Raw genomic sequence first — 71,120 nt, 5'->3', positions numbered from 1 at the left:
AACATGATGAATAGATAAATAAACCACATCTCTTGTCATATTGAAAGAATATTCCAAAAATGATATATGAAAAATGAATATAGTAGAAAACGAAGAGCATGCACACCCTGACTGTTAACCAGTCAGATGAGACAAATCAACCCAAATATTAATCTCGTTCCATGCCATATTAGCCAAAAGATCATACAAATAAATCCTAGCAAAAAAGTGATCATGTATATTCAGATTTGATTAATTCAAATAAACTTAGCCTAAAAAAGAAATGAAATCAATTATTTAGTTATCCCTCACAGAAATGGACTTTTCACTTGCAACTTAAAAGTGATCAGATCAGATAAGAAATCCTAAATTTCAGGCATATTCTTCATTATCGATTTAAGATCATTATCACGATTAACAGATTAGTAATACTGAACAAAATAAACTGAGTTTCCTACTTGAAATTTCAGTTTATTCAAGCTAGTTATCATATCTTAAGAAAAAACTGCACTGAATCTATGCACCCTTATAAGAATTCTTTGCACACGCCAAGATGCAGGCAACCAGAAATTTAGTTGAACTTTTGCAGAAAGAATTTGCCAATCTTGGTGGTTATTATTTTATTGTATGATTATTCATGTAATGAGCTGATAAGGAAAGTTTGCTCGCTCTGACTTGCACCACAGTTCAATGGTGTTAATATCATAACATTAGAAGAACATCACAACATATTTTTTTAACAAAGAAGATAGTACAGGTAGTGTAAAACATAGACAATAGCTATCAGTAGGAGATGTGAATCAGATCACAAGCATCGCCATAAAACATACCAGCACATAAACATTGTAACAGAAACACTACAGAAGAAACGCTATATGTTGAAGGAGGTCACAAAGCAGGAAAAGAAACAAGTGAGCAGGATTCCAGATCAACTTCGTTTTTTCATACATGAAGTGGCAAGTCATGACATTACCTGCAGGGTAAACACTTTCAAATGGATGATAGTTCAAAGAGGCACAGGTTTTGGAAAGTTTCTTGAACTCCAATGACTGAAGCTGGACCATGAAGAGTCCAGTAGGTGCACACAGGAGCACCATATTATTGTACTCAGCAAACCCAACTACACATATGCGGCACATCTTCTTCTCTGGATCCAGGCAAAGTAGCTTGTCAAGTTCAAAAGTTCTTCCCATGATCCATGAAGCAGCGCCATCAGAATTGGTCTCTCTCTTCCATAATTGGGCATGATAGCCTGACAGAGTGAGTAAACCAAGCCCACCACCCTCTGCCCCCATAATCGAGATGTCGGTGTAGCTTTCGACACGCATATCCTCTCGCACAGATATCATAGCTAGCCTCTGCTTATCTAGATCCAACTCAAGGATGCCACTGGAAAGCAGCCAATAAAGGGAATCCCCAACCAGCGCAGCTGTCCTACCAGTAAAAAACACAGGAGATGAGGCAAGAAAACTCCATAGGCCGGTCACCTTGTCCGACAAGAGAATGGAATCCTCAGGCTTGTACGGAAGCGGCGTCTCTAAGAGATCGCTCCATATGCCGGTGTCCGATGAGTAAACGTAGGTGATCGCTCGTGCACCATCAATGGCTACTAGGACGATTTGGAAGTGGTGATCGACTCGGGCGGCGCGGAGCACCGCCCCCTTGGTTGGGGTCTCCTCCATGTCAAGCCATAAGGGAGCGGCAATGCGGTGCTTGTCTCCCGTGGCAGGGTCCCACACCAGGACCTGGTCCGGCTCCCGGTCCCGGGGGAAGATGAGCACGAGGCCATGGTGGCAGTTGGCGATCTGGTCGCCCTCGTCGTACTTGATGGAGAATCGGTCCGTGGGGACACGATTGGGGGCATCCAGGGCGTGTTCGAAGGAGAGACGGGACAGGCCCTCTTCCATGAGGAGGAAACCGATGAGGGGAGGGTTGCGGCGGTGGCGGAAGCGGTAGCGGCGGAAGAATTCGGGGTCGGAGACAAGTAGTCCCGGCCCTGTTCCAAGCCGGGACCAAAGGTGCTCCACGTGGGCGCCTCGGAGCGTCCTCAGGGGCAGGCCCTTTAGTCTCGGTTCTTAACACGGACCGGGACTAAAGAGTTTCAGATTTTGTTTATTTTTGGGTTTTAGGGTTTTAGGGTTTAGGTGTTCGGAAGATTAACGTGATGCCTCGTTTGGTGTTCGGGAATTAGTTTTCATATAATTCTAAATAAAAATAATTATGCATATATATATAAGATTAACTTATCTTACAAGCGAGCATATATATACAATTATATGGAGATTTGAATTATCGGGACTACAGCCCGTCTATTCGATTACATGGACCAACATCAGTAATGGCCCCTAGCTACACTAAATCGTCATTTGTCATCTATAGCTTCCGTCCTCAGAAAGGTCGCAAGCTCCTCTGCAACAGCAATCGCGCGTTGCTCTGGTAGGGACTTCTCCCTCATGGCTCTATCGCCCAGCTGTGGGACATCCATCGCGAGGCCATCGTCGCTGCTACTTTTGCTGTCGCCAGAGTCGCTGCTACTTTTGCTGCCATCGTCGCTGCTACTTTTGCTGTCGCCAGAGTCGCTGCTACTTTTGCTGCCAGAGTCGCTGCTGCCGTAGACATAGCACCTGTCGCGGTACTCGCTGCTCCTGCTCCCATTGCCTTGTCAAATGCAAAAAAGTTTTTTTAAAAATGGATGTGAGAGATAGCCTAATGGAGAGGAAGAAGAGACAGAGCGTACCGGCATCGTCGTCGTCCTGGTAGCGCCTCCGACACATAGTCGTGTCGAACACCTTCATAGCGAGCGTGGCATTGTCGTCGTACCTGAAGACAAGGAAGTACCCGATCCCCAGGTCATAGGCACGGACGAACTGCTTCTAGCCACGATCTAGGTACATGCGGCCATCGGCGTCGAACACCACCTCCACATCCCACAGCCTGCGAAGCCCGTTGCCGGCCTGCCTCAGCTTCATGTTTTGTGGCCGATGGCCGTCCAGCATCTTCACAAAATTGTGCGGCAGCAACAGCCTTGAGGATTTCTCAAGTATAACCGTGAAGAACTCCATCTCTGAAAAGCAGCAGAAGAGACCAATTACTACCCTTTACAACATTGTCATACAACATTTACAGCAACATGATCATTAGTATTAGGGAGGACCTAATTAAATACCCTATTTAAGGTAAAATAGCATAAAACAATATAGACCCTGACTCGTGGTCGGAGGGGGGTCGGTGACGGGGACGACGGCGCGGATGATGGAGGGGGGCTCCTAGATTTATGCATAGTGCTCTCTAATTTTAACATTCAAAGTAGGAGTACTTTTCCAATTTGAACATTCAATAAGCAAAAACAAATCGTAAAATAAAGTAGTATTCAAATTAGCATGCATTCAATTATAAGCAAGACTACATCATCGATCTCTTGTGTCCATACATCGTCGAATATTATCACTAATTAATACTCCTCGAATACTATCATACATAAAGCATCATTAATACAGCTAGAACCGTAGCGCCCGACGGGTATCATCGCGGGCGGTGGACACCCAAAGAGAAGGAACCATCACAGGATCATAGCTCCAGTGAGATCCCTGAAGAACCTGTCAGGTATTGGAGAACCTGCCCTCCAATGCAACCATGTAGCGACAGACGTGCTCGTCCTCCTCACTGACACTGTGACGTAGCACCTCCGCAGTGTCCGGAAGCCTCGGCACCGTCACTGGCCCACCCGACCGCCACCAAACAAGGATCGGGTCAACAACGGGCTGCCTCCTCACCAATGTCAGTCACGGGCCAGGTGTTGTGATTGCTGCTCTGCTCCCCGAAAGGATTAATGCCATCCGCGCTTAAACCAAACCATACGTTCCTTGGGTCACGTGCAAACTCAGCTCAGTACTCTCTTGATTTTTCTCCACTGCGACCCGTCAGCGGGTGCTCTCAACTTCCCGTCTTTCTTACGGTCCTCACTGTGCCATCGCATCAACTTGGCATGCTCTTTGTTTCTGAACAGTCGTTTCAACCATGGTATTATAGGAGCATACCACATCACCTTCACAGGAACTCTCTTCATGCGGGGCTCGCCGTCAACATCACCAGGGTCATCTCGTCTGATCTTATACCGCAATGCACCGCATACCGGGCATGCGTTCAAATCCTCGTACGCACCGCGGTAGAGGATGCAGTCATTAGGGCATGCATGTATCTTCTGCACCTCCAATCCTAGAGGGCATACGACCTTCTTTGTTGTGTACGTACTGTCAGGCAATTCATTATCCTTTGGAAGCTTCTTCTTCAATATTTTCAGTAGCTTCTCAAATCCTTTGCCAGGCACAGCATTCTCTTCCTTCCACTGCAGCAATTCCAGTACGGTACCCAGCTTTGTGTTGCCATCTTCACAATTGGGGTACAACTTTTTTTTGTGATCCTCTAACATGCGATCAAACTTCAGCTTCTCCTTTTGACTTTCGCATTGCGTCCTTGCATCGACAATGACCGGGCACATCGTCTGGTTTCTCTTGATCTTCAGCAGCTTCCGCCGTTGCAGCATCATCAGGCACATCGTCTGGTTTCTCTTGATCTTCAGCCGCTCCCCCCGTTGCAGCATCACCGTATTAAGGGGGCACATAGTTGTCATCGTCCTCTTCTTCTTCGCCGTCTTCAATTGTAGTGCCCCAAGTGTAGAACTTTCCCTTCTTGTAACCTTCCATGTGGGGCCACCTTGTCAGATATCTTGATGCTATCATTTTGTGCCATGAATCCATGTGTGATCCCTAGTGCTTACTTCCCTTGCATGCATGAATCACATATCATTCCTTGCCATACTTAGGATTGCATGCCATGATCATGTTGCATTTGAGTCTAATGGGAGTAGCGTTGTGGTGTTGTGAGTGCATGTGATCTTGCTAGGATTAAGTGGTGGTTTTGCACTACCTTGTGAGCATGTGATAATGGTGCGTGTGATGCAAGAGTGAGTGCTAGTCTTTTAAGCTCTTGCTTTCAAACTCCTTTTCCCCTCCTATTTTTATTCTTGTCAAAATTCCTTTTTCTCAAAGATGTTTCTAAAATGTCTAGTGGGTAGATAAAAATTGCTTATGAAGGGGTGCAATTTTTCTGATTTGATTCTTTGGTTTTGGTGGTGCAAATAAATACAAAACAGTAGGTTAATTACTGTTTTGCATTTATTTCGAACATCTCCAAATATTGCATTCCTATTTTTCCCTATTGGGCTATTATTTTTTTGTGTCTAGCAGGATTTTCCTTTTAATTTTTATCCCAGTATTTTTCTTGGGTAATATTTTTTCTTCCCTGAAAGCATTCCTTCCTCTGTTGTTATATTTGGTTAAACTACCTGGGTGTCTAATGCTTTCCCTGGCCCATCAAGCCTTCTCCCGTGCTGGCCCAGTTGGACTTCCCTGGCGATAGAGCCCACCGGCGAGCTCTCCTTCTTCCTCCCGACGTCACCTCCTGTACGACGCGCGCTCAACCTCCCGATCGCCCTCTTCTCGATCCAGCGGCTCGAGCTCGCCTCCCGAGGCGTTAAAAGGAGCCCGAGACCTCCTCCTCCGCCCTAGGGTTCCCTCTCCTTTCCTCCCCAGCGCCGCCAGTTTCCCTCGTGCCCTCGTTCTTCCCTGGTAAGTTCTGAGAGAAAGCAGAGAGAGAGGGTGCAGCGCCTCCTCCGTCTAACCGCCGATCCGTCGTCTCCGGCACTGGGCGCCATGTCCGGGGGCTCGGGGCGGCTCCCCGCGTCCCATTCCCGGCGCTTGGACCCCGAGGCGCCCCCCCCCCCCCCCCCGTCGAGCTCGTCCCCGTCTTCTGGGCGAACCGGGCGAACTGCGCGGCTCCTCTTCTTCGCCTCCGGCGTCCTCCGCCCCGTGCAGCGCCCCCTCTTCGCCCCAAGGTGAGGCCCGTCGCCCAGTGCTTCCTCCTCCTCAGTCCGGTCCCGATCCGCGGCGAGGTCGTCGTCTTCCCTGCCGGCGTTCGTCAAGGGGCTGTTGTTGCGTGTACGTGCAGAGTACGAGTGTTAGTTGTTGCTGTTAGAGGTAGGGGTGGTAACAGGGGCTTCCTCCTTCCCTCGACGGTAGCGCGTGACCAGAGGGACCCCCCCCCTCGTCGTCGGTAGTGCAGCGCGGCAGCGCTAGCAGGGAGGCCCGTCAAGCTCTCTGTCCCGTGCTCCCAGGCGAACTGCAGCGTAGCAGGAACGCCGCTGCAGTTCAAGGCAGCCAAGGGTGCTCCTTCTCCCGTGCTCAGGGAAAAAATGGATCCCCCGGGAGTCCCGCGGGCCCCGCCGACGGTTTCCCCTGCCGGTGGTGGCCGGGAGTGGCGCCGCCAGCGTCCTCGGCTCCGGCCGCCGGCGGGATACTTCTCGCGAGAGGGGTGTTTTACTATTTTTACCTGCTGCTCTAACCAGTTCCCGATCCGTAGCCCGATGGTAGTGTAGTGCTGGCTTATTCTAGCGCCTGTAGGAGGGCGTGGGTTCGAGTCGCCCCCTCGGCGCCTTTTGGTGGTTGTTTTTGATTTTATTCGTATCAGGGCATGCAGTCAACTTACCTTGCTATTCCCTCCTCTCTTGTTAACAACCGTAGCAGCAGCGTAGTGGTGGGTTGTGGTATTGTTGTATCAGGGGGCTGGGGTTCGAATCCCAGTCAGCCCAGATTTCTTTTTCTTTTGTTCTTTTTTTTTCCTGTTTTGCAGTCTTTTTTTTCCCTTGCTATGTGAGCAACCCCATGTCCAGCTCAGAGTATATTTTGACCTATGTATTTCTCCCTTCCATGTTAATTGTAGGAGGTGTAGGAGTAGTTTGTGATGATAGTAGTGGTGTGAATCCATGCCTATGTTCCTCCCTTCCATGTCACTTGTTGAGGAAGTAGGAGAAGTATTGTGATGGTAGTAGTGGTGTGGGCCTAGGTGCTCGTAAATGGTGCTTGAGGTGTGATGTGTGTGAGAGTGTGTTTATATTGGTGCTCTCACTTGGGTGCCTTGCTAGTCTAGTGCATGTGGGTGCTAGTTGCCCTCATGAGGGTGGCCTTGTGCAAGTGTGTGGATGAAGGGGTGCCCTCCCCACCACATATAATTGTGTGTGAGAGCTTATCCTAGTGTTCATTGCCATCATAACATGTGTAGGAATGGAGATGATGTTGTTGTGAGTGCACACCACTTGTGGTACCTACTAAAAGTGTTTGAGAGTTGATGCTACCAAGTTACTTGCTTAGTTTCTTACCCCCCCTCTAGTTTTCCTTAGGTTTAAGGGCATGATGTTGTTGTAAAAGAAGTGGAATACATGTGAGAGTGTGCACCATCACATGTCCATATGTGGAGGTGTGCATACTCTCTTGTTAGCTTAGAATCCTATTGTATTGTGCTTGAATCTAGTAGTATTGTGATATGGGTGTTGGTGTTGTTGATGTGCATGACACAAACATGGGGTTCAAACCCCCATGTCACTTTGTCATTGTGCACATGAAACTCTCCTATTTACTTGTCATCTTAGGAGCATACCTTATGGATTGCATATGCACTTTGTTGAAAGTTTGGGCCTTGTTCCCATGGTATAGAAGGAGCCCTAAGGCATGGGTCTTGGTGTGCTAGTTGTAGGGGTTTGTGCTCAACACCATAGTGGTGTCAAACACCTCTTGGGGACATGGGTGTGCAAACTATGCCTAGACAAAGTGGGCATGTGGCTGGAAAAATTCCAGATTTTTGAACTCTGAAAATTTCACTAAGTCTGGAGTGCTGGAAACATTTTCTTCCCCTGTAAATAAGGTTGTGCTGGTCATTATGTTGGGAACTGGACTTAGTTCAGTGCTAGTGTTTTGAACCTGGTATGGTTGTGAAGCTTCCTGTCAATTTTCAAGTCATTTGGAGTCCAGTAGATTGTGTTTTGATTGCTGTCAAAAAGCTTCAGAACAGAAACAGAAACTCAGGTGCAGGAATTTTCACTAAGTCCCTGAGAACTGATGGTTTTGGGAAAGTTTGTGGCCTTGTATCTTCTAGAGTTTAATTCCTTTTGCTGTGATTCTTGCTGGAGATGGTAGTATTCTTGGTTGGCAACATCCACATATATTATTTGTCTTGTTTGAAGACCTGTAGCTATGTTGCATGTTGCTCTCAAACAGCTAAGATGCAGAAGCTGGCAGATTGCGTAGTTTTGACATTTTGTTCAAAGTTTGCGTTTAATTGTTGTTGGAGTGTTCTACCTTGCTCCATTTCATTCATGTTGGGTTCATATATGTCTTGGTAACCTGGGAACACCAGATTTATGCCAATTGTGTGTGTGGTGATGAATCTTTCATGTAGGGCTTCATAACGGTTTCGTTGATTCCCGTTGATCCGTAGCTCCGTTTGCAAAGTTATTTAAATGGTTTTGCACCGTTTTTACGAGATGCATCTGTTCATATCATTCCCATGCATGTCCAAATATTTTAGTGCAAAGTTCTGTCCAGGAACTTGTTGTAGTTATTCGTGCTTGTGCTAGTGTTAGAAACAGTGGTGCATGCTCAACTTTCATCTCATGCATCATGTGAATGTTGCATTTCTTGGTGCTGCTGTTCATTGGCTGTCATTCTTGTGTTGGGTAGCACCGGGAGCGGAGACCGATTACGTGGAGTCAGGAGAGTACGTGCAGGACGATCCAGAACCATTCCAAGCTGAGGATATCACAGGCAAGATGACATGACCTTGATCCCATATCTAGACTTGTTATGTTAGTTTCGATTCCACGTCATATTGCTCGCTGCCTACCACTGATGATATGTAGCCTCTTCATATGCCATGAGCCCAAACACCTTACTCTTTCCTAGCAAATTTGCATGGCTAGGTAGGCTTGCTCAGCTACTAATGTTAGCATTGTTAGTTGCAGGTGTTTATAACTCATGAGTTGCCATGAGCTTGATATCATTATATTAATTTCTGTTATTTATTTAATGTACCTATATATTTGGTAAATGACGGGAGTCCTAGCCTTTTTCCGGGTGTCTTGTTCCGTTATTGCTGCCTTAGTTACCGGTTACCGGTGTTTGATTCCATATTGATCGCTCCTAACACGTTCGGGGTTGTTATGGGGACCCCCTTGATAAATCGCGTAGTGTTAAGGCTTGTCCAGCAGGACCCAACATTGGTACTATTTGCTAATCACTTAATAATAAACTGCATAGGGAATAGCTACCCCGAGGTTTCTTAATCAACAACCCGGGCCAGTGCTCCTCATGAGTGTTGGTCCAAACCAGAGCAGCTTATTACGCTCCCCGGGGCAACTCGGAGTTTTGGCGTGGTAACCATCGCTCATCCGGCGTGTCCTGAGACTGAGATACGCGGCTCTTATCAGGGTCGTCGACACGTCGGGAGGTCCTGCTAGTCTTGTCTTGCCTTAGCGGTGTATCTTGCGCACGGAATCCCGGTGAAGCTTTGGTTTCCCCCAGAGTTGAGGTTTTCCTCTAAGGAATCCGACGAGATCACGAGATTCGTGATAGAGGATGCCTTTGCGGCCTGTGTTCGTTTGTGATGGACTAGTTGGAGCACCCCTGCAGGGTTTAATCTTTTCGGAAAGCCGTGCCCGCGGTTATGTGGCAACTTGGAATATTTGTTTACATCCGGTATTAGAGAACTTGAACATAAACTAATAAACATGCCAACTGAGTGCGTAACCGTGACTGTCCCTTCGAAGATCTCTCTTCGATCGGGAACACGGAGGGGTTATGTATGACGTAGGTAGGTGTTCAGGATCACTTTCTGATCAAGTGTTCTCGATCGTTAGCATATACCATTGTCATTTTTCCCTTTGCGTAAGCTAGCCACTTATTCAATCTTAGGATGCAGCAGCCGGAAACACTTCATCCCTTCCTTACCCATTAACATGACTAGGTCTGGCACCAAGGTCTTAGATTGCTGAGTCCCCGTGACTCACGGATTCCTCCGAAACTCCCAGCAGGTACAGGTACCCCAGAGGCAGATGATCCCGACGGCACCCAGCTGGCGTGGCAGTACGACGAGGAGACAGATCGCCTTTACGTGAACTATCCAGAGGACTGAGCCGTGGTCGTGATCGTGGGCCTGCAGCGGGTAGCATAGCATTTTCCTTGTTTTGTAGTCCGTACCGGAACTACATTGATTGTATCTGCGTTGTACTCTGTATCATTAATAAGAAGACAGTTGAACCCAGATTGTCTACTTTATTTACTATTATGTGTTATGTTTACTTGCTTGCAAAACACTTAGATGCGCTTCTTTCCTATTCGGGGGCCTCGACCCCCAGATCGGAAAGGACCGCATCTTGGTCGTTACATCAATCATAACCCCTATTTCTCCGTGCCTCGTCCAAACATTATAGTGTGGCATGAAACCCTTGTAAAGCAGGTGGGCATGAAGGATTTTCCGGTCAGAGTAAGACTTCGTATTCCCACATTTACTGCATGGACGACACATAAAACCATTTTGCTTGTTTGCCTCAGCCACTTGGAGAAAAATATGCACGCCCTTAATGTACTCGGAGGTGTGTCTGTCACCATACATCCATTGCCGGTTCATCTGCGTGCATTACATATAATTATGTGTGTCAAAATTAAGAAAATCAGACAAATATCTATCTAAAGTAAGAAAATCAGGCAAGTATCATAAAGAAGATAAGAACAAGAGGCTCATCACGGTGGTGCCGGCGACGAGATCGACGCGAGCGATCAACGGCGGTGAAAACGAGGACGGGGCGTGACGGACCCCTAAATCTAGACAAATCTCGGGAAAAATGAAGCTCCTAGGTCGAGCTTCGAGAGGAGAAAGCTTAACTAGTGTGGCTCGGGCATTTCATCGAACACCTCATGTGCATAGAAGGTGAGCTAGAGCACCAAAATGCCCTCCCCTCGCCGGCCAAAAATAACAGAGTGTTCTGCCGCAGCGATGGGTATATATAGCCAACTTATTTGTTCCGGTTCATGGCATGAACCGGAACCAATGGTTGTGGGCCAGCAGCGAGGACCATTGGTCCCGGTTCGTGGCTCGAACCGGGACAAATGGTTCTACACGAACCGGGACCAATGCCCAGGAGGCCCCGGCCGGCCCGCTGGGCTCACGAACCGGGTCTAATAACCCCATTGGTCCCGGTTCTTGAAGAACCGGGACTAATGGGCTGGCGAGGGCCGAACGATAGCCCTGTTTTCTACTAGTGACATGCACCATACACTTTCGAATGGATAATAGTAAGAAACAATCCTAGATCTAGGAAGCTTCTTGAACTGCAACGACTTAAGATGGATCGCGACGATGCCGATAAGATGTGATTAGTTGGCAGAGAGAAATAGTAGAAAGAATAAAGAAATAAAAATGATGTTCCATGGTCTCCTCCAGTGACCGTCTTGCATCTCCATGTGGTGCCCATCTTGATGTTCACTAGAGGTTGGGGCGCCACCTGGCGGCGCCACCTGAGGTGGGCCTGTGCGCTTTCAGCCTGGTTATGCACATGACTTTACCACTATGTACATCAACATTAAATTATCTTGCAATTTTGTTTATGCAATCACCAACCGTAAATCACACAAAGAAATGCCGCAAATGAATTTGGTCTCATTTTCTTTTTTAGAACGAAGGCTCGAGAGAGAGACCGGCTTTAAATTAACAAAGCCATCAGCCGGCCAAGATTACAACCAAACCCCAACTAAAGAAAAAGAAACAGCAAAAGAGATTACAACACAAGATTACAACCAAAACCCAACTAAAGAAAAAGAAACAGCAAAAGATGCACAGGCGTCGGGGAGGAGTTCCCAATGCTCGCATACAACAAGCTAGAAATAGGACATTGAGCACAAGCTGCAAGCGATGAGAAGTATTCTTGTCTACAAGTTGACTAATATCATACACATGCATTTCGACATTGTCCCCTGATCTACCAGTGGCCTCTGTTCCACTATTGTCCACTGATCCGCTAGTGGCCCCTGTTCCGTTAGGGTCAAATTTGAACTACAGCTCCCTCATAGTTTACTCATGATTTTTTCCAAAAATAATTTCTAGGTACATAGGTATCTATTTAATCAGAGAAACACCAAAAGTTTTCCAATATTCAACCACTAGAGAGGAACGGTCATACCCACCGTTTTGACCGCATTTTGAAACAGGCATCAAAAATTCAAAAAAAAATCAAAAAATTGGAAAACATTCGCATTGTGCAATTAAATATGATCAAGTAACGAGGAAAAATAATAAACTTGTAATAAGACAATTATTGTAAAAAATTGTTCTCAGAAATGATCTATCATGTTTGAAGATTTATGACTTTCAAGCCAAATGATCAATCTTATGGCCACTTTCATGGCATAGTTTGTTCAAATTATCTAATATTGTGCTAAAGGGTACATATTATAATGGCAAACAATGTTGATTAAGGAATGTTTTGATTTTCCTTGGATGAAAATTTCATTTTCCATTTTTCGAGTGCCCAAAATGAGTATTTTTGTGAAGGACCTACCATATATTTGTTGCAAATTTGAACCAAATCATTTTTATAAAATAGTTGTCCATATTTTATGCACAATTGACCAAATAGTTGGGTGTTAAAAGCTTTTATCCACCTCTCGTAAAAAACACAATTTTCTGTCGATTCAATAGGAAGCGGGTCAAATTTGAACTACAGCTCCCTCATAGTTTTTGTTCATGAGTTTTTCAAAAAAAAATCTTGGTACATATGTATCTATTTAATCAGAAAAACACCAAAAGTTTTCCAAGATTCAACCACTAGATAGGAACGGTCATACCCATCGTTTTGACCGCATTTTGAAACAAGCATGAAAAAAATCAAAAAAATTGGAAACCTTTTCATTGTTCAATTAAATGTGACCAAGTTACGAGTAAAAATAATAAACTTGTAATACGACAATTATTTTAAAAAAGTGTTCTAAAAAATGAGCTATCATGTTTGAAGATTCATGGCTTTCAAGCCAAATGAGCAATCTTATGGCCACTTTCATGGCATAGTTTGTTTAAATGATCTAATATTGTGCTAAGGGGTACATATTATAATGTAAAACAATGTTGATTAAGGAAGTTTTCATTTTCCTAAATGAAAAATTCATTTTTCATTTTTCGAGTGCCCAAAATGAGTTTTTTTCGTGAAGGACCTACAATATATTTGTTGCAAAATTGGACCAAATCATTTTTAGAAACCACTAGGACATATTTAATGTACAATTGACCAAATGGTTCAGTGTCAAAAGCTTTTATCCACCGCTCGTGAAAAAGACAAATTTCTGCCGATTGAGTTGGAAGCGGGTCAAATTTGAGCTGCAGCTGCATTATACGTTGCTCTTTATTTCCCCAAAAATCATTTTTAGGTACATAAGTATCCATTTAATCATAGATACATGGTGTGGTGGCAATACATCGAGGTTTGGATGGTGTTTGAGGGGGGCAACTCCAGAGCGTGTAAACGAGCATGCCAATAGCATGGTCACCGTGTGACTGTGGTATTGCCGCGCGTTCTGGACAGTCTAGGCATGTCTGGTGGGTTTATCACTCCCCCGTTAGGTGTTAGTAACAATAATACAACACAAGAATCTCACGAGGAGACTGAAATAAGCTCAAACATGAATTAGCAGCCAAGTGTTTGATTAGCGGTGGGGGAAATTCACATGGACAATGGGCCTGATTTTCGGGTGAGGACGATCATCTACTAAGAAGACTGTCTTGGCAAAATTTCAGGTCAAATGAAGGATCCTAGATGGCACTTGCTTTGCAAACTACCACACCGGGCAGAAATATGGATGTTGAAGTTGGGCTCAAATGAATGAATGGATTGACCTACAATTTGGTGGAGGATGGTGATTTGGGCATAGGAAAGTATTGTAAATTTTTTTATACCATTTGGACATGCCAAAGTGGCACTTCCTTCACAATGCTCTTTTGTGGAAAGAAACTTGTAGAAATTATTGAGAGCAATTGGATAAAATGAAATGAGCTCACATTTGGTGTAGATAAGTTATACAGGTAGGAACATGCCCTGGTAAATTTTAGCAGTAATTAAGAAATCTAAAATATATTTGCTTCACAAACTAAAAATATGACCATAATAAAAGATTGGATGATGAGCTCACATGGATTACTTGATAGAGCTCAAATTTTGTAGAGAGTGATCATTTGGGCATATAGAATATTTGAAAAAATCTTTGATCATTTGGATATTCCTAGCTAGTACTTCCTTACAAAGCTTCTCTCTGGGTAGAAAATTTGGAAGTATTTTGAAATATTTGATCATTTGGAAGCTTCCTTCACAAACTAAAAATACTAGGGAAGGAAGGGTTTTGACATATTTGAGGAGTATATGATCCAAAGTATATTTATGAGATTTTTTGGAGAATTTTGGGAATGACAGAATAGTAGGTTGCTTCACAAACTAGGGCACAAATTGACACATAGGCAAAACTGATGATGTGGCGTCTAGTCATAGCTATGACCATCTATATTGGTCATAATTAGCAAGAAATTAGGCAGCGGACGAGTGCTATATGCTTTACGACCATTTCCCGTAAGGAAATTATGACCTTTTTTGACCAAATTGGACGTTATGGTTTGGGGTTGGAGCCTCCCGAACAAGTTACGACCAATTGATCTCAAATGGTCGTAGATTTACGACCATTTCTGCCACAGACACTACCAGAAGGTTACTAGTTGACATATTTCTTGTAGTGGATCTACACCAACAACTTCGCCGCCGTCAACACCAACTCTCTCCCACTCTATGCAGCGGTGTAACACCCCTTCTCCCCGCTGTAATCTCTACTTAAACATGGTGCTCAACGCTATATATTATTTCCCAATGATGTATGGCTATCCTATGATGTTTGAGTAGATCCTTTTTGTCCTATGGGTTGATTGATGATCATTATTGGTTTGAGTTGCATGTTTTATTATTGGTGTTGCCCTATGGTGCTCTCTGTGTCGCGCAAGCATGAGGGATCCCCGCTATAGGGTGTTGCAGTGTGTTCATGATTTGCCTATGGTGAGTTGCTTGAGTGACAGAAGCATAAACCCGAGTAGGTGGGTTGTTGCATATGGGAGTAAAGAGGACTTGATACCTTATAATGCTATGGTTGGGTTCTACCTTAATGATCTTTAGTAGTTGCCGATGCTTGCTAGAGTTCCAAACATAAGTGCATATGATCCAAGTAGAGAAAGTATGTTAGCTTATGACTCACCCTCATATAAAATTACAATAATGATTACCGGTCTAGTTATCGATTGCTTAGGGACAAATAACCTTCTTATGACAAAAATATCTCTACTAAGACCAACTTAGTTGTTTCTTTATCTTAGCTGCCCCTAGTACGTGTTCTTTATTTTCTTGCAACCTTTCCTATCACGCCTACAAAGTACTTCTGGTTTCATACTTGTTCTAGGTAAAGCGAACGTTAAGCGTTCATAGAGTTGTATCGGTGGTCGATAGAACTTGAGGGAATATTTGTTCTACCTTTAGCTCCTCATTGGGTTCGACATTCTTACTTATCGAGAAAGGCTACAATTGATCCCCTATACTTGTGGGTTATCAGACGCCACCGACAGAATAGCTAAATGGGCCATCAAACTCCTGTCATTCGAGATCACCTACAAGCCACGACGAGCCATCAAATCTCAAGTGCTGGCCGACTTTGTCGCCGAATGGATAGAGGCACAGCTCCCCAGGGAGTATAGCACTTATGCTCATTGGACCATGTACTTCGACGGGTCCAAAACTCTCGCTGGACTGGGGGCTGGTGTAATCCTCACATCCTCTACCGGGGATAATGTCTGCTACGTGCTACAGATCATGTCTGCCGATTCGAATAATGCAGCAGAATACGAAGCACTACTACACGATCTTCGGATGACAGACTCAACGGGGATACAATGGCTCAAGGTACGGGGGGGGGGGGAGGGGGGGCTCCAACGTCGCCATCTCACAAATCAACGGCGAACTTGAAGCAAAAAATCCAAGAATGCCAACATATAGAAACACCGTCCTCAAGATATCAGCACGGTTTGAGGTATTGGAGTTCCATCACGTCTCAAGGGACAACAACCAAGCCGCACACATCCTCGCTTGCTTAGGTGCAAAGCGTGACCCCATCCCCCACAACACTTTCCTAGAGAGGCTCTTCAAGCCATCCGTGGTATGGCAAGACAAGGATGCTAGCATGACAACTGATGATGCAGTACAGGTCACACCCCCCATACCCGAGCCAGATAATCAGATCATCGGCGGATCCATAATCGAAGAAACACCTTTGGCCCACGAGGTCATGGCAGTGATCGTGCCATGGACCGAGCCATTCCTTGCTTACCTTCTTCGCAAAGAGCTCCCCAACGACCAGACCAAGGCGAGATGTATCATCCGCCGATCAAAGGCTTACAAGGTCTATGAGGGTGAGCTATATAAGAAAAGTACCACGGGAGTCCTCCAGCGATGCATCTCCGAGGAAGAAGGGAGGCAACACTTGGCCAAAGTACGCGCAGGTATGGGCAAAGCCATCATGTAGCCGCACGACCCCTCAACAGCAAGGCTTTTAGAGGTGGTTTTTTCTGGCCCACAACCTGAGTAGACGCCCACACACTCGTTCAACATTATGTAGGGTGTCAACTTTTTGTAAATCGAAGCCACATGCTTGTGAATTTCAGAAATTGTTCCCAAATTTAAAAAAAAAGATCATTGATTAATAAAACGTTTGATGATTCAAGTCTTTCACGAATTTAAAAAATGATCGGTGATTCTGAAAATGTTTGCAGATTCTAAAAGGTGTCACCGAGTTTCAAAAAATATCCTTGATCTAACAAATGTTGATGAATTTTCAGAAATGTTCGTGAATCTATTCATAAAAAAGCTCAATTTTGGAAAATGTTCATGATTTCATAAATTGTTACAAAATTTGAAATATGTTCACGAAAACAAAAGGCAACAAAAAAACAAAAAATGGATGAAAAATTAAAATCTAAAAATTAAAAATATAACTTCTATTAAGATTCTATACCCTTCGCAAAACCGAAAAGGAGCTAGTTGGGCCAACCTAAGTGTATGCAACTTGGAGCGGGCTGTATGGGCCAAATAAGATCTGCCGTGAGAAATAGCTCTCGCGCAATAATACCGTTATAGTTTATTTTTTATTTTTTGAGGGAAGCACAATATGGTACAATACTATTTTTCTGAGGGGCGCGCAACAATAACTAGAGGATACCTTGCAGGTCGATGCGGGAATTAGTTGATGGAAATTCGGGTTCATAAAATGAGAAGCAGAATTATAGATATTTGATTATGCGTAGCCGTAATAATATTCATTGAGTATAAGCAGAATAATTAAATGGAAAAAAGCATGCATAATTGCGTGTTGATGCGGGATTTATCTCATTCATGGTTGTATGATGAGGTGGCATATGCTTGCATCTTGAGATAAATACATGATTTTGACGGATCTTTTCTCCCTGTGAGTGACGGCGTTTTGGGTTACGTGGTTGGGCCAGGCCCACTATCTCAAGAGTCGCCGAGGAAACCTAGAACCCGCAGCATCTTCTTCGTCATCATCCAAAGAAAAAAAGGAAGAATCTTTGTCCAGCCGCCGCACCAATCCATTCCCCCGCTCCCCACGGAGCTCTGCGCGCGCGCGCGCGCGTGCGTGCCTGAATCTACTGCGGGTGCGTAGCCATGGCCTGGCTGCCTTCCGGCGCGGCGGCCGGCCCGGCGCTGCGGGGAGCGCGAGCCTCTCCGGCGCTCTCCTCGGGGGTGGCGGCCGCCGTCATGCTCTACAAGCGCGCCCTGCCCCCGTCTTCTCCGCTGCACTCCGCCCGCCCGTCCGCCACGGCTCAGAGGTCAGCCCCTGATTTCTCCGGAGCGGTATGCGTTCCTGCCCCCTGAGCTAGATTTTCGCCATTGGGTCCGGCGGCGCCTTCTGTATGCAGGTTGGGGAAAAAAATGACTCTTTGGACTATGAGATGAGGTTTTCATTATATACAGGAGCGAATTTACCAGTAATTTGACTCTCCTTTTGGTAGACCAGCCAGCGGTGTTCTCGTGTTGGGCTTCATTGTTAAATCTTGTTGTTGGTCAAGTACATTTCATTTCATTGAGCAGCACATGTAAATAACATAGTTTTAAATAGCCCGCTATAGCCTCGCTATAGCCTTTTCAGGAGGGTGCCGCTAAATGGTATCATGTACAAATATGCCGCTATAGCCCGCTATAGCTCCGCTATAGCTGATTTAAAGGCTCGCCGCTGTTTGCCGTAGCCCGCTATTTAAAACATTGGTAAATAATAATACTCCCTCTGTAAAGAAATTTTAGCAGTTAGCAATTGAGTTTTGGCATTGAGCCATTTAGCATGTATTTGGTCAGTGAAGTCCGTTCGATTCTATCTTCCTATCCATGATTCCAACAAAAGCCAATAAACCAACAGCCAAAAATTAACTATAGAAGTTCAATATTGGGTGAGAGATCTACTGGAACAGATGGAGCTGCTCTACTGGAGAGGGAGAAGGAGGAGGGGGAGCACCAGAGCAGAAGTCATGCGTTGGTGCTGTTGCTGCTGGCGAGCTGCTTCAGGAGCCCTGAGCCCACCACCGGTTGCTGCTTGCTACCGTTGCGTCCTTGGGGGGGGGGGGGGGGGGGGGTGGGGGGGGGGGTGAGGACGAATGAGGAGCACCGCAGCAGGATTACTGGAGCTGTCGGCAAGCTCGCCGTCAGCAGTACTGGAGCCTGAGGTAGGAGGCGAGGAGCACTCCACCGCTTGCCACTGGCCTGCTGCTGGAGACTGAGACGGGAGGACGCGAGGAGCACAACGCCGTGTGGTAGCCAATGAGCTGCTACTGGGCCTGAGAGGGGGAGGAGGTGAGTAACCCACCGCCGGCTTGTTGCCGGTTTGCCGCTAGCTGGCAGATATTGTGGCGCTGACAATATTGAGTATTAAAGGGAGCAAGAGGATCAGGAGTTGGAGTCTGTACACAGGGATTGTGGTAGGCTAGGGTTACATATGCCGAACTTTGACTGGGCTGGGCCATATCGAAGAAGTATCAGGGAACATATCTGCATTAATTTATTGCCTATATTCACTGATACTGGCATTGATACATATCGGGACATATTGGGAACGAACTGTATCGAATACTGTATCTGATACAGATATGCTGGTTGCTGGACGTATCGGTGTCTTTTTTAGTAAGTAGTAATGAACCCCCTTTCGAGAGAATGGAAAAGTTATGCTCACAAATTACATCTGTGCACTTTATTCTATAGTTGCATTTGCGTAGTCACAAAAAACAATGGTGCGCCTTATTATTCGAAAAAGAAAATCTCCGGTTGTTTAGCTCAATTCAAACTGTTTAGTCTGTGTATTTCCTGTGTTTATTGCACACATTCTTCTACATGTGTTACCTCTTGAAATCATATTTATTTGATAGTCTCTGTTGTTCTGTTATGCTGAAATAACCACTAAACATATCATATTTATTTTATAGATCGTGCCATTGTAATCATTTATACTTATTATCCATGCTAATTAACTAAATATAGAATTTTGCAACCATTAACAACCATATGCTGAAATAACCGATAAGCATATCACAGGAATTCAAATATATAATAATCTCCCGGTCTTAAATTTTTTTAAATGGTCTTGAGCTGAATCTTTTAAATTCAGCAGTATAACCAATATAGATAGCATGCTCTTCTCCACCTACTAATATTGTTTTTCTGTTTTATTCAATCCTTTGTTGTTATTTTTTTCGTGTGGTAATTCCCTTTGCTTGTGTGTGCACATAATCAAGCTGTACTTGAAACAGGCTGAAAAACAACACCATAACAAATGAGCCAACGCAAGAAAAAGGTTTCTGTCTAATAGTTTTTGTGGATATGTGACCACAAAGATCTTTACCCATCCAATCCAAGCAGCACTCCCTCTTTTATCCTAAATTGTAATTGTCTGTAAGGTGTTAGATGAAAATGAAGATTGAGAACCCATTAAGCTTCTCCAGTCTGAATATACTCATAGAATATAAACTCTGTTGATGCGGCTATATTTTATCTAAAGCATTCATTTTGTAATGCTAATCTGAATATGTTTTCATCCTTGGTACTTGGAACTCAGGTTTTTCTGTCAACTCTTGGAACGAGGGGCTTCTACGGCCTACTTGGGTCGTTGGGCCCATTCTGCAACATGCAGTGTCTCCGTAGATGACAGACCGCAGGCAGAGTTGACAGATGGATCAAATGTACATTTCGTCAAATCCTTCGCCGAGCATGTCTGTTTGAAATGTATTTCATGCTCCATATTCAGAGTTTTATTGTCGCATGCATTGCTGTCATGAAAACAGTACTTGTATAGTGTGGTTACCTGTCGTTTCCGTTTCACATTTTGGTAGTCGTCATTTTGAAGCAAAATTTTAGCATATTCTTGATTGCCAAGTTTCCTGTGTGTTATTTTTTGTTTTGAGACCATATATTTATTGGTATCTATTTGTTCCTCTAACTTCTCTCGCCTGACTGATCTGATTCTTGTATGCGTGCCTACATTCATATTTAGCTTCATCGAAGTCTTAAGATGCTGTTTCTCTGTATAATGTATTAAAAAAGTTATCGATATTTAGCTTCCTCAAAGTCTTAGATCCTGTTTCTCTGTATAATGTATAAAAAATGATCTCATGTATATTGTATAGTGTTTTGCATTTCACTGGAATTTTATTTATTGCCAGAGTTTTTGCTCTGTTTTGTGGTTATATGATAGGAGTGTAGCAGGGCTTGCTTTGTGGGTGTCACTGGGTTCGTTCGTAAGAATATTGAAGCTGCATATTCTACGAGAACCATGATGCTGTATACTTGACCAGTGCTAAATAACAAGGAGCTGATTAATAGTGTAATATATGTAAACCTCTAGTGCCGTGAAACTGAGTTTATCTGCTTCTGGCCTAATTAATTCTTGGCACCTCAAGAGCTGACATGTACTTGGTACATTTTTTAATGTTATGCAATTTCGTACAAGAAGACTTGTACTTGGCAAAAATTACTTCCATTAGCACATTGTACATTTACTATCAGATGCATCATAGGTTTCTTTTGTTTGCTATTATATATGCATTCAGGGAGATCTTGTGCAAAAGCGTGAAATGGTTGGTGCATTTCAAAGAATACCTATGGTGATGCCTGCAACTGATATACTTATGTCAGCGCAAAGAAAATCAAGAAATGTGCCACCCACAAAGGGTATTCTTCAAATTAACATATATTGTAGCATCTTTTCCTTTGTAGCTACCATGACATTTCACATACAGTTCTGTGTCACCTATTTTGTTTTAAGATCCATATGTTCTGCAGGTATACAAAATATAGCCAAGCGTGAAAGAAACAAAGGAGCAAAACAACTTGATGCCTTAATGAAGGTAAATTATCTATGTTGTTGCACTGCCAATTCAAATAGTTCAACTTGGTTACAGAGAGCTGTTTTGTTTTTAGGAACTTTCTGTGCCACTAAGAACGTACACAGAGAACTTCCCTAGAAGGAGAGATTTACATCCTTATGAAAGATCTCTCATTGAGTTGACTTTTGGGGAGGGATATTATGAAAAGGTACTGTTCTTATGTAATTTGCCCCTCTCGGTTCTTAGCTTAAGTGTTGGACTAATGATTACAGAAAAAATGTCAAAACTGGCGGTGTTGCTAACACTCTTAACTGTATTTGTCGTGAAAATTCTTCATATTACTTCTTGAGTTATTGTAATTTTGTTGGTAGTGCTCTGACAGGTACTAGGGCGAGTGGATGCTCTTAGGAAAAAGATAACTTCTGTTGGGAAGCAACATGCTTCTGTCTGTGCTAAGGTTAGCGTAGATGCAGACCTTGAGGGGCTACCCCATCTTCATTTGCTGAAACCAAGCATATCCTGTCTTTGATAAAGAAAAGGAAACAGTATGTTGATAAAAGGCACTACCAACATCCAGTAATCACATAGTGAAGTAACCAAGTACAACAGCCTAAAGATACAACTGCAATAATGCAAAAGACTGAACAAAAATTGAACGCGACACGAATATTATAAAAAGGACTGAATCAGATCATTTGCCTGCAAATTGGTCACAGTGATATGCCCTGTTTACTTTGTTCCCACCTGTATCAATATTGTACCATTGTAACTATTCATGTATTGTTTTCTACTAAGTATTTGACAAGTGTCTTACAAACACATATGGAACTAGTAACTATAACCATTGATGACACATAAAACCATTTATGTTTCAAAGTTAGATTGGCATTCTGATAGGAAATGATTACTATGAGTACATAATTTAGGGAAGATGATCATACCGTATATGCACCGACATGCTCGGTAAGGTTCTTTGGTTGTCTACTATGGGAACGAGGACAATTCAACAGCATTTTAGTATTCATTGTTGTTCACTTACTAAGCCTAGATAGCCAAACCCTAAATGTTGCGAGCTTCTTCTCTTTCAACAAAATAGTAGCATAAATTTTGTAAATTTGATTCATGATCTACATTTGATATTGACAGTCTTTGACGAAGCGTGAAGCAGAGGAACGACTCACTGAGGTTTGTACAAGTTTAAGCACATATAAATAAGTGTCTTCCTAGACCCCAACTATCTTTTGTTTTTTGTTCAAATGTATAATCAGTTTATTTACACTTCTTTCTCTGTTTAATGAGTTCTTTGGTTGCATCTAATATTTTTTAGGGCCGGAAGGAACTTGAGGAAGTTTTCCAGCGTGGTCAGAATGCAATTGAGGATTTAATAAACGTTGCAAAGGTAATATTCCATACTTTGTCATTGGAGATTTTTGTGGGCGAAAAGCCAAGAAAATTGTTATGGTGCCTCATAATTTATTTTTTCAGACTTATTTAGGCTTCTAAGATTTCTATTTCACTTATTATGTTATTAAGCACTGACTGATCAGTAAACTTTTACAGGCTTTGCGTTCTATGCCAGTTGTTGATCCACATATACCAACACTTTGTCTTGTTGGATCACCCAATGTGGGGAAGTCATCATTAGTTCGCATATTATCAACTGGAAAACCAGAGGTTAGCATATCTCTAAGCAGTGAATAATGCATATTGCTTAATTTATCTGTAGCGTAGTTTGGCGGTAGACACAGCTTCCAAATAATCCATGCATTACTCGTTAGTAATTAAGGTTCTAAACAACTGTGCTCATTTACAATTCTTCAAAGATGGCATTTTTTAGTACTCTGATCTTCAGTATTAATGCTGCTTTTTCTAATAGTTCCTCCATTGTATACTACTAGGGCTTCTTGTTTTAGATTAACATCGAACCACAAATGTTCTAATTTACTTTTAACCCATGTTGACAATGTTCTTTGTCTGGCCTTTTAGCCTAACTGAGTACCTTGTAGCCTCATTCTACTCACCTTTCTTTGTTTCAGTATAATTTTGTGTTCCTGTTTTCTTATTCTACCTCATCTTTCTGCAGGTCTGCAGCTACCCTTTCACAACAAGAGGAATTCTAATGGGTCATATAGTATCCAATCATGAACGTTTTCAGGTTCAAACATATGCATTTCTATTTCCTCTACTCTTCAGAAAAAACTAATGCTTATTTCCTCCTTTCCGTCCGAGATCTGATGCCATTGAACAACCAAAATATTTGTAGGTTACTGACACTCCGGGGCTTCTCACAAGACATGATGGTCTGTCAGACTTCCCTTACTGAAGTAGTTATGTCATCTTATGCTTTGAATAAAATACGTGAAATTGGAACCAAGTCACGTTCTTGGATACACAAAAGGGGTAAGGACCGCGCTAGAAGATGGTTGGGCGTTGTAGGCTTTGTTGGGAAAGGGTTTAGATGCGGATGACGAATTTCGGTAGGGAATAGATAGATTGATTTCTCACTGCCCCCCACACGCACACATACTGAATGTATGATTCCCTTTTACATAAAATTTGCAGTGTCATGGTTCCAGTTTTCCCGTAGAATGTACATTCATAAAAAATGTTTTCTGGTAAGTAACATTTTGTCAACACTATGAGCCTTTTTTTGGTTCCAACTTGTTCAGAGGATTGGGTCCTTATATGTTGTCCACACTGTACTTCAGCAAATTTTCCATGTTATGTGCTAGGCTTCATTGCACCTGTATTATTCTGACATTTCTTAATCGCATCCCTTCTGACGTATTCTGAATTTTGTGGTTGACAGATGATCGGAACAACATAGAAAGATTGACACTAGCTGTCCTTGCTTACATGCCAATTGCTGTTCTTTACGTCCATGATCTATCCGAAGACTGTGGGACCAAGGTGGCTGACCAGGTACATCTTTTATTTACCTCTCCATGTTTTTTTTTGTTATCACTTATAGATTCTAGCTTTCCAAGATCAAACAGAGTCCATCGGTTTTGCATTCTCCTACTTGATTGGTTCTACCAAGCACAACTTATTCTTCCTCTTGTTCAGTACATCACGTACAAGCATATAAAGGAGCGGTTTGGCGACCGTCTGTGGATCGACGTCGTATCAAAATGCGATCTTCTGGACAGGGCCACACCCTCCAGGTTCGATGATGCAGCTGATGATGGCATCGACGACGAATTAAGGAGATACAGAGAGTTTGGACCGGAAGATGCCATCCGGGTGTCGGTGCAGACCCAAATCGGAACACAAGAGGTTAGTATAACTCATGGCTGATTATTGGCCTCTTTAATTGTACTGAAAGTCATGACCATGTCCGGGCTAAATCTGACTGTATCCGTCTCCTTTCTAACCCAGCTGAAGCAACGGGTGCATCATCTGCTAACCTCCCAGATGGCCCGGATCAAGGCTGCCGGGAGCGACGATGAAGAAGTCGTCGGTGAAGTTAGATAAGAAGGGATCGTGTTGGACAATATCGTTATAGCTTTAGCTGTTCTTGTGGACCTGATCTGGCCAGCCTATCTCTTGCAACATTCATGGCACGTCACTCACGATGGAGGCGTTCAGTCAGCCATGTTCCCTTCCTGGAGCGTCGATCAGCTCGAGCGCCTTCACGAGCTTCTGGTCCAGGGCCGCCCTTCTGTTGACTGGTGGACGCCCGTGGTCAGGCTGGCTGCTGCTCTGGAAGTAGACCTCTTCAAACTTCTTAACCAACCTGTATGTACGGCATTTATGTAAACAAAATGGCCCTCCATATGTTGGGGTATATCATACGTATAAGAGAAATTTTAGGCGAGTTCCCATATCAGACTGAACTTTCATAATAACAGTCTGTGAGGCATTTTTCTTTGAAAAAGTCGGTGCAGCAGAGTCGCGATCGCGTCCTCTATCGCCGTAAATTTTTAGAGGGTGCTGTAAAAACCGCACCTTGGCCTCCAGATTTGGATGTGAACAAACACACTTGCAGAGATAATTCTGATCTTGCGGGTCAATCGGCTTCGCTTTCTTCTTTTCCTCCTGGATTACTTATGCCACTTCCCTTAGTTAGAAAAGAAGGAGTTGCACTAGGATTATAAGTTGGGGGAAACTCTAGCAGAGTCTATTTAGTTTGACTAATACGTGGGCCAAGTCTATTCCGTTTAGTTGGATATATATACTCCTTTCGTTTCAAAATAAGTGTCGTTGTGTGTCGTAGATTTTGTACTAAATTAGTATAAATTTTAGTATAAATTTTATAGTAGATCAACAACATTTATTGCGAGACAGAGGGAATATAAACTATACAATTCAATGCATTTTCTTGGGTCAATGTGGCGCTAAAACTTCATGGTTGATTAAATCCTGATTAGTACTGGAGAGGGACGTTGATGTTCCAGACAAAGCTCCTCTTTTCTTTGTACTATATATACTATTCAAAATAAGTGTCGCTGATCTAGTATAAAATTTATACTAATTTAACATTAAATCCGCGTCACTTATTTTAGGACCGAGGGAGTACTTTTTAGGCAGGATACATTGTCATGACATGTTGACATATGCTATCCTTTTTCTCAAGCGATATTTCTTAATCTTCAAAAACAAATCCGCCCTTGGTATTGAGGCCTTGAACTTTTTTGCTAGGAGCTGATCCATTTTTTAAGAGCTCTATACATAAAGAGAAGGCGCTAATTTTTTAACTGGAAAGCTATATATTCTGCAAAAATGATAGGCCATGCCGACAAAAAATCCAATCAATAATCTGGAAAACAGTAAATGTTCATCCATGTTTTGTTACAAATGCCCCTTTATTTTATTGTTGTTGGCATCGATGTCCGCAACGGTAACGGCGATCATCAAGCAAAAGAGGAAGAAGGGGCTGGGAAGGGTCGCAAAGATGCCGCGGCTCCAGGTTCAACATCTGTCCAATGGCCTGGCAGAGACAAGAAGCTCCTGAGTCGGCTTGAAGGCCAGGAGTAGGACAAGTGAGCCTTGTAACGTAATAGTTGTATGTCTAAACTAGCCGTAGCTCGGAGAGTTCGGCGAGGAATTGAATTGGTCCCGAGGCACTCGCTCATTTCTCTCATTTTACCTCGGTCATTTCCCCTTCCTCAAGCAAACCCTCTATGCGTATATCCCATATCGAATTATAATTCATCTATCGACCGTTGATTCTAGCAGTAGTGTGGACATCATAGTTGGTATCAGATTTGGGGCGGTCGAGGGCGGGGTGGCAGATCAGGCTTGGTTGTTGCACGGTTGGGTTCTCCTGAAAAATCCCGTGTCGGAGTCGGAATGCAGCAAAACAACAACAAAGTTTGGCTTTGTTAGGAGGTAATCTGGAGGATTACACTCTCACAAAAAGTGTTATCAAATATCAGGGCATAATGTTGACTGGAGCTAACCAGGGCCTCAAGACATACTACACCAAAACACGAATGCATTGGCATGTAATCTGCCGGGAGAAGATCCCTAAGAGGGGTGACAAACTGTCGGGACAGAGTTTCTCCCAGCAGATAGAATTGCCACAAGAACCACTGCCGGGGAATAGACCTCCCGGCGGATACAAATCTCTCAGCAGTTACACTGCCAGGAAGCCATGTTTTCTCGAAGGACGAAAGTATATGCCGGTTACAATAATGCCGGCAGATAGTCTGCCATTGACTTTTAGTTACCCCCATAGTTGTCTTGATCCTGGTAGCATATATATTCCTTTTTGTTTCTATTCATACATGAGTTGACTCAATAGTCAGTAGCAGATCTCAAACACATAATGACTAAAAATTTCAGTATTTCAACATTCATACATCCATTTAGTAGCATCCAACTACATCGGAAAACATGATTTACATAAGACACTAAGATTTTCTTTTGTTCAAACTAAGATAAACAAATGGTTTGAGCTTGACGCACAGCTACAACCATGTACAGGAAGACAAATTGCTTGTTTCACAACCCTTAGTTGGATGGCTTCATTAGATGGCTCATTGCAACCTGAACCAGTAGCTTGCTTGGAGGGACTTAACTTTGTCATGCAATGGTCGGCGCTACCCGGTCGAGGTAGATTCCCTGGTTGCAGTGGATGCTACCCAGACGAGGACGGATGACAGATCGCACATGCGAATATGCGATGATGATAAATGAAGTGAAGTCACTTCTATAGGTGAAGAGGATAGTTCAATTCCTCATACTAGCACGCCATAGGCGACCTGAATCAGGGCGGGGCGGCCTCGGAGAAGAGCGGGACTGGATGGGGGAGCTCGCGCGGCGGCATGCAGTGTCGAGCTCAATCGGGACGGGCTGTGCCGAGCTCAATCGGAGGGGGGGGGGGCGTAGGGATCCTCCACTGCATGCATGGCCAGGAACGGGCGGTGCCAGGACGAGGCGGGCGGCACCGGGGCGAGCTGGGGCACCAGGGCGAGGCACGCCATGGCCGGAGACGGCTCGTCGAGACGGGAGGAAAAAAATAAAAATAAATAAGCTATAGTAGAATACAGTTCCATTTACGGCGACTCTTCTGTCCGGATGCAATTTCGTCCCATAAAAACGGTTTACAATGCCCCTTATACGCGTTTTTAAGGGTCGGTTTTTACTGGGTATGCTAGAGATGCTCTTACAAGATCACTCTCACCTCCTTTCACATGACCTAAGAGTCGTGTGATTTTTAGATTCATTTTTTCAACTCGGTTTATCCCTTCAACCGTGCATCCAAGTAACAAACCATTTTCACCATTTTGCTTCTCATGTCGAGATATCTGAAAGCAGATTCCATGCTAATAGGTTTGAAAAACTTTTTTCTTCTTGTAGGAAACCAAAAATAGATGTGGAGATATCTGGAAGCTGATATGGAAGAGTTGGGCCCCGTCGAAGGTCAGATTCTTCCACTGGCTCGCCAGCCAGGACCGCTGTTGGACTGCGGAGTGCCTCGCCCGCCATGGTCTCACTCACCATCCTCGGTGCCTCTTATGTGATCAAGAGCCGGAATCCATGCAACACCTGTTGCTCGCATGCCCATTCGCGAGGCAGACCTGGCACGGCATCATGTCCTGGCTGCGTCTCCCGTCGCCGGTGCCCGACCAGGACGCCACGCTCCACGACTGGTGGCTGTGGGCTCGCGATGCTACCCCTCTGCTCCGCAAAGCGTTGGCCTTCGTAGCGCTCCTGGTCCCTTGGATGATCTGGAAGCATAGAAATGCGTGTGTATTCGACCATGTAACCCCATTCTTAGTCGAGCTAGACGTTGCGATCAAGGACGAGTCCAGGAATTGGGCTAAGGCAGGAGCCAAAGGGCTTAGAGTCATCCTGCCTTCCTCCTGGGACGTCCATTGATTCACTTGTAACACCGATGTACTGGTCTCTTAGGAGGATGTTCTCCCTCCCTTTTCAATGCAATGAAACGCAAAGGCTTTTTGCGTTTTCTAAAAAAAATCATTAAAAAATCTCAGAAACAAAAAAATTCGAACCCAAAAAAGGAAATCGGAAGCATAATTGTGCTTTTCACTTTTTTGAGAAGTACAATTACGCTTTTCCATTTTTTAAAAGAAAAGATGTACTCGAGGAAAAGTACATGTGTGCTTCACTATGATGCACACATGTGCTTTTCACTTTCAAAAAGTAAAGCTGTTCTTTTCATGGAAGGATAACTATGCTTTTCACTTTAAAAAGCATACTTATGGGAAGCACATATGTGTTTCATGCCGAAGCATAGATATGTTTTTCGTGAACAACTGTGTTTTTTCCTTCCAAAACGCATAACTATGCTTTACTGTCAAGCACAACTGTGTTTTTTCATACGGTGCTTCACACGACAAAAGAAAATAATTAAAACCTAGAAAAAATAAAAAAACCTAAAACAGAGCCCCGTTGACACGCATTTGATCTCTTTCTCTCTCTTCTCTCTGTACTAGCTAATAAGTTGCACGTGAGAGTAAGTATGACAAATCAGGTTACAATGTACTAATGTATTAGTTTTGAAGTTGCATATCCATGAAATATAAGATTTAGTTTTTAGTCACGTCGCTCATTTAATCTGTGTGGTATATACTACACCAAATTCATGTAAAGTATGCTCCCTTCGTCCTAGAATAAATGTAGTTGATTTAGTATAAAATTGTATTAATTTGGTATTAAATCCGCGACATTTATTTTGAGACGGGGAAGTATAAGAATAGCTAAGTGCTCCATCCGCAAAGGAAAATGGACTTTAGAAAGATGCTGCCATATCTTTGAACCAATAAATAAATAAATAAATTCGTAGAGTAAAAATAAATGCCAATTCTGTTGAAAGAAAAATCTTGGAGAGTTTATGCATGTACGGAAGAGTCTAGAACAAATGACAAGTGGTTGTATTTTAATTGTGCATATTTTGCAATATGAACGATATAATAAAAATGAATGGTTTGCAATATTTTGCAACTATGCATCTCCACCGACAAAGAAAATAATTACGGTAAGTAAAATAAACATGGATCCCCTTAGCTAGCGAACGTTCACGGGATAGGATGGCATTTCAAACGATTTCGCTCGCAATTTTACTCATGAGGGGATGACAACTTCTTCAAAATAACATGACAACTTCGAACGATACGGAAGAAGACATTTTTGGTTCAAAATTGCCATCGTTCGAAAAGAAAAAACGTTCGCTTGACATCTCCCTCCTAGCTGACGTTCACCAGATAACATTACCAAAAACATACAGGTAACTCAAAGATAATAACGATGTTGGTTGCATCCGCTTTTGTTAATCCTTCAAACAACAAATCCAGTGCATATCTCTCTACTACTCCCTCCGTTCCTAAATATAAGTCTTTTAAGAGATTTTACTAGAAGTCTACATACGAAGTAAAATGAGTGAATGTATAATCTATATACATCCATATGTAGTCTATTAGTGGACCTTTAAAAAGACTTATATTTAAGAACGAAGGGAGTACATATATTGTGCATGAGCGTAGAATAACGGAAGCATGCATGCAGTTCTAATAACCAGCCAGCATATCGATCTGTCCCCTAGCTAGCTACTCCTACATAGGATGGTACTATGTTCATTCAGGATCAAAGAAATCAACACCAATGTGCACTAGGATCAATTTGCTTTCAGATTTAAATTTTGATTCCATGTGGGGCAGCTGCTAGCTACTCAACCTCTTTTCATATCGATCTGTCCGGTGCAAGCACGCGAGCGAGACGAATATTGGACCACGCCATTGTATACTCTACTGACAAATATATCTCATGCCAGAGTAGTATATATACACACCGTACTGACTTACTTTGACTATTCAAAATAAAAGCTTTGACCAATAATTAGTTTAATACGAGTAATACATAATTTATGTTACTCCACATGAAATAGCCACCACCAAATACATGTTTCAAAGCATTACGCAGGAGATCTACGGTCAAAACATGAATTTGGACACTCAAACTTGCCTTTATGTTTTGTTACCTGTAGTGGTTCGGTCAATCAAACTTTTGAAGTTTTAACATGTTGGGGGCTTTTCCTCCTGTCTATGACAACAATATAGAGAATGCACTTAAACCTTAAAAAAAATCATTTGGTGCTACAAGGCTATCACCCACTACTATTGCTTATCGATATACAGTCATGTATAAAAAACATTTCGTTATACCAAACTCTCGTGTCATCTGTCCTATTCCTATGTTTGGGGATCATGCATGTGAATCACAAGTCCTGTAAACTTAACGAAATTACCACACATGGCTAGGAATGTGGAATGGGATTCATGTAACCAAAGGATGAGCACCATTAAGCGAGTAAAATTTGCTGAAAATGACTCAATTAAAGTTTAGTTCAATCAGACAGAAGTTTTCAATTTCATAAGTATATTGTATACATTGATAAATACCAACCAAAACTGGTTAATCTCGCTTTTAAATATGGAATTAATCATATTATCAATATTTCTCAGCAATGTCAGGCTTCTTGTGCTAGTTAAGCTGAAGCAACTTTGTGAATTAATTATGCAGGGAGGATATATATACATGTAATAATCAGAGAAACGGGGTATATATATAAGAGAGTGATACACTTGGAGAGTTTTGTTTTTACCGTATGATCACTAACCAATCTGCAGGCAGTAAACGGAGCTCGTTTATGATCCCTCATACATGAATTGGAGCAAGCAACTCCAGATGGTTTTTGGCAGATAAGCAAATTAAAGCAAAAGCAGATATTAATTCTAGTCAATTACCAGCTGCTAAATATGTGCTATGCAAGTTCTCTATAGTTATTGGTAGGATGGATTTAGATGAGGATCGATGAGGAAAGGAGCTGATTTTGATGCTTGGAAACGTCGACAGATGGACGACTCCTGAAGTCCTGATTGATTGATGCTAGATAGCTAGTAGGGCGGCCGTGCATGCGCCGCCCATTCCGGCGCCGCATGCCCACCGCCTCCCGGCGCCATCAGGTTCGGCGGCACGCCGTACATCGGCATGGCCCCCGTGGAGGGGTCGCCGGCCATCATCGGAGGAACCACGCCATCGCCGGGGGCTCCGTGCGTGCGGGCGGCCTCCAGCTGGTGGTCCTCCTCGGCGTCGTCCAGCGGCAGCCGCTCGTATGTGGCGTTGGCGAAGGTGGAGGCGATCACCATGACGGGCCCCGCGGCGGTGAGCGCGCCCACGACGCTGCCCCCGACCACCTGCCCCTGCCCGCCGGCGAGGTACACGGTGAGCCCGGTGGACCCCGGCGGCGAGGGCCCGGGCAGGAAGGTGCCGGCGAGGGAGAGTATCTCGAAGCGGCCGCGGAGCGCGACGACGGCGCCGGGCGCGGCGGGCTGGCGCAGGGCGACGTCGGCGACGGTGCCGGCGCCGCTGAGCACGCAGACGCCGCGCTGCCGGCGGCGGGAGAAGTGCGCGATGGAGTCGGCGACGTCGGCGCCGGCCGCCACCTCCATGACGTGGCTGCGCAGCGCGTTGGGGCTGTCGCGCGTGACGAAGATGGGCGGCTTGGGCTTGTTCTTGGACCCCGCCGGCCGGCCGCGCGGGCGCCGGTTCGCCGGCACCACCATGACCACCGCACCCTCCTTGGGCTCCTCGTCCTGCCCGCTCCCTCCGCCGCTGTGGCTGCTCTCCCCGTCCACCTTGGTTGCCGCCATGGCCATGGCCTCCTCCAGCTGCTGCTGGTTCTGGTTGCTGGCTGCCGGCGCCTCCGCCAGCCGCCCTTCGTCCCACCACCTGTTGGCCATCTCCACCTAACCTAACCCAACCCCGTGCTAGCTAGCTTGCTTCCTTTCTCGATCTGGTCTTCTCTTCTTACCCAGCTTGCTTCACCATGATGCATGCCCTGAACCTTCAAAAACTGTGCATACAAATGAAGATCACAGAAGCTTCATGTCAAACACACAAGAGAGATCAAAGAAAACATGCTACAAGTATAGATGTAATTCAGCATATGGTAGGGGATTGGGATTAATCAGCCCCTTTTTATTAGCTTTTGACTTCATGACCAAGAAGAAGATGAAACTAAAGGCCGGGCCCGGGCCGGATCGAAAAACCTGATCGATCTAATTAACTAGCTAGCTAGGTAGGAGAAGAAGGATAACCTTAATTATGGGCAATGAAATTGCATACCAAAACCAGCTCCCATCAATCGATCATTATCTGATTTTGGTTGCTCCTTCTTCTTGGATGGATAGAGGGGTAGAAGAGGAGGAGGAAGACTTGCTTGTGCAAGCTGAGTAAGCAAGCTTTGTCATGGAGAGGGTGCATGAGGTGTGTTGATGGGTACCTTCTGGTTGTACTGGTTCCACACCTGCCTGCAAACTAATTAGCTAGTCTAGTTAAATACAGATCGGTCGATATGCAATTATGTATTCTAATATTCTATGCATACTACTAGTATATATGGTCAGTATGTGTACATGATAACATTGTTTTCTAATTTGCATAAGGCTAAGCGCACCCCTTTAATTAAATTAATTTGGTTTACCAATATTCTACAGTGGGTAACGTGGTGGGGAGTACAACTCCCAAATACAAAACTGAAAACACTTTGTATGATTGCATGGACCAATACTCTGGTACCATTTTTATAGCAAGGTATTTTTATTTTTTAAAGCTGGCATCTGAGAATGTACTTAAAAATTGAGCTAGCATCCTGCTACCATCACATGTGGATTTGCACATATATACATATATATATTACCAGCCCAACCAACCAGTTTATTTATGTTAAAGGTACGTAGTGCATACTTTTCAACACCGTGATTTTAAATACACCCACGTTGATTCATGGATATAAAAATAGAAATGATCATCGAGCCGTGTCTACGATGTACAATGGTCAACTTACCGAGCGAGAAGGGTGTGTATATGTGCGCTAGGTTCTTCTACATAACAAGTATGTAGGCGCTATGGCATTCTCAAGGGTTTGGTAGGAACCCGGAGACGCGTGCTTCTGAGCCGGCTTCACGAAGGTGATTTTTTTTTCTTCCATTTTATTAACTCCACTATCAAAGATGATGCTCACATATAGTGATAGGTTTGTGGCTAGAAAATGCCCCGGTTCGTGGTGTAGTACACATGCATTTTTCGTGTTGTGTGTCATAACATGTTACTATTGTAAAAGTCTTGGATGTCTCACTTTATGATATGGATTTTAAGCATGTGTATTTAAGCCACGTCTCGTGGAACACTAATGGTGCAATAGCTTAATTTGTATATATGGTTTCATGGACCACTATTGGTGCCATTTTTTAGATCATGGTATTTTTGTTGCTGCCACTAAGTGTATACATTTGAAAATAAGTCACCTACCATCAAATGTGGATTGACATACATTACCAGCCCCTACCAACTGGTTTATTTAAATATAACAAGTACTTTTCAACGCCATGATTCTGAATACTTTACATAAGCTGATTTGTATACGAAATGGAGATGATCACCGATCCTATTAATTAACTAGATAAATTTCTGGTATACAATCGTCAACTCGTTTTTCTTTCTTTCTAGATGGGAGATTAAACCCCCAGCCTCTGAATCAAATGGATGCATATATTATCACGACTATTTGCTCATCAACTAAAATTGTGTTACAACACACCATATAGCAATATATTATCACGACATCACGCACCAGAATCTGATTATACTGTGGTAAACTGGTAATGCTAGATTGCATTGTCTTAATTCTGTAAGTTGAGAGATTGAAATAGTGTACTAATTATAGATGGAAGGTTTAATGGGTGTGGTGTTGGTGAGATCGAGTATATATGTTTAACACTAGTGTTTGTGTTAGAATAAAACGCTAATTTAAGATTATAGATGACACACCGAGGCATGATATTTGTTAACGAGATTCATCGATATGACTATATTCTCAAGGCAATGACTACGGGCGCTCCTTCTCAAGATACCACAACATCGGCCGCCCAGGCATTACAACCATTATCAAACTACATACATATTACAACATTATTGTCCATCAACTTGAAAGTAGCTACAGTTGCATCCACGAGTTGATCATCCTCCACTCTGTTGTAACAACCCTCGATCTTGCAAGTTGTGGGAAGCCTCGAGATCGAGAGGCGGTGAGTGTAACCATCGAAATACTTACTATAGAGACATGACCAAGCCGATTTCCTCTCAGTGTTTTTTTTTTCAAAAAGGAGGATAACCCCCGGTCTCTGTATCGATTTCCTCTCTGATAATTGTAATATATTGCTTCTGATCCAAAATGCAGGTCATTGTAGAATTTTTTTCCCAGTTAAACATTTTAGTTTGACCATGTACAAAGAAAAATTATAATAGTGTCAACACAAACTAAATACTACTAAAATTATCATCTATATAGAGTTTAATAATAGGAACTCCGAGAGGGCGCCTACAAAGCGAAGGACAAAGGACACATAAGCTAGTATATCTTCTGATGGAATGGGGGATTGAGCTCGAGGGATGCTACATGAACATGCAAGTCTCAGTTAGTAGCATCGATCCCTTAATTAAAAGTACAGAGAAGTAGTGATGAGATTCCTTTTGGCTCTGTTAGTGGTGGTCCTAAGCACAAGTTGCCAAGTAACACTACTAGTATACTCACTGATCCACTACGTACTAACCAGGCCTGTCATGATCATGCATAGTTTGTTTATCTGATTAATCCTGCTTGTTGGTTAATTTAGAGTAAGCTTTGCCTCTAAACTCGACACGCGTACTCGATCATGCTAAAGGCAACACAACTTGCTAGAAAAACAGCTTACCCATTCTCCTTATAGGACGTTCTAGAACATTAGACGACAATGTAATGCTGGTTGTCCATATGTATGGGTAAATGGAAGGAGAAAAATATGTTTTTGTCTCTCAATTATTGCTGAAGTTTAAATTAGTTTCAATAAGGGGAACTTTTGGTCTCTCGATAGTGCCAAAACCATATTGATTGTTTTTTCAAAATATCAAAGGAGTCCCCGAAATATAATTGTGCATTCTGACTCATACCTAGGAGGACTTGAGCTTAGAATGTGGAATTATATACCCTCTTCCGCAACTAAGTGAGCTAGGCTCTCCCTGGGAAAATAAAATGAGTTAGACTCTCACTTCTTAGAACATCAAGATTTAAGCTTATTCCCTATGTAAAAAATCACCCAATAAGTGAGGTAAATCAAAAGGACATATACGAAAACAAAATGTCTGAAGCTTATTTTAGTTTTAAAAATCCAACGAAATAAAAAAAGTGGGAAAACAGATTTGTGTGTGTGAAAAAATAGAATAAAAATATGGAAAATTTAATAAATTGGAAGATTACAAAACACAAAGAAACATATAATGAGCAAATTTCAGGGGAAATAGAAAAGTAACTAATATTAAGGTGAAATGATGCCGGGGCGATGCCTCCTTTTCTAAAAAATTTAAGGTGAAATGATGAGTGTCCATGGTTTTCTTGAATACATTTATCGTGATTCATGGTTTTCTTGAATTTTATTCCCAAACTCCAATCTTTTCCAGAGTATTTAACTGTCGTTAATTTTACATTCTTGGAATCATGAGTAATTTTACTAGGTAGGTGACTACTTAACTTTTAGATATTCATTCGTGGATTTTATTGTTATTTTTGTTCTCAATTTGGCTGCACTCGAAACCGCCTCCTGTTGCCATAAAAGCAATTGTGTGGAGCTATAGGCCTAATGTAGACCGTTTTGACACTCAAGGGACCAACTTTGAACTAGTTAGAGTTTCCTTATATTTAGTCGATAGTTGAGGAAATGCAAACTCTTATCTTATTTTTTTGTCGAATACGCACATCGTCCGTATCATATGTTATAGAAGAAGAGAGGGTGAAGAACCCAGTCCACCTGGCGGTGATATGAATTACAAACTCATTGCACACCACCTACAATCCACCCCTATTACAATGGGAACGGACTACTAGTCCCTAGCCCACCTATCTACCACGTCAAAATAAATGGTGGTAGCGTCATTTTGTTTGTATAGAAGAAAAAAACTTCATAGTTACGTACTTTCTCCTTTCCAGTTTATAGGGCTCAAATCTAAAATCTCATCAACAAAGGTGAATTGTGAGTGGATGACACTAGTTTTAACTAGTCAATGAAATATTTCTCACATATTCAATTTTCGTGGCAATAAATGTAACATCCTCTTTTTCATTGAACTTGCATGATGGATGTAGAAAAAGATACATGAATAGCCACTAATTTTTTTTCTCTAATCTCTATGAATTAAATATAGTGCAAGACTCAAAGCACTTTAACTCAACTAGACTCAAAATGAGCCTGCTATAATGAAATTTTGAATTTTTTTATGCCTGCAAGACTCTATCGTAGCCTTGTTGATGGTCTACAATACCTCACCATTACTCGACCGGATATTTCCTATGCAGTCAACCGGGTGTGTCAGTTTCTACATGCACCTACGACATCTCACTGGTCAGCAGTGAAACGCATCTTGCGCTATGTCAGCCTTATTGCTTCCTATGGCTTGCTACTACAATCGGCACCTTCGTTGGAGTTGTCTGCTTTCTCTGATGCGGACTGGGCTGGTAGTCCTGACGACAGGCGATCCACGGGGGGATATGCAGTATTTCTGGGTTCTAACTTGATCGCCTGGAATGCTCGTAAGCAAGCAACAGTGTCTCGCAGTAGTACTGAGGCTGAGTACAAAGCTGTTGTTGATGCGACTGCTGAGATTATATGGGTACAGTCTCTATTGAGAGAGTTGCATGTTACTCAAGCTCACCCTCCAGTTCTGTGGTGTGACAACATTGGTGCTACCTATCTTTCATCCAACCCAGTGTTTCATGCCAGGACTAAACACATTGAAGTGGACTACCACTTTGTTCGGGAACGTGTTGCACAGAAGCTACTCTCCATCAAGTTCATCTCATCAAAGGATCAACTTGCTGACATCTTCACGAAGCCTCTTCCACAACCACAGTTTGTAGGCTGTAGGCGCAATCTTAACTTGCTTTGTACTTCAGGCCACAGTTAAGATTGAGGGAGGGTGTTAGACTGTATATACGTAGCCCTCTATGCATATACTGTATATTGTATTGTACCCCTTGGGTACCCTTATATAATGAGATAGCCACACCCCGTTTAGGGTGTCGAGCACTTCCCAAAACATTACGTCTTACAAGGGCAGCCTTACAGAGCTCAGTGTGTGATCATTGTTAGTGTTTTCTGATTTTTGCTTCCTTTGTTAATAGCTGCCATGCTTATGGTATAGTATTATGATTGGCTTGCTAATGAATGATTAACACACACTTAATAGGGAGTTTTCGATAAAATAAAATATATGACTGCATTCCACATTTCCCATTTCCACTGAATTTGGGAGTCCCAGCTGCTGATGGACGGTAGATAAATGCTCTGTTTCATTGATTACTGAATACTGATGCAGGTTTATGTAGTGCAAGTGCTTGGCTAGCTCCTGTTTCAAGCAGTCTGTGCGAACCTCTTGCCACCAGGTACACATCCTTGATGTTGAATCCTTCCTGCATGCGCAAATCTATTGTTTGCCTAGATACATATACTTTTCAGCACATTACATATGAACAAAAAAAGAGCACTTGCACTTCATCCCACTTTACAAAATGCTTGTTTACCACTTCTTTCAATTTTCAAAGTTGCCGTGTCTCTTTCCCAGCAAATAAAATTTGTTCTTATTTGTTTTATTTAATGAGAAATAGTGTTTTTGTTTCATTTTTCTCGTCCGATCAATTTCTAAAGGCAAACCATGGGCTCTCAGTGGAAAGGGCTCAGATACTGAACAGGGTTGATAAAGTGCGGCTGAGATGGGCCGCTATTGGGTATGTGTTTGAGCGGTGGTATTGCTTGCTCTGCAGGTATCTAAATTTACATTCCAGTGGCTGAGATGCAGAGAGTTGTAGGGTGTAGTTTCCTCCATTTTTATGCTCGTCGTGGAGATGAATCCTCTATGTAGCATGGACGGTCAGCTATGGAGTGCACTTGTAGGAATTAATCATTTTTTAGCTAAATTCATCCGTCCATTGATCTTGCTAGCACTTTAGTGTGTGCCCATGCTGTATCAGCATGTAGAAGCTTAGTTCCTGGCCTGGGAGTTGGGAAGAAGTTCGTGCTTCTTTGCCATCTGTTATGAGAAATAAAATGGCTCGCTTGTTCCTGCCGGAGAAAAAAAAAAATCAAACCGTCACTCTTGCTGTTGCTTCTGAAGAAATGGTTTAGTTCTTCTTATCAGGACAGGGATAGGTAAAACAATATTAACCTTGATTTGCCTCCGTACATCAATTACCACCTTTGCTTTTTAAGTTTCAGTAGCAATGTAACTTTGGTTGCCATGGCTTGGGTAACATTATCTTTGAACTTTAGGTCGTCTATGAGTTAGCTTGAGAATGTTTGTTTTCACTTCTTCGGGTGTCATGATCGAATCAGGTGTTGGCCAAAACAAAGGACGATTAACATTAATTATTATTGATTTTTCTCTACGTATAATAGTATAGATGACATGAAGGACGCATAAACTCATTTTATTGGTTGCTGCCACAATCACAGCAGTTCAACATCATCCCATGATTGACAACAAGCTAGCTCTTCAAATCTTTTTCTCCTCTAGAGCAGCTTGCAATTGCATTGGAAGCTAATTACGGGCCTCGTGGCTCCATATCTTCATCTTGTTGCAGTTCTGCACGCAGACGTCGGCGTCAGCTGCGTCTGCAAAATAGCAATGCAACAACAGAAATCATCAGAACAGATTCAACTCATCAACAACAACAACAACAAGAATGTGATCAAGGTGGTTTGCTGTCTCACCGGCTGGCTCCTCTGACGAGTCGCAGATGTGTATCTTGCAGGCCATCCTGCACGTCGCGGCGGCAGAGCCGACACCGTCGCCGGCCTGGTTGCTGCTGGGGCTGCACTTGTTGGCGCAGAACGGGACGCAGAGCCAGCGCGGCACGCCGGGGCTCCTGCACCCGGGGTAGCAGCCGTCGAAGCACTTGCAGAACTCGGACATGGCGGCCACCTGCTGCCGCTGCCCCGACGGCAGCACGAGGAGGAGCATGATGCACAGGCCGGCAATGGCTGCCGCTCTCCTCTTCACCTCCATCTCTTTCTCCTGGACCAACCAACGATGCTTCTTCAGGATCAATGGGAGAAGGAGGGAAGGGTGCTTCTGTTGGTGACTCTGCTAGTCAGTGTTGGGTTCTTCTTATAGGGGGTACTGGATGGACCTCGGAGGGCAAAACCGGCATTTTGGCCCGGATAATTCGTAAGGTAGCCGAGCATGGCATTTCGCTATTTTCATGGGAAATCGAATGGCTAGGGTTTCATGGCGCCGCGTCACGGCTCGATCGCGTGGCGTGTTTCGGCGAATGGGTGATGGCCGGCTGGACCATGCCCTGTAGTCAGTTTTGCCATGGTACGTATTAATTCATCTTCTGAACGAAATATCAAATCACTGTATAGGAGAATGATTAACTCCCGGATCTTAAACTGACTAGACAAGCCCTTTGTGAGGCTGTTTGTGTTGATGTGGAAAGAAAACCGAATGCAGTTTTTTGATACATTGCTGTTTAGCTGTGTGCAGCGGCGCGTGAGAGGAATCAGATTTCATTTTGGAACTTCCTTTTGGATGTAAATACTTCCAACCAGTTTTACAAGCTTCTTCCTTTTGGATGTAATAATTCCAGTGTAACACAGACAAGCCATATATATATATATATATATATATATATATTCTAGTTACATGCGGCAAATTATCTGTTCATTCTTTTACACAGGCAAGCACCATCTACCGAAGTATATGTTATTACAAACCCTTCTGAACTCATGCTGCAAATCATCTACTGAAGTATCCGTTCTACGGAAAATGAGCCTACACGTGATTGTGTCTATGCTGAGTTCTGAGTAGTGAATGTTGAATCCCATCAGTAGTGTGACCTGAGAGTTTGGGAAGAAGCTCCTGCAAGTTGAACTGAATTGTGTCTGCATTAGCCTGGTGCTATTTTCTACTGCATAAATGGCTGGTGATTCCCGCACTACTTTTCCATCTGCATAACACGTTGGTAGACGCCAGCTGACGGCGGAATTAGGTGCGTCATCTTATATACCACTGAAGTCCCAAAGGCAAAACAGAGATTTTACCCCGATAACCCGTAATGTGTTTTCCGGCATCATATTTCGCCATTACCGGTAAATAGAAAGGGCGCGTTTTTTTTCATAACATTGCCGCCAGGTCGTGTGGCGTGTTTTCAGCAAATGGATGATGGCCAGGTGGAGCGTGTACTGTAGCCAGTTTTGCCATGCAGTTCATCTCTGAAGATAATGTCACTCATCTTGGACCCCAAAAATGACTAGGCAAGCCATCTCTGTTTTCTTAGACAAGGCTCCATGGAGCTGCCCGTGCTGATGTAGAAAGGAAACAGAATGCAGTTCTGATCCAGTGCTATTTATATGACAGTGGAGGCCAAGAAAAAAAAGGTCTTCTAGTTGCAAGGGCCAAATTATATGTTCATTCTGTTCAACAAACAAAGCACCACCCGAAAACCCGGTGTAAGTCGCAAACCCTTGAGAACTCATGCCGCAAATCGTCTACCTAAGTGTGTGCAAAACGATCCTACTTCGAATATTCAACGCTACATGCACACTGATCGACGCCCCATAAAACTGTGTGCCAGTGCAAGTGATTCATGGCCATTCCTCTTCGAGGCAGGCACCATGCGATTCTGTGGTGTTTCACCAACCTCTATGGTGTCTTCTAATGGGAATATGCGGAGCTGTTAGCGCTATCTGTCGTTGATCATGCAGAGGTAACCACCCCCGGCGCTCCGTTCCAGGGGATACCTGGTGGCACCCTTCATGTACCTAAGGTGATTTGTGGCAGCATCTCGGAGGCCCGATCTGTTTGGCACCTTTCCGTTCTTGCGCTTCTTTATCATGGTGCAGCTCCTCAGAGGGTCGTCACTTCCAGCCCCAGGTCTCCTTCAATGCAATTCACAAGGATGATTTTTTTTAGTCATACAACTTACATCATAATGAGAGACGAAGTTAAATTACAGCATCAAAGCCTATCGCATGTAATACAATGTCAATACCCTAAGTAAGGCTCTTGTGGCTTATTTAGAAGATTGGAGGAAAGCAAAAGCAAATCAATACAGAAAGGAATGTCCGAAAAACTCACTTCAACAACTTCTCTGAAGCAACTCTAGCAGCTTCAATGGTGTCCTTGGTAGGCAGCCATCTCACCACCCTACCAGGATCACCCCGCATTGGCGAGTGGATTTTTACAAGCTGCACATGATTTTCTACATCAGTAAACGATCCCTTAATGCAGTAACAAAGAAAAAAAAATACTTGTACTGCTCAATGGATGTAGACATGGTTTTATCAGTTAGGATTATAGGAAGAAACACACTCACACCAAGACATTCCATCATTTGATAATATGCTCTGCCATGTAGTGGAGTGTGTCCCTTTCTGGACTCTGAAAAGTATCTCGTCCTGAAAGAGTGTACCATGAAATGTAAGTACAAGTCCATGCTTACAATGACAGATAACATGTAAATCACCTACCATTCCTTGTAGCCTGGGTCTACCGTAAAGCCATACATGTCGACACTATCACAGATGGAGAGAGCAAATTCAAGAGCTTTAAGCCCAGTTCCTTTAGCAGAGGAACCAAATGATGTGCCTAGCATGAGGTATACTGGATTGGTTATTGGAAGTTCCTACATCACAAGAGTTCTGTCAGGCAGGTAAGAAAACAAGGAATATTGTACCCAAAGCACCCTAGTTCTTTAAATATGATGTAGTTAAATTACCCGAATCATCTGGTTCATGATATCATGTATTGTTGTCTTAACGATCAATGCCTCCTTTTTTGTTTCTGCAACCATAAGAATTAGCCTGCCTTTTCATTCCAGGATCCTACTGATAGGGAAATAGGTGGCTGGAAGACTTACCATCTAACTCAACAACTTTATCCAGTGCCTTTGCAGATCCTCTATTAAGAAGGCGAAATGTACTCTTTGCACCAACATATTCCGTGTAGTTCTGCAATGCAGAAAGAAGAAGTTAGAGCACGTCCAAGTTAAGAAACAAGAGCAGGAAATATAGGCATCTTAAGAAAACCTGGACAGGTGCACCATTTTCTCTAATGACAACATCATAAGAGTCAATCTCATCCCCAAATTTAGTTTTCAGAAGGTCCCCAGAGTTACCAACAACGGCACAGCTACCAAATTGCTGAGGTACATATGGTGATGTGTCAGGGAGAACCAATGAAAGCTTCTCCATGCAAAGAGTTCTGTTCCTGCACTTATTCCTGCAAACCCGAAACTAAACATATTCAACAATCTGTAGAATTGAACCATAATGCAAGTCTATGTGAAACTGTAAAACTTGTGTCTACCCACAGAAGGATTCCTTTGTTGATCCTGCGCCATGCATACTCCTCCCAGCCATTTGGTAATGCATCAATGTACTCTTTTGTGAGTATTGTGGTACTGTTGCGAACCTAGGAAAAAAAAAACTTAAGTCACTACATCAATAGCTACTGTGTTGCTCTAACAACATTATGTCAAGTGCCAACGCATCACTTAATGATGTCTTGCCGATTTTCAGTGAATTAATATAAACCACACGGATAAGTCAGTACAGTACATAAAATGCACACCTGCTCCCATGAGGCCACAGCTTCGCAGAGATTGAACTCAAATGCCAGCCCTTCAGACTCTCCAGTTATTGGATCTTTCTGCAACACCAGCCATAAGAGCCAAGACAATAATCACAAAAATAAGACAAGCTGGTCTAACTACGAGAGGAACAACAGATGCCCAAGGTCCACCCTTGTCTATGTAGAACAGTTGCCAGGTACAAAATCAAATTAAATAACTCAAAGGAGAAATGCCTGCATAAGGAAAGAAATGATAAAGCAAATGCGCACTTACCCACTTTGAATCCGTGTCACTCGGGTACTGTATTACAACACGACAGTAATCCTCTGCGCCGAACGCTTGCAGTCCTAGACCATTAGCATCCTGCAACCATTCTAAACAAGTAAGACTCGCCCGAACCAGCACGCAACTGATCTTACAACAGAGGTCATGAAGCGGGCGGCAGTCTTGAAACATAAAACATGAATCGTTTCCAGACATCGAACTCACCCCAATCCTGGACAAAATAAAATTTCTCTCATAGTATGAATCCTCCCCATCTACTAATACTAAACAGCAAGCATCACATCCATTCACATCAATCCTCAGAGGAAGTCTTGGAAGTTATCGACCAGTTTACCCTGCCAATCTAGCAAGGCTCGCATCTCACAAGCTAATGGTCTCGTGTACAACACACTGTAGCATCGAATTTGCACGCAGATGATGACACGGCCGAGCCCCGACTGACGGGAAATCGGCACTGTGCGGGAGGGGGGCGACGTACCACGCACTTGCTGAACCCTCCCTGCAGCGCGGCGAGCGCCGCCAGGTCCGCCTCCGAGAGCCCCGCGCCGCCATCTGCGTCCAGGACCCAACCCCGACTCAGGGATCTCCACGCGAAGCAAGAAAGAGAAAAGCAGAGGGAAGGGGGAGAGTGGAGTGCGTTACATGAGGAGAGGCCCGAGATGTAGATGAGGATGGCGGTGGCGCCGGAGAAGATGGCGGCGGCGAGGGCCAGCGGGAGCACCCGCATGGCCGGGACCGGCGACCTCCGTGCCTCTCGCCGGAGATGTGGCCGCAGGCAGTGGGGGTCGGCGAGTGGGCCGAGCGAGGGATGACGGCGGCGCGTCTGGTCTGCGTGCGTAATCATTCATCGTAGGGCCCGTTTGCTTGGGCGAAGATGGTGATGGGCCGTCTTCTGTTTTGGGCCTGGTGCGGCCCAGTTCATGCTTTGAAAACGTTTCCATAAATCTCTACACTACTTCCCTGACTATTCTATACTAATAAGCCTGCTCATTCTTTAGCAGCGTTGGGTATGAGGAACCGACAGTCTGATCAATCTTTGTGGCTGTCGGCTTTCCCGAACTTTGTAACTAGTCTTGTGACCAGCGATATTGATGTGTCTTAATGGAATGCTCGCGTTCCCGTAAAAAAAAAAAAAACAAGCCAACATTTTCTTTCTTAGGGACACCCCATAAAACATACACAAGAATGCAACACCATCAGATCACCCTACTTAATTAGATCTAACCATCTAGATTATTCTAATCCCAAGTTAGATGTGCACATAGTAATTGCCTGGAGCGGACGACGCTCTGCCGCCAAAGGACGCCCCGGGCTCCACCAGATATTTTACATCGGGCGAACCACACACTGAGCGTCGTCCACGCCCGCGTCCTTCGTCAATTCCTCCCCCAAACCTCTCCCCATCGAGCGCCGCCACCGAATCCCATATCTCACCCGCCCTGCAGTCCCAGCTCGTCGTCGCCAAATCTCGTATCTCATCCGCCCCGTAGTCCCGGCTCGCCGCCGCCTCCTTTCTTCCTCATGGCCGATGCCCCTGACAAGATCCGGACAATTCGAGGCGGAGAACATCGCCTTCTTCGAGGCCGGATGGGTGCCCTCGAGGCACAGGGGGAGGGCAGTCGCCGAGTGCAAGCAGATGTATGAGGCGCTCGTATCCGAGTTCGGGGCAATGCAGCGCTGGGAGGCGAGGACCGGGGGTAGGCACTGGTGCATGGGCGCCACTGCCAGAAGGAGGGTAGGGCTCCCCACGGAGCTCAACACCAAGGTGTATGGCATCATGGATGCGCTGACCCGGGTCGATGAGGCGCTGGTGTATGGCATCATGGACCCGCTGATCCGGGTGGATGAGGCGCTCCTTGGCGGCGCCGGGTGAGGAGGAGGCGACGAGGGTTTGTTTAGTGCTAATGGTGATGGTGCTGGACTGCTGGTACTGCTGAGGTGGAAGAGGAAGACGGTGGCAATGCTGGGGTTGAATAAGGGAGGAGGATAATGCTGCAGCAGAGGAGGCGGATGGTGACGGGAGTAAGGAGCATATGCAGGCGGATGGTGGAAATGCTGCAAACGCTTCTAATGATTTGGGTACAATTCTTCTCATATTTTCTTTACATGTTCACTCACCTGATTCACGTGTGGGTACGAATCGGCTAGATGTTTTCAGTTGAGTGATCCTATGCTCTAATTATGATATGTTGGCGATACTTAATGGTTCAGTAGTAAAGCTTATAGCGTATGCCATATATTATTGCAACGTGACTATGCCATATTTGGTAGTAAGAATGGTTTGGAAAGTGGAGCATTTCACATCTGTACATGGTTCCATCATCCAAATGTAAGACCTACAGTGAAGGTTCCATCATCCAAATGTAAGACCTGCAGTGAAGGTGATCTATAGGTGATGGATGAAAAAAATGTTGGCACCAGAGTATTGGTGAACACATGCCGGCAACCTGTTGTACAGAGGAGGCTTATATTTTGTTTTTCCTTTTTTTGGTGATATGGTAGAATGGCTTTACTTCTTCGTTGTGTCCACTCTAGTGCCTGTTCTTCATACTTGGCTGGGCTCGCATATCATGGATTTTGTCATCATGACAATCCACAATCTTGTTTTTGTTATCTCAAGTCTTTAGGTTTTCACATATTACGTGGTACATCGAGGGAAAGGTTGTGCCAAGAGTGTAAGAGGAATGTGAACCCGTTTGATTGAGATATGAACCAACGGCGAATGGATACCCGCCATCTTTATAGAAGTTAATATATTCATATTTTATATAACATATCATAAAGAAAGAAAAAATGGTGCCATTTTGCTTATTTATGTATGTCAAGCAGTTCTCTTATTATCTCATTATTTTGATGGAATGAGGTGCTATTTCACAATGTTCCTAACGGAGGATGCTTTGCTTTGATTAAACATGTGTGATCTCATTACTAAGAAGTGGTAAACCTTTATTCCGCAATTAGTTCTAGGTTATAAATGTTGTAATTATTTAGACGATACTGAATCTACTATGTTTGCAGCGATCTATGTGAAGCATTTAATTCAGTATTTGTGGCACAAATTATTAGTATAAGCTAATATACGTGCTATGTTGTCTTATGTAGGGTAATGGAGATAGGGATGATCTAGCAGAATGTAGGTGGATTTGTATTTGTCGCAGCCCATTTTCGGCCACATTGCATCTTTTTATTTTATTGTCCTTGCTGTTAGATCAATAGCTTACATAAAGATCTGCGGTTGTATTTATAAATCTCCAAAACAGATCCTATGAACACACATGATGATGATACATGATTAGCTATTCTGGTCTCTCACTGTATTATTACCTAAATCCCTGATCCATACCATTAATAGTACCAATTGATCTCAGATTTTACATAGGTGCGCATCATAAGCACTGGCTTTCTGCATGATTTCAGGCTTTCTTTAGTCAAGTGTTTGTTTAGATCAAGGTCAGTTTCAGGATGATGTTTCCTTGCATCATGTTGGTTTAATCTGTCTAGAGCATATATGAATCATTCACTGCATGATACATTTGTCGAGTTCCGCCATGACTTTATTCTATCCTTGTAACTGAAGTTTTCATCTACTTTCTGCAGGCAGACAACTATGATAAAATCTTCTCGCACATGAAACCAAACAGTATTCTTGGTTTATCTCATGGATTTCTTGCACATTTGCAATTGCATGACCTTGATTTCCCAAAGAACAACAACTTCATTGTTGTATGCCCGAAGGGAATGGCCGGTCCGTTCAGAGACTGTATGTTCAGGGAAAAGAAATGGTGCTGACATCAATACTAGCCTTGTTGTTTACTGGGTATGGTATTTTGAACACTTCCCAACTATCGATTTGGTGTGAAGACATGCAGCAATGCACTAAGCACTTATGTATGTTTGCTCTTTTTTATGTATAGGATGTTGATGCAAGGGCAACTGTCCTTGCTCTTCAATGGTCGGTTGCAATAGGGTCACTGTTCTTGCTGCTACTCTAGAAAAGGAGTACAAGTGTGATATCTTTGGGAAAGAGGTGAACCTATTTTCCTCTTCATGACTTTAGAGGGCATCATTGGAATTATCTCAAAGACCTGCTCAAAGAAGGTATGATGTTATTGAGCTTTTTTACTTATCATTTTGCCCTTGCATGGACATACTCTACAAATGCTATGAAAGATGATGCCTCTCGAAGTGAAACTAGAAGTGTTGTGTTGGTTGGTCGGATGTTTTATTAAGTTACTCTACTATTTAGGGCCCTTTCACCATCCCTCGGCTCCGCTCCCGGAGCAGACAAAGTTGTAGTTCAAATTTGAGGAGCGGCTGCACAGATGCTCCGTAGATTCTTAAATTTTAAGAAGCTCGTGAATTACCGAACGAGTCCTTAAACTACAACTTTCCGTCCTGATTCTTTCCGCGATTGAGTTTTGCGTGTGACACCGACAGGAGATCAACCGCTCCATCCTTTGTCAAGTCGTTGTCGCTGGGGACATGGACGCATGTGGGGTGGTTGGTCACTGGAAAACTAGGCCGTGCACGCGGAGCATCGGTCTCCTCCCTGCCGTCGTTCACCTCCCTGCTGCCAGAGACGCCCTCCTGTCTCCCCCACACCGGTCTGCTCCTTAACATCTATCTCCCTCTCAATCTATTCTTTCTTTTGTTTTCTCAATCTCACATAGGAAAGCTCTTGATCCACTAAAATGTTGAATCATGTGCATATTTGCTACCCTCGGAAAGAAGGATATAAAACTGATCTGCAAACCTGTGTAGTTGAGCATCCGACATAAAGGGTTGTGGATGTGCCATTGCCGCATGAACTGAACCAAGGATGTTCAAGGCAAGTTTAATCGCAGTACAAATCATTTGGTTTGCAAACACACCTGCTATGAAAATAGATTTTTTTCTTAAAATCTTCAACCTACTATGTAAACCAGTTCTCTTTTGTATTATATCTTAGATCCATCTGGATTATATTTGATTTTAGTCATACAGAAATCAAAATTGATTTATTAAGTAAGCACTTATCTTTGGATGACACATTTGATTGTTCTGGTGTTTTCTTTATGTAGTTTGATTTTATCAATCTAATTTAGTCTTTTCATTCGCAGATTATTTACTAAAGCAAAAGGTTTGGGGTGAAGAGTTGAAGGCCTTAGTCCTCAAACCAAATGTTCGTAATCAGGAAGATGACCCGCACAACACCTGTAAAGCAAGGCCAACGCTATGTGTCAAGATTAAAGATTGCAAATATGTTTACTTTGTTCCACGATCATATAGAAGTGTATTGCTTTATACAGGCACTTTTTATCATTCTTTTTTGTTATTCGAAACTCTATGGTTTTCATAGTTGCTATTACATGAAATTATCACTATTTTTCACGTGTTGTTGTAAACATAACTCCCTCTGTACTGATCTTTTTTGTAAACGAAGGGGGTAGTACATAGTAAGCTTCATTTTAAGCAGGATAACTTTGTTACATGAAAGTTAATTAATCTTAAACCGAATTCAGAATTCAATACCACATGAATTTCACACACTGATTTGATCGAGACGTGCGTTGCACGTGCATACTTACTAGTTTGAGGAAAGTAAGGTTACGTTTCAGGTTCAATTTTGTCCCCGTCGCCTGTTCGTTCGTCCTTCCATCTCCATTGATTTTACTCGGTTTTCCAACCCTTACTGATTTTCAGGGTCATTCTTTAATGACCCAATGAATCAGATCAATCTATGGTATGACTTTCAGGGTCATTCTTTGATGACCCAATGAATCAGATCAATCTATGGTATGACGATAAATTAATGGTCCATAAACAAATAAAAAATCTTATTTAAAACATGGTACTACCTCCGTCCAAGTGTATAGGGCATGCGCGTAGTTCTAGGTTATCAATTTAACTAGCTAAATATATATTATATGTAATAAATAATATACCATTAGATTCATGTGGGAATGTAGTTTCTGAATATGTAATTTTTATCACATATAATATATATTTAGCTAATTAAATTGACAACCTAGAACTACGCGCATGCCCTATACACTTGAACGGAGGTAGTACCGGTCGTACTTCTTTGGTAACTCAATAAATTAATGGTTTCCGATTAAATTAATGGTTCCCGAATAGAAGAAGAAAATGTAAGGTGTTTATTATCGAGATTCAGCTGAGATGCACATCCTTTTGTGACAAAACAATCGACGAGATCACCATTTCGAACCGTGTTTACCGTTTCGGAGGAGTTACCCCCAAACTCCTCATGCACAGTTTTGTAGAAGATTTGATCATGAAAATGACACCACATACAATATACTAGACGATGCCCACGCGTTGGAGCGTGAACCTTGTTAAGAAATATATGAATAAATGGTAGAAGACTAAAATTAATGCAAAAAACCAATATAAAACTTTCTTGCATGACTTAATTCCTTGGGAAAAAATGATGCATGAGGTGGTATGTTTTGCATGAAGAGATTAATGAAAAAAGTAACTTATGACTCCATGCATGACTTGATGATGTGGCATTATTGCATGAAGAGAAAAATCAGGACCGGTCCTGAGATTTCAGGGGCCCCGGGCAAGACAACATAAAAGGGCCCTAAAACCATATAAAATTTGGAGTATTTGTTTTATATTTTGGTTGCAAATAAATACTCAGGACACTAATCTTATGTTGCATTGTCATCTCAACTATCAAAATAATCAGGGTCATAAATATTCACAGTAAAAGTTGTCAATCGATACCTATATTTTTGTTTTATTTGGTGAATCAGTAGCACTATCGTGATTACTCAATATATTCTCATCATATATATTTTTGCTAGATTGTTATTCAACAGTAACTAAAGCTAATTCCTTTGAATTCCGAGTTGTAGAAGTACTAATTTATGTTCTGAAAAATATCTCCTTCAGGGACATAAACAAAACAATCCTTTCTTTTCTCGAATACAACACAATGCTTGCTTTTGTCCTTACCATATGGATACTGGCAATCTTGCTAATTAGCACGCAGACGTATAAAACAAGAAATTAAGAAGACTGCTAAAAGAATAATAATGCTAAGAATTGTAGGGAACAAGGTACCTGGATGACTATAAAAATAAAAATTGCAAGACTTTGCTGCTGCCTAGGAGTCACGAACAAACATCCGATTTCCTCTTTTCTAATCCCAATCAACACAAGAAACCGGAGTGTGGGAAAGAGATATGTAAGAGGATGATTTTGACAGACGAATGCAAGATCTAACAATAGTATAAAAACTAGATGATTTGCGTTGAATAGGAGGTTAATGGGAATCTGAAAAATCGCAATACCTTCTTCCATTATCGTGTCCAACAAAAGAAATTGCAATTAGACGACACAGGCGTGGTGCCGTTGACCTTGGCATGGCTGATTTGTTGCCTGTTGGGAAAGAGAAGGAGTAGAAGCCGAGAAAACTTCGTCATGCGCGTGCGGGAAGCACGGAAGTAATAAATCTTTTCCATACGATCCTACAATGGATGAGAAGTAATCGATCTGTAACAACCATTCCTTCTTTTTTTTTGAGAAATTTACGGATCTGTTACAAGGGTTGTTACCCACCTATAGGAAACCAGTCCATCGGGGGCCCCTTGATACTCGGGGGCCCGGGGCGGCCGCCCCCTCTGCCCCCCCCCCCCCTCAGGGCCGGCCCTGAGAAAAATCAACTAGTGGGTTATAGTTATTTAAGAATAAAGGATTCATAACTTGATAGCTTTGGCAATATCATTGCGGTGGTGAATAAACTGAACAAAGGGCAAGCATAGTTAAATATTGCCAGATGTTGAGAACTTCTCAATGAGACGAGAAACTAAGACACCATGTGCAATCTAAATCTTGAACCGGAAGGACCCATACATTGCTACGGAATGAAAGATATATCTCGACACATGAGTGGAGGTTTATGAGCATGGATGTTGAGCTAATTTTTCTACCACCTTAGGCAATCAGATCTCATCTTTGTCGACCATTACACACCTCTTTGGCTTCTATCATTTTTGTGCGTGTCTTCTTTTCTTACTATAGCATGTAACACTAGTAGAAAAATGACATTTTGTCCGGAGTTCTAGTACCGGACGGGTTTGGGCCCGGAACTAATGTGGGCATTAGTCCCGGTTTCAATGGCTAGGAGCGGACGGGGGCACGGCCAGAATTAGTCCCGGTTTAAATGGGACCTTTAGGGTGTGTTTGGTTGCAAGGATATCCTCCCAGGGATAGGGATAACCACTTTTTTCTGTGGTTGCCATGCGTTTGGATCTGGGGCGAGGAGGGATAGAGGCAATCAGATGCTGGGAATATTCACCAAAAAAGGGACGTGGTCAACCGCAAAAAATGGGCGGGTGGTGGCAACCACTCTGCACGCGTCGCGCCACTCCTCTCGATCCCGGGCCAGGCCGGCGCGGCAGGGCGGCCGACGCGGGAGGAGGCCAGGGCGGCCGGCGCGGGAGGCGGACGGCGCGGGAGGCGGACGGCGCGGCAGGGCGGCTAGCGCGGGAGGCGGCCAGGGCGGCCGGCGGCAGGAGGCCGGCAGCAGGAGGCCAGCGCGGCTGGGATCCCATCCTCCCAACCAAACAAAAAAAGGGATAACCCCACCCTCCCAACCAAACAAAAAAAGGGCTATCCCAGCCACCTGGTTGGGGATACCCACAACCACCCTAGCCTATCCCTCCAACCAAACACACCCTTAGTCCCCTACGAGACGGGACTAAGGGTTCGGGGTTGCGGCAGGCTGGGGCCCTATGAGCCCCTTTAGTCTTGGCTAGTATCACCAACCGGGACTAAAGATAGACCTTTAGTACCAATTGATATATCCAACCGAGACTAAAGTCTTTCCTATATAAAGCTCTTTCGTCCAACCCGAGTCCAAGCTAGCTTTCTCTCCTCTCGGTTTCCTTCCCCAATCACGAGTTGATCCTCCATTTTTGCCAAGATTTGTTGAGATTAGTGGCACCCCATCTATCCAAAGGTTCTAAAATATTAACAATTTCGTCCTTTCATCTCCCATTGCTAGTTTAGCTTGTTTCATGCTCTATAAGTATAATGATTTGTGGATTTTAGTTTGGGAGTAATTATGTGAGAGTTTTATTTGATTTATATGCAATATGAGCTCATATTAACTTCTTAGTTTGCATAGGTGTTGACGTGGTTTACTTAATGTCTTACCGTCCCCGTCCTCGCCGCCGTCGATCGCCTGCGCCACCCCGTCGCCGGCACCACCTTCATGAGCCTCTTGTTCTTATCCTTTTTGTTTCACTTCGTATTTATGATAATTATGTCCATCAAGTTGACATAGATATTTTTATCTAGGAGGTACGTGAACCAGAAATTGGAACCGACCCTCTTGTCGAGAAGTTAAATTTAGTTAAAAAGAAAATAATGTTTTGAAAGAAAAATTGAAAAGAAATGAAGAAGAGAAGATGATATTGTAGTTGTATGTTTCCAATGTCGTTGATGATCACAAGATCAAGACGGATGCAATGCACTTGAAGAGATTAGAAAATATGTCATTAATAAAGAGGCTTGATATCATTATGTTGTTGGATCAATTATTATCTTAGTTGTGATTTTGATTTCCTTTGTTGTTGCATCTAAATGTTTTAGATAGTTGTATGTTGTTTTATGAGAAGTATGTATGAACTTTATGTATATATTTTTGCAATAATAATATTTGGTAACTACTCTACTTCGGTTTTATTGTGATGAACTTGTATTAATTTGGTCACTTCGATATTGTGTAATGAAGATGAGTCGGCAATGGATATATGATGATCGACGCTCTCCCGAGTTCATTAATGGCCTCCATAATTTTATGTGTGTGGCTGAGGCAAACAAGAGGAATGGTTTTATGTGTTGTCCATGTGGTGTCTGTTAAAATAATAAGGATTACTCTACCTAAAAAATCCTTCACGGCCACATACTTCAGTCCGCTTTCATGTCTGGCTATAACTGTTGGACAAAGCACGGAGAAAGAGGGGTTATAATGGAAGACAATGAAGAAGAAGAGGATGATGACAACTATCCTAGGTTCCCTAAAGACGATGGTAATATAGTGGGGGAATCTAAAGAAGAGGCATCAAATGAGCCCGCTGATGATTTTGGTCGGGCCATTGTTGATGCATAGAGAACTGCGAAAGTGAAAAAGGAGAGGTTGAAGTTGGAGCGCATGTTAGAAGATCACAAAATTTTGTTGTACCCAAATTGCAAAGATGACAAGAAAAAGTTGGGTAACACATTGGAATTGCTGCAACGGAAGGCAGACAAGGGATTTAAGAAGTTGCTGGAAATATTAAAGAAGATGCTTCCAAAGGATAACGAATTGTCCGCCAGTACATACGAAGCAAAGCAGATTTTCTGCCCTTTAGGATTAGAGGTGCAGAAGATACATGCATGCCCTAATGACTACAGCCTCTACCAATGTGAGGAGTACGAGAATTGGAATGCATGCCCGGTATGCGGTGCATTACACTATAAGATTAACCGTGATGACCCTGGTGATGTTGAGGGCGAGCGTCCAAGAAGAGGGTTCCTGCCAAGGTGATGTGGAACGCTCCTATAATACCACGATTGAAATGTTTGTTCCAAAACAAAGAGGATGTGAAGTTGTTGCGGTGGCACAAAGAAGACCGTAAGAAAGATGTGATGTTGAGAGTACCCACTAATGGGTCGCAGTGGAGAAAAGCTGAGAGAGGACTTTGTAGTTGACACAAGGAACTTATGCTTTGCCTTAAGTAAAATGACATTAATCCTTTTGGGGAGCAGAGCTACAGTCATAGCACCTTGTTGGAAATATGCCCTAGAGGCAATGATAAAATAGTTATTATTATATTTCATGTTAAAAGATAATCATTTATTATCCATGCTATAATTGTATTGAATGAAAACATAGATACATGTGTGGATACATAGACAAAACAATGTCCCTAGCAAGCCTCTAGTTGGCTAGCCAGTTGATCAATGATAGTCAAGGTTTTCTGACTATATGCAAGTGTTGTCACTTGATAAATGGGTCACATCATTAGGAGAATCATGTGATGGACTAGACCCAAACTACGAACGTAGCATATTGATCGTGTCATTTTATTGCTATTGTTTTCTGCGTGTCAAGTATTTATTCCTATGACCATGAGATCATATAACTCACTGGCACCGGAGGAATACCTTGTGTGTATCAAACATCGCAACGTAACTGGGTGACTATAAAGGTGCTGTACATGTATCTCCGAAGGTGTCCGTTGAGTTAGTATGGATCAAGACTGGGATTTGTCACTCTGTGTGACGGAGAGGTATCTCGAGGCCCACTCGGTAATACAACATCACACACAAGCCTTGCAAGCAATGTGACTAAGTGTAAGTCACGAGATCTTGTATTACAGAATGAGTAAAGAGACTTGCCGGTAACGAGATTGAAATAGGTATGCGGATACCGACGATCGAATCTCGGGCAAGTAACATACCCAAGGACAAAGGGAATGACATACGAGATTATATGAATCCTTGACACTGAGGTTTAACCGATAAGACCTTCGGAGAATATGTAGGATCCGATATGGGCATCTAGGTCCCGCTATTGGATATTGACCAAGGAGTGTCTCGGGTCATGTCTACATAGTTCTCGAACCCGCAGGGTCTGCACACTTAAGGTTCGATGATGTTTTAGTATAGTTGAGTTATATGTGTGGTTACCAAATATTGTTCAGAGTCCCGGATGAGAGCACGGACGTCACGAGGGTTTTCGGAATGATCCGGAAATGAAGATTGATATATAGGATGGTTGCATTTGGTCACCGGAAGGTTTCGGGCATTACCGGCAGTGTACCGGGAGTGACGAATGGGTTCCGGGTGTTCACTGGGAGGGGCCCACCCACCCGGGAGTGAGCCTATGGCCTTAGAGTGGCATACCAAGTCCTTAGTGGGCTGGTGGAGTCAGCCCAAGAGGGATATGGCGCCACAAGCAAAAATACCAAAGGAAAGAAGAAAAAAAAGGAAAGGAGGTGGGAAGGAAGAGGAGGACTCCTCCTTCCCAAACCGAATTGGAGGAGGAGTCCTCATCCACCCTTGCGGCCGGCGCACCCTTGGGGCCCTTATGCCCCAAGGCTAGTCCCACCCCTCCTCCTATATATATTGGTGGTTTAGGGCTTTTTGAGACACAACTTTGCCACGTGCAACTCTAGCCTATTCCACATAGTTTTACCTCTAGATCGGATTTCTGCGGAGCTCGGGCGGAGCCCTGCAGGAGTAGATCATCACCACCACCGGAGCGCCGTCACGCTGCCGGAGAACTCATCTACTTCTCCATCTTTCTTGCTGGATCAAGAAGGCCGAGATCGTCATTGAGCTGTACGTGTGCTGAACGCGGAGATGTCGTCTGCTCAGCGCTAGATCGGAACCGTTCATGGGACGGATCGTGGGACGACGGTGATTTGAATCACGAAGCTGTACCACTACATCAACCGCGTTTCTTAACGCTTCCCGCTTAGCGATCTACAAGGGTACGTAGATCTAATCTCTTCTCGTAGATGGACATCACCATAATAGGTCTTCGTGTGCGTTGGAAAATTTTTGTTTCCCATGCAACGTTCCCCAACACACCTAGCATGTGACTCTATGTATCTATAACCTTCCTTCTTTGTTGTGCATGAAGCGAAAGTTTATTATGATGACATTGCTCATCCAAGGCCCTAAGCAACCCGACAACGACATTGATGGGTACCTAAGACCATTAGTTGAATAATTTTATAGTTGGGGATAGAAAAGGTATATGTGTGTGGAATGAGCATAAATAGGAGGAAGTTGACCTACGAGTGTTGTTGTTTGTAACCATCAATGATTTGCCTGCTCTTAATAACCTTTCAGGACAAACAAACAAGGGATAGAATGAATGCATGCACTGTTTAGATGATACTGTAAGTATATATTTGGATAAATGTAAGAAGAATGTGTACCCGGGACATCGTCAGTTTCTTCTGATCAGGCATCTCTTAAGAAGGAAAGGCAAGCATTTCAAAGGATTTAAAAGCCTGGCCACCGTATTAGTGATGATATATTTGATATGATCAAGGATTTAAAAGTAATCTTTGGAAAGCGCCCTCGAGAACAATTTATTCCGAATGACGCTAACGGACACGCACCCATATGAAAGAAGAAATTTATATTTTGGGAGCTACCTTATTGAAAAGCCTAGAGGTCCGCTCTGCAATCGACGTGATGCACGTGACGATGAATCTTTGTGTGAACCTGCTAGGCTTTTTGAGCATGTATGGGAAGACAAAATATACACCGGAGGCATGGCAAAACCAACAACGTATGAACAAAAAAGACGACATGCACCAAAGCAGTATCAAGGTCCTGTCAGCTACGCTCTTATCAAAGAAGAGAAGAAAATCCTTTTTAAATGCCTGAGCAGTATGAAGGTCACATCTGACTTCTCGTCGAATATAAAGGAAATAATAAATATGGCAGAGAAAAGATTCTAAAACCTAAAGTCTCATGACTGTCACGTGATTATGTTGTAGTTACTTTCGGTTGCATTAAGGGGGATTCTACCGAAAAATGTTCGAGTACCCATTGTGAAGCTATGTGCATTCCTCAATGCAATTTCTCAGAAGGTAATCAATTTCCGCTCGTCTCTTTGTTTGGTGTAGCGGCGGGTTTCGATTGGGCTGGTGTCAGAGTCTTGGATGCCAAGGCGGCGGCCCTGGTGGTGGGAGAACGGTGCTCATGGGCAGAGCCCGTAGCTCGGTGCTGCCCGGTGGCCATGACCGTGTAGGGCGGCGTCCTAGCTGGGGTGTGGTGTTCGATGGCGGTGAGTGTTGGTCGGGGTGAAAACTTGTTCTACCTTCGGACAGACCGGTGGCGGGAAGCTCGTTCCTTATTCAAGACATCGTTGCAGCTCTCATTGCCCATCGTGTTGTTCGAAGGAAAACTCTGATCCTTGAAGCGGACGGTGACGACGCTCCGAAGTCGCAGTCTTTCTCAATGTGTTGCCTTAAAGCCCGCAGTCCGTTGTATGCGGCTTAATCTCTTCGTGGTGGCGTGTTCACGGTGAAGGACCCCGGTTGCTCTTGTAGTGTTACACGGGTGATGTTGTTGTGCTCAATGCCTATGTTATGTATGATGGCGCGCGTTTGTATCAAATTATTGATAATGGTTGCTTTATATATAAAGCGGCGACCTTTTTAAGTAAAGATCATTCAACTAGAGTTGGGATGAAGCCCCGATGCACGCGATACGTTCATGGTCTTAACCAGCAGCTCCCCACGAGAGGATAAGCGGATAACCCCATCGCTTCCACCGGTCTAGCTCTACCAGCTCTCCTCGTCCAGCCAGAAACCAAGGCAGCCATGGCGTCGCTAGCCCTGAGGCCCATCATGCCAGCCACCGCCACCGCCACGGCGGCATCCACGACAACAACTCTCAACCCCGCCCGCCGCGGCAGCTCCACCCTCCTCCTCCTCCGTCGCCGGCAGCCAGTCACGTGCATGGCGGAGAGCAGCGGCGGCGGCAACAGCACCGTGGAGCTGGCCGCGGGGGCGGCCGGGCTCGCGTCGTGCGCCACCGTGGCGTGGTCCCTCTACACGCTCAAGGCGACGGGCTGCGGCCTGCCGCCGGGCCCCGGCGGCTCGCTCGGCGCGGCGGAGGGCGTCAGCTACCTCGTGGTGGCGGGCATCGTCGGCTGGTCGCTCACCACCAAGGTGCGCACCGGGTCGGGCCTCCCGGCAGGGCCCTACGGCCTCCTCGGCGCCGCCGAGGGCGTCGCGTACCTCACCGTCGTCGCCATCGCCGCCGTGTTCGGGCTGCAGTTCTTCCAGCAGGGGTCGATCCCGGGCCCGTTGCCGTCGGAGCAGTGCTTTGGCTAAGAATGCATGGCTGATGCTGTGAATCGTGTGAGACTCGATCGAGTGCGTGTTCCTGGTTCAGTTTGTACTCTCGAATCGGTTTGGCCAAGCATTCTAAGCGTGTTCTTGATCGTATAATTGCACAGTTTCACCGTGTCACGTAGATCTTAGGGCCAAGAGTCGTCCCCCTCCCAGCTTCTCCTGAAATCTCCTACCCACACTCTGTCAAATTCCTTTTTTTAAGGACATGTACAATGGTCGATAAGATATCTTATCTTAAGTCTGCCACATAGACAAGATAAGACAATAAAAACGTACTCCCCCATTCTTAAATATAAGTCTTTTTAGAGGTTCTAGTAGAGGCTACATATGAATGTATATAGTCATACTTTAGAGTGTAGATTCATTCATTTTACTTTGTATGTAGTCCCCTTATGAAATTACTAAAAAGATTTATATTTAGGAACGGAGGGAGCAGGATAATATACAATGGTTATCTCCTAGCTTTATCTCAAATGACTAAAAATATGGTGATGTGTTGTAGCAGCATATTTGTAGACTCTTTTGTGTCAGCTTTACACATCCGCTAAGTACGTGAGTAAAATTGAATTGCACGAAGGAAATTTGCATTGGCAGCTGCACAAATATGTCGGACATGCATAACAAAATAAAGCTTGTGGCATTGTTAAATATAATTAATGATTTGATGTAAGCTATAGAAAAAATTTATAGTTCAAATAGGTAACTATAATAACACAAATTGCATCATACAAATGTATTTCAAGTAATCGTAAATATTATTCACTGCCAAAACGTTGCCAAATATTGTTGACTAGATCATCCTTCAGCTGGAGATGCGTTTGGCGGTCTTGAATAGCGGAACTTCTTTATAGGTAGTCTGTGAACGTGACGTGTGGACCAACGATGACTTCAGGTGGTAGAGCAAATGATGACCCCGCGTCATTATTCAAGTCGAGTGGAACGTGAAAGGTTTCTCGTTCATCCTCAACTATCATATTGTGAAGTCTGACGCAAGCTTTCATGATATCTTCGATGGCTTTCCGTTTCCACAGTCGTGCCGGACGACGAACAATATTGAAGCGAGCTTGCAATGCCCCAAAAGCCCTCTCCACATCCTTCCTCGCTCCTTCTTGACGCTTTGCAAATAATTTATCCTTTTCACTTTGAGGAAGTGGTATTGTCTTTACGAAGATAGCCCATTCTGGATATACTCCATCAACGAGATAGTAACTTGAGTTATATTGTCTCCCATTGACATTAAATTGCACCCTAGGAGTTTCTCCTTTCAAAGTATTGGTGAACAATGTCGACCGATTCTGAACATTGATGTCGTTGTTGGACCCAGCGACACCAAAATAAGCATGCCATATCCGAAGGTCATGTGAAGCAACCGCTTCAAGTATCATAGTTGGGACACCATGATCACCATGAGTAAATTGACCCCTCCATGCAACTGAACAATTCTTCCACTGCCAATGCATACAATCTATGCTTTCTATCATGCCTGGGAAGCCACGCGACTCGCCAATTTGCAGTAAATGTTCAAGTTCGTCTACTGAAGGAGGCCGGAAATACTCTTCGCCAAACTTAGCAATCACGCCTTTCGCAAAATAACCCAAACACTCTAATGATGTGCTTGCGCCAATACTTAGCACCTCATCAAGCTGGTCAGCCGAGGTCCCATAGGCAAGCATACGAATAGCCGTTGTACACTTCTGGAGTGGCGAGAGCCCTTCACAATTAGTAGCATTTACCCTGTTAGTAAAATATGAGGACCAATCGCCAAGAGCACTTACAATTCGTAGGAAAAGGGGTTTTCTCATCCGAAATCTTCTACAGAACATCTGCTCAGTGTAGAGGGGATTTTCAGGGAAATAATTAGCAACGAGTCGGTTGTGTCCCTCTGCATGATTCCTAGGTATGAACCTCCTAGGACCACTTCGGCGATGTAACGAGTCAACACTTTGTTCAAGCATGACCTTCAACTTCTCTCCAATGTGCTGAGTAAGTACGTCTAGAATTTCTTGCTCGGCCATGAAGTCTTCCATTGTGTAGACCTCGACTAGGTCGTCAATGTCTTCATCCATGGCATCGTGATCACCTGACGAACTAGAGCTAGATTGGGACATAGCACGTGCACAAATTGCGAAGAAACAATTGGTACAGAGAGATTGTTCAGAGCGTAGGATCTATCCTCATATATATAGTACTAATCGCATCTATCAAAGTCCATGCACTAGTGGGGACAGGGCCTATAGCTCCGGCCCGTAAGGGGCTTTAGTCCCGGTTCACCAACCGGGACTAAAGGGGCGGGACTAAAGGCCTAACCTTTAGTCCCGGCCCTGTTCCAAGCCGGGACTAAAGGTGCTCCACGTGGGCGCCTCGGAGCGCCCTCAGGGGCAGGCCCTTTAGTCCCGGTTCTTTACACGGACCGGGACTAAAGAGTTTCAGATTTTGTTTATTTTTGGGTTTTAGGGTTTAGGTGTTCGGGAGATTAACGTGATGCCTCGTTTGGTGTTCGGGAATTAGTTTTCATATAATTCTAAATAGAAATAATTATGCATATATATATAAGATTAACTTATCTTACAAGCGAGCATATATATACAATTATATGGAGATCTGAATTATCGGGACTAGAGCCCGTCTATTCGATTACATGGACGAACATCAGTAATGGCCCCTAGCTACACTAAATCGTCCTTTGTCATCTATAGCTTCCGTCATCAGAAAGGTCGCAAGCTCCTCTGCAACAGCAATCGCGCGTTGCTCTGGTAGGACCTTCTCCCTTATGGCCGTGTACTATATAAGAAGAGGAGATGAATATGAATATCAATCATGATAACAAAGAATGACGGGTAAAAATAGAGGTGTGAATGTTCATTGCTTACGTCGAATCTGTGATCCTTGTGCTCAGAGGTAAACGTGCGAATGGTCTCGCAAACATAGTATCCGCATAGATGCGTCCCCCGTGGCTGCTGTTCACACTTTACGAGAATAGAATATATATAATCAAAATAATAATCTAGCATCATAAATATATTGAAAATAGAAGTATATCATACTACTACTTACCTGAGCCGCTCTAAAGGTCAGCTTCTCAGGCTCGATACCGGGAGTCACGTACTTGAACCACTTCCAAACCCTGCCCGACAAGGATAATGATTTGCTAAGTTTTTCATTAATTGGTATATCAGAAAATCATCGAAAGAGACCGATAGAGCGCAAGAATGATTGAAATTACCCTTGGAGCATGTCCTGCAGGCTTTGGAACTGTTCCAAGGGTCTCGATAATGGGTCGAAGGCATCAACTCTTCCCTTATCAATTTGAATGTCCAACAGAATCCAATGAAAGCTGCACATGCATATATATATATATGTGTGTGTGTGTGTGTGTGTGTGTGTGTGTGTGTGTGTGTGTGTGTGTGTGTGTCAGTAACTTATCAATTACACTTATAAGTGAACGGACACAACAGAGTAAAGACCCTCACCTGAAGTTGTATGGAAACAGTATGTGGTCACAGAAATTTTGATCTGTTAGAAACCTTAGAAAGTTTTCCTCCGTCTCCTTGGGTTTATCAGTTAGCGTCGTTATATGTATTTTATCTGGGTCAATAAACTCAATATTTAGGATGTTCCTACTTTTACAATTCAGAATCTTCATTCTGCACAATAGAGTACAAGTTATATATAGACAATGAATTGAAATAACTAAACAAGTTATATGTAGACAACGAATTGAAAAACTTACAGAGAATAGCAACTCATAAGCGATTTGTCGAGGGCGTCGGCATTGTACATCTGGAAGAGTTCATCAAAGTCGATATGGATTTCTTCGGGGCGGCCGTAGTACTCCCGTGGGACACTCACCACGATCATCGTTCTCCCATTCTTTGATTCACTTAAGTACCATGTATGCAAGTAACGCATATTTGTTGGGAGATCATCTTTGCTGACCAAAGGCGCTCCCATGACAAACTGTGGCTTAGGGGCTACCACAGCCTTGGGTAACCTGTCGTCTTGGGAAGCCTGAATGTCTTCAACCGGGATACCCCATTCATCCGCCCACTTCTTTTCTAATTCCAAATCTTGCCCCTGCACCGGAGGGGGGACATTCTCGGGTAACACCCTAAGGGGTGGGATCGACTGTTTGGCCTGTTGTCCAAGCTGAGGAACGTCTGATTTTTTCTTGCTTGTAGTTGAACTTGATTTGCTCCCACTTGCACTTGCACGTGATCTGCTCTTTTTCACTTCCTTCTGCAATGTGCGTGTATAGTGATCAGGCTTATGGTGTAAGTCATACTGTGATGGAAGGTTCGTGAAGTATTTTGCAAATGCTATTTGCTTCTAGGTGTATTCCGGGCGGGGCTCGGGTTCCTTCTTTTTCATCTGCGCATCATGATGTTTCTTTGCTATCCTGGCGTTTTCCTCGAGGGTACGATCATAAAGTCTGATAGGAAGATTAGCATGAGGTACCTTTCGGAGGGGCGACAGTTTGCGCTTTGGGGGGCTCTATCGCTTAGAAATCGTCGGCGGAGCGTTCTTGGTGGCACGCTTCCACTTAGTATCCGGAGCGGGCGGCGGCGGAGACGGACGACCCAAGTCCGGCGGCAGTGATCGAGATGGACTCGTGTTGTGCTGGCCGACGTCATGTGGAGGGCTTGGAGGTAATGGAGGTGTAGGTGACCTGCGACGACTCGGAGGCGGTGTTGTCCTTGGGGCCGAGCCTGAAAGCTTGATGTAGTTCTTGTCCCATAGGATGACTCCACCCAGTACTTCTCCGAGTGTCCTCTCATCTTCGGGTCCAGCTATGTCGAGCTCCATATCATGAAACCCCGTCATGATTTCATCCACCCCGACTTTAGCAAAGCCAGCTGGAATCTCACGGCCATGCCAGCGTGCATCAGGGCCAGAAGGTAAAGCTTGTCCGACGGCCACCTTCATGAATATGTTCTTGAATTTCTGATGGAGTTCACATGATGTTGACTCCTTGATTCCATCCACGGGGTAGCCGGGACCGCCCTCTATCATTCTTCGTGCATCGTCGGGCGGGGCCTCAGATTCAGCCACGCTGCTTTTCCGCTTAGATGGGGCGCCGGTAATATCAAGTGCACGATCTTCCTGGCGCGCTACTCCTATAAGCTCATCAATCTGCTTCTGTTGCTCGTTAATCCTGGCAAGCAACTGGTTGAACTTGTCATTCTCCTCATCGTGATGCCGCTTCTTTGCTCTCGCTCGGCTTCTGTAAGTGTCTTGGTCTCTGGCAAACCCAAGCCACCACGGGTAAGAAGGACCGAAGCCTCGCGTTCGTCCTCCATGTTCGTCATTGCCGAGGACCAGTGTGAGCAAATCTTTCTCTCTATATGCAGTGAACTTTCTTTTTCCCTCCTTCTTTCACTATGTTTTTCCAATTCTCCCTGGGTATCCTAAGACCGTCACTGGAGATGAGGTCCCCTATTTCTTCGTCGTACGAACCACCATTCGCAAGGAACCAATTTCTTGCTCTCAATTCCCACTCATCACGGAGTGGTTCAGGTACGATGCCTTTAGCTAGCAGATCTTGCTCTTTCTTATCCCACTTTGGGATGGCAGTCTCATAGCCCCCTGGCCCTAGCTTGTGGTGATATTTCTTCTTGTCGGCATTTATCTTGTTCTTTTCTAATAATGCCTGGGCATCTTCTGACTCCTTGTACTCTTGAAATGCCTTCCAGTGATTCGCCTGCTTGGCTAGATACCCCTCGAATACTGGCACTTTCTTTGTCTTCAGATAGTTTTTCCATAGCTTCTTCTTCTAGTTACGGAACAGTTCGACCATCTTCTTTAGAGTCCACTGCTTGACTTTGGCCCTCAGTTTGTCTGCGGCGTCTTCATTCTCACATTCTAGCAGGTTGAAATGTGACATGGGATCATTCCAAAGATTATCTTTGTACCTTTCGGTGACATAGTCACCATCGGCTGCCCCTTTGCGCTTGTTCCACTCCCGAACGCTGATCGGGACGTGATCCCTAACGAGAACTCTGCATTGCTTCTTGAATGTGTCAGCAGCATTCTTAGAAAGCTTGGGTTCGCCCGTAGGCAATATCACCTCAAAGGTGTAATGCGTCCGTGCATCCAACTTTCTAGTCGGGCCTCGTTTCGTAGCTTTGCTCGATGTGGAGGCCTAAGAGGGAGAAACATTCGTCAAATGAATGTATATGTATACAATATAGAGCTATCTCCAATATTTTTCACATATTACAAGTGATTGTCGAACTTCATATGTATACCTCGCCGGACTTTATTATTTCTTCACCGGCTTCTCCATCAGTGGAGCTATCACCTTCTCCGTCATTGGACCTATCTCCTGCCCCATCGGCTTCATCTTCGTGTCGGTCGACCTCCATTCCATATCCCGAGGGGTTTAGATATGACGACGGAGATTCAGCTGGTTCAACGTCGGGGCCGTCTTTGATTATATCTTCGAGAAGTTATTCCTCTTCGAGGTTCCTGATATGTGGATCCATAGTTCTGCAAAAAACGGACATTTGATTAACTAATAAACTAACAAACTATATAAGAGGGGTTGGAAACTTCGAAGTGTCGTTTTATATAGGAGGACCTTTAGTCCCAGGTCTTGGCTAGAACCTAAACTCTAAAATATGTCTAACTGATTCTCTTAACCTTTAAGGATTTAACAAAATGGCGACATTCTAGATGTGTAGAAAATGATCCTATTTTCCCTGATCTCATCTACCCTTCTATATGTCACATTGTCTAGTGTCAAAGGACTTTGTTGAACTTTGTACCAAAAAAGAATTATTCTATCAGGAACCCCGTTCCAAAACAACTTTAGTCCCGGGTCGTGGCTCCACCCGGGACTCCTAAATTTCTGCATAGTATTCAAAGTAGGAGTACGTTTCCAATTTGAGCATTCAATAAGCAAAACCAAATCGTAAAATAAAGTAGTATTCAAATTAGCATGCATTCAATTATAAGCAAAAGTACATCATCTCTTTTGTCTGTACATCGTCGAATATTATCACTAATACTCCTCGAATACTATCATACATATAACATCACTGATACAGCTAGAACCGTAGCGCCCGACGGGTATCGTCGCGGGCGGTGGATACCCAAAGAGAAGAAACCATCACAGGATCATAGCTCCAGTGAGATCCCCGAAGAACCTGCCAGGTATGCTCGAACCTGCCCTCCAACGCAACCATGTAGCGACGGACGTGCTGATCCTCCTCGCTGACACGGTGACGTACCACCTCTGCGGTGTCCGGAAGCCTCGGCACCGTCATTGGCCCACGCGACCGCCACCAAACAAAGATCGGGTCAACAACGGGCTGGCTCCTCACCAACCTACCGCCCCCGGAAGGTAGCACCTCCCAATACCAGCCGGGCGGAGCCCAGTCCCGGACAGGGCCCCTCTGATCAAGCAGGTGTCCTCCGCCGAGTCGACGACGATGATGTGGGATAGGCATCGTAAAATGAACTAAAAAAATAAAGTAGTTCTATTAATTTTCTTGCTAAAAATAAACTATTAACACTTAAGCATATACAATAGCAAAATTAAACTATTAACACTTAAGCATATACAATATCAAAATTAAGCAATAATCTAAGAAATAATATTAACACTTAAGCATAAACACTATACAATAGCAAAATTAAGCATATACAATAGCATCTATATACGTAGAAATGTCTTCTTCTTCTTCTTTCTTATTTTCTTCTCCGCTTCTTCTTCAACTTCTCTTCTTCTACTTCTCCTCTTCTTCTATTTTTCCTCTTCTTCTTCTCTCCTCCTCTTCTTATTCTCCTTTTTCTTCTTTTCTTCTCCTCCTCTTCTTATTTTCCTTTTTCCTAATCCTATTTTCTTATTTTTGTTCATATTTCTTCTTCTTGTAACCTAACCTAATTCTAACTATTACTAACCCTAATAATCTAGCACAAACCTAATAACAATAGGAATTAAATGACAAAAAATATCTTCTCCTTTTTCTTCCTTTCCTCTCCTTTTTCTTCCTTTCTTCTCCTTTTTCTTCTTTTCTTCTCCTTCCCTTTTTCTTCCTTTCTTCTCCTTTTTCTTCCTTTCTTCTCCTTTTTCTTCCTTTCTTCCCTTTTTCTTCCTTTCTTCTCCTTTTTCTTCTTTTCTTCTCCTTTTTCTTATTTTCTTCTCCTTTTTCTTCTTTTCTTCTCCTTTTTCTTCTTTTCTTCTACTGGTCGGAGTGTTGGGGAGGAGGGGGTGGGGGGCTTACCGGCCGGAGGTGTCGACGGCGCGCGGCGAGGAGGACGGCGGCGGGCGGCGAGGAGGACGGCGGCGGCGAGGAGGACGATGGCAACGGCGAGGAGGACGGCAGGCGGCGGCGAGGAGGATGGTGGGCAGCCTGACGGCGTCGTCGAGGTCGTCGGTGTGCCGCGCCGGGCAGTAGAACGATCGGAAGAAGAAGAGAAACGAAATGCGATTTGGGTTGGAATTTTTCTAACTCCCGCTTATATAGGTGGATCTTTAGTCCCAGTTCGGGGCTCGAACCGGGACTAAAGACCCCCTTTAGTCCCGGGTGGAGCCACGACCCGGGACTAAAGGCCCTTTTTTGGCAGACCAGAAGGCGGGAAGCAGGGGCCTTTAGTCCCGGTGCGGAGCTCCAACCGGGACTAAAGGGGGTCTTTAGTCCCGGTTGGAGCCACGCACCGGGACTAAAGGCCCGTGCTCGGCAGGCGGCACGCGAGGGGCTTTAGTCCCGGGTCGTGGCTCCACCCGGGACTAAAGCCCCTCCTCGGCTGCACGATAAGTTTAGTCCCACCTCGCCCTGCGAGGGGGACTAACACTTGTTTATAAGCCCTGTCGCAGCTACTCCATCGAGCTCCTCTCTAAAGCAGGCTTACGGGCCTAAATTGACTGTAAATTTAAAAATTGAAACTATATTTGAAATTGTGGAGAAACTTAAACCTGAATTCAAATTGAGCTCACTTTGAATTTAGGTTTAAGTTTCTTTACAAATTCTCATATAGTTTCAATTTTTTTCTATTTTCAAAATTCACTATTTTGTTACTTTCAATTAAAAACTATGTTTATTAAAATTCTTTTTGCATATTTGAGAATTTGACAAAACTATGATAATGATAAGTGTTTGAAATTGAATAAATAATTCAAAACTATTTTCTATTTTCAAAAGTAATTATTTTGACTATCCAAACTATTAACTATTTTGTTATTTTCAATTACAAACTATGTTTATTAAAACTCTTTTTGCATATTTGAGAATTTGACAAAACTATGATAATGAAAAGTGTTTGAAATTGAATAAATAATTCAAAACTATTTTTCGATTTTCAAAATTAATTATTTTGACTATCCAAACTATTAACTATTTTCCTATTTTCTTATCAGAGTACAAAACATTCAGTCCTAGCACCCACGGGCCATGATCAACCGTACAACGGTATGCTGATCTCGTATGTAAATTTTACCTACTCACATTATCTTATTATTTAAGTCGGACAACGTTTTCGATCATTTATCAGGGTTTCGAACGTGAACTCATCTTTTACAAAGGTATTTCATTTTTTTTAACTTATTTGAACTCCATACTTTTTGTGTGTTCAAAATGCACCATTCAAAGGCACATCACAAAATTTCAACAATTTCTGACTTCATTTGGTATTCTTCGTGCATTTACTTTTTTTTGAGCTAGTTGACCCTGAAATTGAAAAGCGCTACAAATGAACTCTGAAAACATTGAAAGTTGGCATGCTATCATAATTTCACCCACATAGCATGTGTTAAAAAGTTGAGAGGGCTACGACAAAAACTGGATGCACTTCGTGTACAAAACGGACAATCTCTCTCGAAGTATCAGGGTTTCGAACGAGAACTCATCTCTTACAAAGGGATTTCATTTTTTTGAACTTATTTGAACTCCATACTTTTTGTGTGTTCAAAATGCACCATTCAAAGGCACATCACAAAATTTCAACAATTTTTGACTTCATTTGGTATTCTTCGTGCATTTACTTTTTTTTTTGAGCTAGTTGACCCAGAAATTGAAAAGCACTACAAATGAACTCTGAAAATGTTGAAAGTTGGCATGCTATCATCATTTCACCCACATAGCACGTGTGAAAAAGTTGAGAGGGCTACGACAAAAACTGGATGCACTTCGTGTACAAAACGGACAATCTCTCTCGAAGTATTAGCGTTTCGAACGAGAACTCATCTCTTACAAAGGGATTTCATTTTTTTGAACTAATTTGAACTCCATACTTTTTGTGTGTTCAAAATGCACCATTCAAAGGCACATCACAAAATTTCAACAATTTCTGACTTCATTTGGTATTCTTCGTGCATTTACTTATTTTTTTAGCTAGTTGACCCTGAAATTGAAAAGCACCAAAATGAACTCTGAAAATGTTGAAAGTTGGCATGCTATCATAATTTCACCCACATACCATGTGTTAAAAAGTTGAGAGGGCTACGACAAAAACTGGATGCACTTCGTGTACAAAACGGACAATAGGGTTTCGAACGAGAACTCATCTCTTACAAAGGGATTTCATTTTTTTGAACTTATTTGAACTCCATACTTTTTGTGTGTTCAAAATGCACCATTCAAAGGCACATCACAAAATTTCAACAATTTCTGACTTCATTTGGTATTCTTCGTGCATTTACTTATTTATTTTTTTTGAGCTAGTTGACCCTGAAATTGAAAAGCGCTACAAATGAACTCTGAAAATGTTGAAAGTTGGCATGCTATCATCATTTCACCCACATAGCATGTGTTAAAAAGTTGAGAGGGCTACGACAAAAACTGGATGCACTTCGTGTACAAAACGGACAAACTCTCTTGAAGTATCAGCGTTTCAAACGAGAACTCATCTCTTACAAAGGTATTTCATTTTTTTGAACTTATTTGAACTCCATACTTTTTGTGTGTTCAAAATGCACCATTCAAAGGCACATCACAAAATTTCAACAATTTCTGACTTCATTTAGTATTCTTCGTGCATTTACTTATTATTATTTTTTTGAGCTACTCGATCCTGAAATTGAAAAGCACTACAGATGAACTCTGAAAATGTTCAAAGTTGGCATGCTATCATCATTTCACTCACATAGAATGTGTTAAAAAGTTGAGAGGGCTACGACAAAAACTAAATGCACTTCGTGTACAAAACGGACAATCTCTCTCGAAGTATCAGCATTTCGAACGAGAACTCATCTCTTACAAAGGGATTTCACTTTTTTGAACTTATTTGAACTCCATACTTTTTGTGTGTTCAAAATGCACCATTCAAAGGCACATCACAAAATTTCAACAATTTCTGACTTCATTTGGTATTCTTCGTGCATTTACTTATTCTTTTGAGCTAGTTGACCTTGAAATTGAAAAGCACTACAAATGAACTCTGAAAATGTTTAAAGTTTGCATGCTATCATAATTTCACCCACATAGCATGTGTTAAAAAGTTGAGAGGGCTACGACAAAAACTGGATGCACTTCGTGTACAAAATGGACAATCTCTCTCGAAGTATCAGCGTTTCGAACGAGAACTCATCTCTTACAAAGGGATTTTATTTTTTTGAACTTATTTGTACTCCATAATTTTTGTGTGTTCAAAATGCACCATTCAAAGGCACATCACAAAATTTCAACAATTTCTGACTTCATTTGGTATTCTTCGTGCATTTACTTTTTTTTTGAGCTAGTTGACCCTGAAATTGAAAAGCACTACAACTGAACTCTGAAAATGTTGAAAGTTGGCATGCTATAATCATTTCACTCACATAGCTTGTGTTAAAAAGTTGAGAGGGCTACGACAAAAACTGGATGCACTTCGTGTACAAAACGGACAATCTCTCTCGAAGTATCTGGGTTTCGAACGAGAACTCATCTCTCACAAAGGGATTTCATTTTTTTGAACTTATTTGAACTCCATTCTTTTTGTGTGTTCAAAATGCACCATTCAAAGGCACATCACAAAATTTCAACAATTTCTGACTTTATTTGGTATTCTTCGTCCATTTACTTATTTTTTTGAGCTAGTTGACCCTGAAATTGAAAAGCACTACAAATGAACTTTGAAAATGTTGAAAGTTGGCAAGCTATCATCATTTCACCCACATAGCATGTGTTAAAAAGTTGAGAGGGCTACGACAAAAACTGGATGCACTTCGTGTGCAAAACGGACAATCTCTCTCAAAGTATGAGGGTTTCGAACGAGAACTCATCTCTTACAAAGGGATTTCATTTTTTGAACTTATTTGAACTCCATACTTTTTGTGTGTTCAAAATGCACCATTCAAAGGCACATCACAAAATTTCAACAATTTCTGACTTCATTTGGTATTCTTCGTGCATTTACTTATTTTTTTGAGCTAGTTGACCTTGAAATGAAAAGCACTACAAATGAACTCTGAAAATGTTGAAAGTTGGCATGCTATCATCATTTCACCCACATAGCATGTGTTAAAAAGATGAGAGGGCTACGACAAAAACTGGATGCACTTCGTGTACAAAACGGATAATCTCTCTCGAAGT

At 43.4% G+C, this 71,120-nt stretch overlaps 5 protein-coding genes across 6 annotated transcripts; 2 read left to right on the top strand and 3 right to left on the bottom strand.

The window, feature by feature from the left end:
- The first annotated feature begins 17,484 nt into the window (after positions 1 to 17,484).
- On the top strand, positions 17,485 to 25,195 carry LOC123401932 (GTP-binding protein 4). Its single transcript, XM_045095800.1, has 14 exons — positions 17,485 to 17,781; positions 20,052 to 20,175; positions 21,043 to 21,163; positions 21,275 to 21,339; positions 21,413 to 21,526; positions 21,701 to 21,775; positions 22,465 to 22,503; positions 22,646 to 22,717; positions 22,879 to 22,992; positions 23,402 to 23,473; positions 23,582 to 23,618; positions 24,128 to 24,240; positions 24,385 to 24,594; positions 24,697 to 25,195. The coding sequence occupies exons 1-14, from the start codon at positions 17,618 to 17,620 to the stop codon at positions 24,790 to 24,792; spliced, it is 1,416 nt and encodes a 471-aa protein (XP_044951735.1). The 5' UTR covers positions 17,485 to 17,617; the 3' UTR covers positions 24,793 to 25,195.
- Positions 25,196 to 31,676: 6,481 nt separating this feature from the next.
- LOC123402961 (AT-hook motif nuclear-localized protein 20-like) lies at positions 31,677 to 33,081 on the bottom strand. 2 transcript variants are annotated; one of them, XM_045096930.1, is made up of 2 exons: positions 32,883 to 33,081; positions 31,677 to 32,638 (listed from the first exon to the last, which is right to left on the bottom strand). In XM_045096930.1, the coding sequence occupies exon 2, from the start codon at positions 32,523 to 32,525 to the stop codon at positions 31,680 to 31,682; it is 846 nt and encodes a 281-aa protein (XP_044952865.1). In that variant the 5' UTR covers positions 32,526 to 32,638; positions 32,883 to 33,081; the 3' UTR covers positions 31,677 to 31,679. The 2 variants fall into 2 exon arrangements, with proteins under 2 accessions (XP_044952865.1, XP_044952866.1); XM_045096931.1 differs by having other exon boundaries at positions 32,911 to 33,081.
- A 6,321-nt stretch (positions 33,082 to 39,402) lies between these two features.
- LOC123403883 lies at positions 39,403 to 39,959 on the bottom strand. Its single transcript, XM_045097795.1, has 2 exons — positions 39,579 to 39,959; positions 39,403 to 39,485 (listed from the first exon to the last, which is right to left on the bottom strand). The coding sequence occupies exons 1-2, from the start codon at positions 39,874 to 39,876 to the stop codon at positions 39,409 to 39,411; spliced, it is 375 nt and encodes a 124-aa protein (XP_044953730.1). The 5' UTR covers positions 39,877 to 39,959; the 3' UTR covers positions 39,403 to 39,408.
- A 1,282-nt stretch (positions 39,960 to 41,241) lies between these two features.
- On the bottom strand, positions 41,242 to 44,539 carry LOC123401148 (sialyltransferase-like protein 4). The gene is made up of 12 exons (XM_045094880.1): positions 44,372 to 44,539; positions 44,208 to 44,281; positions 43,718 to 43,807; positions 43,444 to 43,521; positions 43,184 to 43,284; positions 42,900 to 43,092; positions 42,731 to 42,821; positions 42,590 to 42,654; positions 42,342 to 42,496; positions 42,188 to 42,269; positions 41,950 to 42,059; positions 41,242 to 41,750 (listed from the first exon to the last, which is right to left on the bottom strand). Exons 1-12 carry the CDS (start codon positions 44,454 to 44,456, stop codon positions 41,555 to 41,557), a joined length of 1,320 nt encoding a protein of 439 aa, XP_044950815.1. The 5' UTR covers positions 44,457 to 44,539; the 3' UTR covers positions 41,242 to 41,554.
- Positions 44,540 to 57,939: 13,400 nt separating this feature from the next.
- Positions 57,940 to 58,707, top strand: LOC123402513. Its single transcript, XM_045096433.1, has one exon. The coding sequence runs from the start codon at positions 58,075 to 58,077 to the stop codon at positions 58,588 to 58,590; it is 516 nt and encodes a 171-aa protein (XP_044952368.1). The 5' UTR covers positions 57,940 to 58,074; the 3' UTR covers positions 58,591 to 58,707.
- The last annotated feature ends 12,413 nt before the right edge of the window (positions 58,708 to 71,120 follow it).

The sequence above is a fragment of the Hordeum vulgare genome, chromosome 6H, assembly GCF_904849725.1.
Source record: "Hordeum vulgare subsp. vulgare chromosome 6H, MorexV3_pseudomolecules_assembly, whole genome shotgun sequence".
NCBI classification, from domain to species: Eukaryota; Viridiplantae; Streptophyta; class Magnoliopsida; order Poales; family Poaceae; genus Hordeum; species Hordeum vulgare.
This window is presented reverse-complemented; position numbering and strand designations above follow the sequence as displayed.

Bases quoted from the DNA above. Each gene is read 5' to 3' on its own strand.
- LOC123401932 (XM_045095800.1), top strand. From the start codon at position 17,618: ATGGCCTGGCTGCCTTCCGGCGCGGCGGCCGGCCCGGCGCTGCGGGGA. The intron at 21,340-21,412 runs GTAAATTATCTA...TTTTGTTTTTAG, and splicing joins AACTTGATGCCTTAATGAAG to GAACTTTCTGTGCCACTAAG. The intron at 22,993-23,401 runs GTTAGCATATCT...ATCTTTCTGCAG, and splicing joins TATCAACTGGAAAACCAGAG to GTCTGCAGCTACCCTTTCAC.
- LOC123402513 (XM_045096433.1), top strand. From the start codon at position 58,075: ATGGCGTCGCTAGCCCTGAGGCCCATCATGCCAGCCACCGCCACCGCC.
- LOC123402961 (XM_045096930.1), bottom strand. From the start codon at position 32,525: ATGGCCAACAGGTGGTGGGACGAAGGGCGGCTGGCGGAGGCGCCGGCA.
- LOC123403883 (XM_045097795.1), bottom strand. From the start codon at position 39,876: ATGGAGGTGAAGAGGAGAGCGGCAGCCATTGCCGGCCTGTGCATCATG. The intron at 39,486-39,578 runs AGACAGCAAACC...ATTGCTATTTTG, and splicing joins GTCAGAGGAGCCAGCCGGTG to CAGACGCAGCTGACGCCGAC.
- LOC123401148 (XM_045094880.1), bottom strand. From the start codon at position 44,456: ATGCGGGTGCTCCCGCTGGCCCTCGCCGCCGCCATCTTCTCCGGCGCC. The intron at 43,093-43,183 runs GTGGGTAGACAC...TCGGGTTTGCAG, and splicing joins ATCAACAAAGGAATCCTTCT to GAATAAGTGCAGGAACAGAA. The intron at 42,270-42,341 runs GTAGGTGATTTA...ACACTCTTTCAG, and splicing joins GACCCAGGCTACAAGGAATG to GACGAGATACTTTTCAGAGT.